Source organism: Notolabrus celidotus, chromosome 7 (genome assembly GCF_009762535.1).
Source record: "Notolabrus celidotus isolate fNotCel1 chromosome 7, fNotCel1.pri, whole genome shotgun sequence".
Lineage (NCBI taxonomy): Eukaryota > Metazoa > Chordata > Actinopteri > Labriformes > Labridae > Notolabrus > Notolabrus celidotus.
Genome location: NC_048278.1, coordinates 10,111,030 through 10,183,118, shown reverse-complemented (window position 1 = coordinate 10,183,118; position 72,089 = coordinate 10,111,030). Strand labels below are relative to the sequence as shown.

The window sequence follows — 72,089 nt, the reverse complement described above, 5'->3', positions numbered from 1 at the left end:
AGGGAAGTCAAGAGGAGATGGCAAAAAAAGGGATTGTGGGTGAGGAGAAGATAAAAAAAGAAAAGGGGCAGTAAAGTATGTTTTGGTGTTTAATGTATGGATAAAGTAGTCTAAGGCACATTGCACCCATGGGTGTCAGCTGCACAGGTGAGCACTTAATGCAATTTAGTTTTGGGGTTTGTCATCATCTTATCAGGAGGATTGCTTTGCTAATGTATTGCTCCAGAATCTCTTCACTTTTAAAATTGCTGTTCCATTCCCAAATACACTTACTATTGACAAGTAACTTACACAACCCACTTTAAAAAAAAACAACCTATTAATATATTTTCAAAATGCGTCCAATTTTGTTCTGCCTCAGCCTCATGTCCGAACATAAGCAAAGCTTTAGGTAACTAAATACAGAGGTTTTCAAAAACACCTTCCAAAGTGGATATTTTGAAAACTTTGTTTTATCGTTTCTCTGTGGACAGCAAAAACAGTTTAACAGTTGAACTACAGAAAACCCTGACGTGACTGCATATGGAAATTGTGAGTATTGCACATGCACCGAGATGGCTGGCTACCAGTTTGTTTATTTCTGCTCAGTAAAGCTAACAGCTTGTTTAAAAAGAAAACTTTGATGTTCTTCATTATTATACCGGTGCAATGGCTAATAAGTATTTAACTATAGCTTTTAATTTACCACTCCAAACATTGCTTAAAGAACGCTGTTTACAATCACTGCTCGCTAAAGACATCAATAAACATGCACACAATGTTATTTTATGGTGTTTAGCTAGATAGACTGATTACACATCATCGCCACCTATTGGCCCATACCGGTGCAGTGGTTTTCAATAATTTCTGTGTTGTGCCAACAGAGAAATATTCAAAAACTTCTCCAGTGTGGACAGGTTGCTTTCTGAAAACAGAGAAAAATATCACTTTTAGAAATATCCATAGACTGGTGAATGTAGCCTCAGATTGTTGTCGATGCTTGACAACATAATGGGAAGAATCCTTCAAATCACAGACCTATTTAAAAAAAGGAAAATGTTTGTTTTTCATTCAGCTGTTACGTGTCCCTCTTGAACAAAGCGTGTGGACAAAACATTTCCTTTTCACACAAGTTTACCACTTCACAGCAATCTGTTATGTTCAGATGTTTTTCTTTCCGTTTTCTACAACAGATCACAAACTCCAGGTCCACTTATTGCTCAACAATGAAACAGAAATCATCCCACGACAGGAGAGGCTTTCTTTCTCCATTGAATGTTTCTGATTCAAAACAGATATGCCCTGGAACCAGAACCCAAAGAGCTTAACTGATCACCTCTGTTTCTCATGCACAAGTGTGGAGTCTCAAACAGCCAGCTGAACACAAAAACAGATTCTTAAGTGATTTCATATTTAAAGGCAAATTTCATCAATACGTTTTTTTATTGGCAAAGGAATTATAATGAGCCTGCTTTGAGGAAAGTGTGTGAGGAGGTTGGATTACCTGGTAAATTTTGAAAACCTTTGTCTGTCACTTGATTCAACCTGCCGACAATTTAGCAATTAGCATAACCAGTGTTGTGCCTTTGGGTACTCACATGCACACGATTTGACATGTGAATGGAGTGAGTTATTCTTGCAAATTAAGTGAGTGAATAAAGCATATTCTGACATTCAAATATGCATACATTTATCTGTTACATCTGTTGCCATTTAAGAGTGCTTAAACACAGCCATATCCTAAACCGATATCCGCTAAGTTTTGACTTAACCCAGAGGAAATTTTTACTGCTCAAGGCTTTCTCTTCTAAGTCTCCGGAGACAAAATTGAGATTTTCACTTCAGCCTTATTCAAGTTTCAAATTGTTCTCATTCGTTTCTCATTAGTTTCTCCTAAAATTCACTAGGAGCAATAGTTGAGACCATAACATGAGTCTTATTTGAGACTTAAATGAGAGATCTTATTAATGGCGAATTTTGTTCTCTTTTTAAAAATATATTCTTGGCCTTTATTTGACAGGACAGCTGAAAACAGACAGGAAATGTGGGGAGTAGTGAGCAGGGGAAGACAAGCAGGAAATGGTCAACCGGCCGAGAATCAAACCAGCGACCCCTGCGATGAGGACTGTAGCCTCTGTATGTGGCACGCTTTGACCGCTAGGCCACCAGTGCCCAAAAGAATCCACCCCTTTAATTGTAATAATCTGGCTAAATCTGGACAGCCCTTTTACGGCCTATATTTTAAATAAATCGTCCGGTATGAAATCGCTATCCTTTGCATATTCTCTTAAATACACTAAATTTTTGTGAAGTTGTTTTGTTCCAAACAGACTTGTAAAGGAATGACCATATTGTGAAGTCAAAGAAGAGATTATTTGACATCTAAATAGCTAATCTTTCAAGTGGTTCAAATGTTTTAATGACAATTACATTGAAATCTTAATTTTGCAGGGCACTATAAATGTTCATGAAAAGATGAGCACAGGTTCGTTCTTTGCTCCATCTGAGCTGAACTTTAGACACAAAAACTGAGTCTGACAAAAACAAATGGATGGGGTTAGATTGAGACAATTGAGAGAGCTCCCTGATTTCTCCACCTGAGCTCAAAAGGAGTCACAACACTTGAGAAATACCTGAGAATCATTTCAAACTTTGACAAGATCTCCTTTTGAACTGAAAGGGAGACTGAGCTGAGACTTTTTGCAACTTTTTAGTCTCATTTTGCTTTCAAACAGATCTCATTGTTGTCTAGGAGACATTAATGAAACCCTTTTGAGATCTCCTCTCTAAATTTATTTTCATATAAACCATCTGTAAACTTTTGTTTTGTAGCTGCTGTGATTACAGACCAGTTCATTGCAATCATAGCTGTCCAGAAATAACAGGCTGTTGCCACAATGCATTGACCATTCATGACTAACTATTTAACACGTGCTGTACTTGAGAGTAGGATGGTCTTCCCTGTCATCACACAGGCAGAAACATTGGCATCTTCTAATCGATAAGTTCATCTTAGGTCTACTTCCCTCTTACCTCCTCACTTACATTGCACAAAATAACTCAGGAACTCATAATCTTCAATCTCAGGATCTCTTATTACTATCTGTTCCGAGGGTCAGGACTGAACTTGAAAAAAGGCCTTCAGGTTTGCTGCTCCCTCGACCTGTAATGCCTTACAAGAGGATCTGAAACTCTGTGGTTGGATAACTTTGAATGCTTTTAAGCTGTTCTTAAACAACCTGGAGGCTGATGTATCTGTCTGCAGATGTTTTGCTTAAATGTAACTTATGCTGTGATTTCTGGAGGTATTTGTTGTGCAGCTGTTGGATGCGTCTGCTATTGTGTTTATGTCTATTGTAACTTTGTAACTGTGCTGCTGCCTACCTTGGCCATGACTCTCTTGGACAAGAGATTTTTAATCTCAATGAGCATTTCCTGGTTAAACAAAGGTTATGAATAAAAATAAATAAAAGCATAGTCCTGTATTAATTATATTAAGAGTATTGTCAGCAACCAATAGGTGTGCTCATTCTGAGGGCCCAAATCAGAAGACGGATTGTGCAGCTTCTGAGCCCGCCTTACCTGTGCAAATGAGCCAAAAGACTGCCTTATTCACAAAGCACGGGCAAATGAATCAGAATCAGAATCAGAATCAGAATCAGCTTTATTCGCCAAGTATGCTTGAACACACAAGGAATTTGACTTTGGTAAACTGTGCTCTCTTTGTACAAGGCATAAGAATAGGAATAAGAATAAGAACTACAATAAAAAATAAAATGAAAATATAATAACAATAACCTTAGCTATAAATACAAAGAAACAACAAATAGGCTTGACTAATATGTACAGGCTAAAATAATATGATAAAGTGCAGTGGTGAGTTGCAGAGGTAGTTTTACATTATAAAATAGAAGTTAAATAATACAAAAAATAGAGATATGGAATTCTGCTTGAGAATTGTTGCATTGTATATCTACATGTATATTTACAGAGAGTATTTATCTGACAGGTATGACACTGTTATGGTTTAGTGTTCATCAGAGTGACAGCCTGGGGGAAGAAACTGTTCTTATGGCGGGTTGTTTTGGCGCACAGTGATCTGTAGCGCCTGCCGGAGGGGAGGAGTTTGAAGAATTTGTGTCCAGGGTGTGAGGGGTCAGCGGTAATGCTCCCTGCCCGTTTCCTGGCCCGGGACCGGTACAAGTCCTGGATGGGGGGCAGGTCGACACCGATGATTTTCTCTGCAGTCCTTATAGTCCGCTGCAGTCTGTGTTTGTCTAGTTTGGTTGCAGAGCCAAACCAGACAGTGATGGAGGTACACAGAACAGACTGGATGATGGAGGTGTAGAACATGATCAGCAGCTCCTGGGGCAGGTTGAACTTCCTGAGCTGACGCAGGAAGTACATCCTCTGCTGGGCCTTTTTTCTGATTGTGTCTATGTGGGAGGTCCACCTCGGGTCCCGGGAAATAGTGGATCCCAGGAACCTGAAAGAGTCCACAGTAGACACAGTGCTGTTCAGGATGGTGAGGGGGGGGAGTGGGGGGGGGCTTCTCCTGAAGTCCACTGTCATCTCTACCGTCTTGAGCGGGTTCAGCTCCAGATGGTTCTGACTACACCAGAGGGCCAGCTGTTCCACCTCCTGTCTGTAAGCAGACTCGTCTCCGTCCTGGATGAGACCGATGACGGTGGTGTCGTCTGCAAACTTCAGGAGTTTCACCGAGGGGTCTCCTGAGGTGCAGTCATTGGTGTAGAGGGAGAAGAGCAGTGGGGAGAGAACACATCCCTGTGGGGCGCCAGTGCTGATGGTCCGGGTGCTGGATTTGATGCTCCCCAGCCTCACCTGCTGTCTCCTGTCCGTCAGGAAGTTGGTGATCCACTGACAGATGGAGGCCGGCACTGTGAGCTGGGTGAGTTTCTGGTGCAGGATGTCTGGTATGATGGTATTGAACGCAGAGCTGAAGTCCACAAACAGGATCCTAGCGTAGGTCCTGGGGGAGTCCAGGTGATGCAGGATGTAGTTCAGACCCATATTGACTGCATCCTCCACCGACCTGTTAGCCCGATAGGCAAACTGCAGGGGGTCCAGCAGGGGGCCTGTGATGTCTTTCAGGTGGCTCAACACTAGTCTCTCGAAGGACTTCATGACCACAGACGTCAGGGCGACGGGCCTGTAGTCATTGAGTCCTGTGATGGTGGGTTTCTTTGGGACTGGGATGATGGTGGAGCTTTTGAAGCATGAGGGCACTTCACACAGCTCCAGCGATGTGTTGAAGATCTTTGTGAAGATGGGGGCCAGCTGCTCAGCACAGACTCTCAGGCAGGAGGGGGACACGCCGTCTGGTCCTGGAGCCTTCTTGGTCTTTTGTCTCTGGAAGAGCTGGATTACCTCATCTTCACAGATCGTCAGCGCAGGTGGGGGGTCAGAGGGGGGTGGGGAGGGGCTTGTGGGGGGGCCAGGTAAATCAGAGTGTTCGGGTGTGGGGTGTGAAAACCTGCAGTAGAAGCTGTTCAGGTCGTCAGCTAGTCTTTTGTTACCTTCAGGGTGGGGGGAGGGTCTCCTGTAGCTTGTAACTTCACGCAGGCCTCTCCAAACTTCTGAGGGGTCGTTGGCAGAGAAGCTCTGTTTTAACTTCTCAGTGTAGCTCCTCTTAGCTACCTTGATCCCCCTCGTCAGTTTGTTTCTGGCCTGCTTGAACAGGTCCCGGTCCCCACTCCTGTAGGCCTCTTCTTTGGCCTGACGCAGCTTCCTCAGTTGAGGTGTGAACCAGGGCTTATTGTTGTTGTATGTGCAGAAGGTCCTGGTCTGCACACACATGTCCTCACAGAAGTTGATGTATGAAGTCACAGTGTCAGTGAGTTCATTGAGGTTTCCTGATGCAGCTTCAAAAACACTCCAATCAGTGCAATCAAAGCAGGCTTGTAACTCCTGCTTTGACTCCTCCGTCCACTTCTTCACAGTCCTAACTACAGGCTTAGCCGTTTTTAACTTCTGCCTGTAGGTCGGGATGAGATGAATCAGACAGTGATCAGATAGTCCTAAAGCTGCACGGGGGACAGAGCGATATGAGTCCTTTATTACTGTGTAGCAGTGGTCCAGAGTGTTAGACTCCCTGGTGGGACACTTAATATGCTGTCTGTATTTAGGTAGTTCGTGGGTTAAATTTGCTCTGTTAAAATCCCCGAGAATGATGAGCAGAGAGTCAGGATGTTTTTTCTCCACGTCTGTAATCTGGTCAGCCAGGTGCTGTAACGCCTCCGTTACGCAGGCCTGAGGTGGGATGTAGACGCCGACCAGAATAAAGGAGGAGAACTCCCGCGGCGAATAGAAGGGTTTGCAGTTTATGAAAAGAGTCTCCAGATTTGGACTGCATGACTTCTTCAACACTGTGGTATCTGTACACCAACCTTCGTTTATGTAGAAACAGATTCCGCCTCCTCTCGCCTTCCCAGAGAGTTCCTTTACGCGGTCCGCTCTGTGGAGCTGAAAGTCCGGTAAGTGCAGCGAGCTGTCTGGGATGTGTTCACTGAGCCAGGTTTCAGTGAAACACAGGGCGGCGGATCTGCAAAAGTCCGTGTTTCTTGAGTTGAGGAGCAGCAGTTCATCCATCATGCTCCACAAACTGCACTGCTGAGCTATGTGTGCCAGTGCTTTTTGTATACATTTAAATGAACCAGAATGCATTTATTTCAAGCAAAACAGACCCCTTTCTATGTAAACCAGCCTCATAAAAAGTTTTATAAAATTCACTGACACCGGCAGGAAATAATAGACCTTTTAGGGCCTCTAATCTTGTCAGTATCATAATTCGAATATGATGCCAAAGGACATACATATACTGGCAAAGCAAAGTGTGAGCCCTGCACAGTAATTGTACAAATCTTCTACATGGTTGCAGCACTGTGAACTTCCCTTGTATGTTTTTATGTCATGCACAGAGCATATCCACTGACAGACGTTGGGGTTCTTCACACAGATGGAGAATAGCCACCAGCGTTGCGTGGGGAATTGCTCTATGCCTCTGTGAAAGTAAAGATTAGAATTTGTCCATGAGAATAATGAAGCAGAGGGCTATGCAACTGTGTAGATAATAAATGCCTGAGCTTTCATAAGAGTTTGGAGTCTTTTTTATTCTCTCAATGAAAACCATGTGCGACCATGAACGAAATCATTCTGGGAGACACTTTGTTTTTTGCTTTGTTTGGCTGCTGGTCTGCACTGCTGAGGTCTCTGAACACTCACTTGTTATTCTGGTCCCAGAATCTTCGTGTGTGTTTTCTAACCAACTGAGCACAAAGTAGGAGTGGCTGATGTCTGGGGACTCAATGACCCGGTTGTTGGTTTTAAAACCAGGACCAATCAATCCACAACTGCTGGTCCAAGAGAAAAAGCACAAGATAAAAAAGAGTGCTCTTCTTTTATAATCTAAGAGAGGGATAATGTGTAGTATGTGGGGTGATTAGAGCACTGACAGGGTGAGCAGGACCCCAACACGATGAAGAGGGGTCTTGTCTCAGCCTGAATTGGTACCTAACTCTAACAACCCACTCGTATTACATTGTCCTGCTCATGCTTGTGAGGTAAAACTAGGTGAACAGAAGTGCAAGAATCAGCACCTCATTGAGTTTTAATGCATCTTCACTGTCTAAGTCTGTCACTTAAAAAGAAAGCGACAGCTGTCTTCAATCAGTCATCGTCTCCAGTTTTTGTCTTTGACCTCTCCTGCCTTTTCCCTGCTTCCACAATCAGACCAACATCACATTAATCACACTCCTTTTAGTTATTGTCAGTCCCCCAGAGACTGTGATCCGAACTGCATCCTCAGCATCTGTCAGATCATTGCAAAACCTTGGCCCAGTCGCAATGTACACACTCACACACTCACTGACTTTGAGGCGCGTTCCTGCCAAGTCCGTGAGGGCCTAGGGACTGTCAAATCTTCCAGTGCTGGAGGAATCTCTTGAAGGCTTTTTGAGCCCTTTATGCACCCTTTCCGTAAGTGGGCACATCTGCAGACTTAAGGTTGATTTATACTTCTGCGTTGGCCCTACGCAGCAGGGGCTTACGCAGACATAAGCACTACATACTTCTGTGACATACCCTGTCACCCAGCAATGCTCCGCCGAAACTCTTGAAGGCCGTGTGGTCTCTCTGATAGTCTGGTCGCCTGTTTCCGGCCCCGCTACGATCTCTGTTTACTTTTCTACAGCGAAACAGAGCGTGTTATGTTCATTTAGAATCGATACCTGTTTCTGTTTATCATACAGCATTGAGTACATGAAGAATAGAGAGGAGGAGATGAAATACACGGCCGATCCCAGAAGGGAAATAAAATGCCGCCGACCTGACCAATCACGGGGCTTGCGGTCGCGTTGATTCGTGGGAGGCGTGCGTCAGCTACGTGCGTAGGCCTCTGTGTAGGTACAGGAGCTTTGCAGACCTCCGGCGTAGGCTACGCCACTGATTTGACGCAAAAGTATAAATCAGGCTTTAGTGTGAGGGAATTACCCATAGATAGAGAGTAAACATTCTTAGACACAGAAAATAACAGCAGCAACAGTATGAGGTCCTCTTCCCTGTATTTTTCCTGTTGACATTTTGTTCTCACTCAACTAGTCCTGTAGTTCTGCCAAAGTCAATATCATGTTGTGGATTTTTTTTGCGATAAAATTTTTATTGTTTTTAAAGATATGCAGCACAATGAAATATCAACTGTATGGGATAAGACAAGGCATGTCATAAAGTAAAACAAAGAAAAAAATAAGAATAAAAGAAGGTATGGCGACACCCACCCCAACCCACCCCACCTCAGAATAGATCTCCCTATGATAACAACAGGGAATATTGTACTCAAAGTGATAAAGGAAGTGAATGGTGACAATGACATAATTTATAACATGAATGTAAATAAAAATAAAGAAAACAACAAAAGGAAATATAAGATAAGAGATATAAGATATGATTTATTTGTCCCCCATTGTGGGGAAATTATTTTGTTATAGCAGCTTACAACATGGGACAGGGGGATACAACAATGTACTAACATAGTTAAAAAAAATATAATTGCAATAATGATAGCAGTGATAAAGGTAAAATAGAATAGAATGAAATAAAATAAAATTGAATAAAATAAAATAAAATATGGCAACTATCACAGATGTATCACACTATGTACACTTCCATCTGATAAATAGATAGGTAAGTTATTGCACGGATAACATTGCACCAGGTTATTTAAAAAAACATACACAGTATGAAGAACAGTGCAAGTCAGATGGATACAGTAGTTATTTGTGAATGTGCCAAGTCACATAGTAACTTCCATGTAGTGCATTGAAAGATGAGAACAGATGATTAACGGGACACAGCAGTGCTGATGTTAAACAGTCTGATTGCAGATGAAATGAAGGACCTGCGGTAGCACTCCGTCCTGCAGGGTGGGAGTCTCAGTCTGCTGCTGAAGGAGCCGCTCAGGGACCCCACAGTCTCATGCAGGGGGTGAGAGGGATTGTTCATGATGGATGTCAGCTTGGCTAACATCCTCCTCTCACCCACCTCCTCTATGGAGTCCAGAGGACAGCCCAGGACAGAACTGGCCCTCCTGACCAGTCTGTGGTCAAGTAGTTCCTTGATAATGCTCAAAAAGTTAGACATATTCTTTGATCTTAGTTATGGATTTGTATGGTAGTGGTTCCTGTGGCTCCGTGCATCTTGGCCACTGAGAGCTCCATAACAGCGATATCAAAATACATATTAAGCCACTGAGATCTTGGCAGAGAATGTGGTGATTTCCACCATAGGGCCAGCATTTTTTTTGCTGCCGGTAGGCCAGCGAGTAATGTACATTTTTAAAGTCTGGATATTTTCAGCACAGAAAAATCATTTAAAAACAGATCGGTGGGGGTGCAGGGCACTTCACAGTCCAAGATTTTTGTAAGTGTGGAGGCAACCAAGTTCCAAAAGCAAGATACATCTTTACAAGTCCAAAACATGTGCATAAAAGATCCGACAAGTCCATCCGAACAGAGAGTACAAGTTGGTGATGGGATGAGTTTCATCAAAAAACGTTTCCTGGGGGTGAGATAGGTTCTGTGTAAGAAGTTGAGATGAATTTGCCGGTGGTTGGGATTCTTGGAGGATTTGGTTATACGTTTCCAGATGTTGTCCCAGTCCAGTGGTTGTAGTTCTGTCAGATGTTCAATATCTTTGGTCCACACATGTTCAACAGTCAAAAGTTTGTATGAAGAAACAGATAACAATGTATATAATTTAGATACAAATGTTGTAGTTTTGTGATGGCTTCATGTCTGTTTTCTTCAATTTGGCTGATGTCTTCTTGACTTGCTTCCTAGAGTCTTGCAAATTTTCCTCCTCTCATCTTCTGCTGTTGACTGGTCATCCACTAACAATGACTATAAAGTGTTCTGCTCTCCAAAGAAATTGAGACTAGTAAAAATCTTGATATCTTCTGCTATTGAACTATAACTTTTTTTTTGCCACATTGTCAACAGCAAGTGGTGCAATCCTAAACTTTGGAAATGTGCCGGACTCCTTTCCACAGACTGATTTGTTATGGCCTGTGTCATCTGGTTGTCCTTGGCGCTGCTCTTGCTATTTGTAATCAATCAAGTGTTTAAAACAGCTGGTTGATTATTAGTAAGATAACTGAATACTATTTATAAAATAATAGCCCATTGCTATCGAACTGTTGCTATGTAATGACCAATAAGATTTAAGTGTTTAATCCAGCCATGTAATAAATTTAAATAATGGTCAGGGGGGTTTGGCATCGGCTTGTTAGTTTTGTCTGTGTCTCTATTTGAGTAGAAAAGCAGAGGGAGTCCAGGAGGAATGGAACAAGATCTGACTTTGTCTTCAAAAGAAAAAATGACAACTGGCTCTCGGCATGTGATTAAAATAGCTCAACAGTCAGCCATGTCCAAAGCTGCACAGAGGTCCTGCAGCTCCATATATTAAACATGTCATCTGAGCAGAGTGGGATTCAGGGTTTGCAGCAGGGCCTTGATGTAAAGCTCTGTGACTTTCATGGTGTTTCATCACCATGATGGATTCAATGCACTAAATGTGGTCAAGGCCATTTTTTAAGTTAAGTTATGAAGTAATTAGCAAATATCTCTGCATGGACAATTTTAAGGCATGACGTAGTTAATGCTCAGCTAAAACTGAGTGTTTCCCTGATTAAGATATTTAAACACAGAAAGAGTAAAAATAATTATCTGAGAAGTGCAATTTTTTATTATAATGTATTATTCCAAAGATGGTGTGCGCTCGCAATTCTATTCAACCCTATCTCCGTCTATCCAAGTAAAGTATATTTTATGAGTTGAAGTACTTCAAAGAGACAGTGAGAGTCAAAAAGAGTGACTCTTATGGATAGGATAAATCTTTTCTCATGTCTGAATAAACTCTGTATAAATAATGGACGTGGCCACTAAAAAGTCCCTCACTGGTTTGTCCCCTGCCTTTTGAAGCTTCCAGTTTGGCATTGTGGCCGTCCCCATGTTTGTTTTTTGGAGCCAGGGAAGAGCATATTTGGATGTGAGGGTGGAGCCGGAGAGAATCAAGGGGTTTCAACATGCCAAAGTTATCAAAGCTGAACAGTCTGTGCCCATTGTTGATTCACTAGCTGTTAAAAGTGCTACTGAGCCATTGTGTTTCCCACTTAAAAATGTGTATTTATTTTGGAAGCAAGTTAGAGAAGCTTATCTATTACCCAACAGAAGTGTAAAGGAAGTGTGTTAGATGTAGGGGACTCATCGCTTGGTTGTGGCAGTCAAGGCCTTGGTACATTAAAGACAGAAAGGTGTGATAGTAGTTTATAATTTTTTCATCTACATTTGGTCTCCTGCTGCCTTTACTTACTTTAATGTATTCTTTTTTATTAAACTCCAAGACTGCATGCTGCTTTAATTAGTGAGAGCTTTCTGCAGGGGAAAAATCTGACTGTTAACTTTTTCTTACTATTGGAGACCAAAAAATATGAACTGACGTGTTTTTGATTTTAATTTCATAAATCAGAATAGTATGTAAACCCACTGTGACTTTAGACCCTCTATTTTAGGAGGAATATTCAAATAGTCCATGATGAACTATTCATAAAACCAAGATCTTTGAGTTTGCGTCCATGCTTGCAGTAGATGATCTTAACAAGGTTTCAGGATATGAAGAGGAAAACTGTAATATCAGCATTGCTATTGCTCTGTTTGGTCATACAGTCAATGTGAATTTTGGTTCCTCATGGTGACAGAGAGACTGTAGCTAGAACTGGGGGATATATTTCTATTTTTACAATATGTCAAATTATAAATTACCCTGAAAACAAAGACATAAGCAAGCCTCCATCTAACAGGAGAGGTTGCACCACAGCATTTACAGTGGGGACATAATACTAGAGAACAGCTATGTCAGTGTTTCCCTGTTGACTAGGTGCCTGTCAGATAATTATTCTTACCCCAGCAGAGCAAACTTGTACATGAGGGGTTGTGTAATCTATTGTGGATGGCTTCTTTCTCTTGAACTGATAAAAAATGAACTAGATGCTATAAAAATTCCCCCCAGATGTTGAGTCATCATACTTGGAGACTGATGTAAGATTTCAGAGACTTAAACCTCTGACTGCCAAAATCAAATCTGGTCATCTAGAGCAAAAAATGTTGCCTAATACGTTGTTTTTCCTTCTGGTGTTCCACAGATATCAGGTCTACAAGAAAGGAAAAAATGGAACCTATGAACTCTGGTCTCAAGGACTCAGTTCCTCTCTGCATTTGGTGCAGAAACATAGATGACTTGCAATAGGCAGAACCTAATAAGGGTGTAAGGGTACACACCTACACCCCCCTCTCCTACACCTTTTTTATTTCATTTTTCCTTTTTCTTCTTGTCCTCCTTTTTTGTCTTATATATTACTTCATTTATTTATTCAGCCATTTGATTTCCCCTTTAGGCTTTCCCCCCAATACCTCTCACTTGTGTCTAAGGGCTATCAATTGTATGGCACCACCAGTTTCTATTATTAAATGTTTTGTATAAGCTTCAGTTGTTGCCATCTCTGTTATGAATGCTGTTTCTCTTTCTTTGTTTTCATTTTTAAATGCTTACACATTGAAATAAGACAAAAAAGAGTGGGCAAAAATGGAAGAAGAAACCCATTTTTTGATGTCATGGTGACATTGACATTTGAGTTTAAAATTCCACACTATATATTATTCTATTAGACAATTGCTTTGAAATCTGTCCATGCTCAATCGTTTGCCAGCATACTTTTCATTCCGTCACGGTGACTTTTGGCCTCATAATTCTGGTTTTGTAATCCCTGAGTGAAAAGTAAACGTTTATGCCAAAGTTGAAGATATTTCCTCCCAGTGTTGCTGCAATACCCTACATACTTCAATAGAGTGGACACATGATGTTTGTGTCTATGGACAACAGCTTGTACAAACATGCCATTTTCTATAATGGAGGCGTCTATTTTTCTTTTTGTTGAAAAAAACACAGATTTCAACTTATTAAACACACACTATTTAGTATGTATTTAAAGTTATACAAGTAGAGAGAGAGAGAGAGAGAGAGAGAGAGAGAGAGAGAGAGAGAGAGAGAGAGACAGAGATGTGCTCATGTGCTCACTGCTCTACAGGGGACATAGAGACAGAGTTGCACTTCCTCCTCCACTGCAGCAAGTTCTCTTCTCTAAGAGATGCCCACTACAGGGACATTACTAACATGCTACCAAACTTCCCAACATTAACCCCAGAAGAGAAACTGTCAGTTCTCCTGGGGGAAGGGTCAGCAGCTCCTCTGGCTGCTAAATATGTGTCTGCCTGTCACAGCCTGAGGGACGCACCATCCCATGGGGTTTGATTTTGGGTGAAGGTTTTGTGAGCGCGCCGCATCGGGTGAGGACATTGAGATATGCTGTATAGGTGACACCATCGTTCATTAATGCATATAAAATATGTAATATATGGTTGATATGTATGTGATGAATATAATATGTAATGAATATGGTGTGTGATTAATGTATATATGGTGAGTGTAATGTGTTGTGAATATATATAATGTACTGTATGAATTTATGTGCTTTGGCAATAATATCTCGTTGTTCATGCCAATAAAGCAAATTTGAATTGAAAAAAAAAAAATTGAATTGAGAGAGAGAGAGATGCTTATAAAATGTTTGAAGTTTTTGCTGTGTGTTTTTGTTGATTTTTCTTTTTTCTGTATCTGTAAAGCCCTTTAAATTGCTCTTTGTATGAAAGGTGCTTTATAAATAAACTTGCCTTGCCACTTGGCTTGGTGTGCCAGACTCCAGCTGCTACAACTACTACTATCCATCTCACCACTATCATCTCTCTCCCTTCATCTCCCTCTATCCATCTCTCCAACACCAACACGGTCAACATGAGTCTGGTTCTGCTCAACGTTTCTGCCTGTTGAAGGAAGTTTGTCCTTGCCACTGTAACTTGCTAAATGCTGCAAAGTGCTCTGCTCATGGTGGATTAAGATGAGATCAGACTGAGTCCTGTCTATAAAATGGGATTGGCTCTTATCCTGTCTTGATGTTGGGTCTTGGTTAGTAATAGAACATAGAGTACGGTCTGGACCTGCTCTGTTTGTAAAGTGTTTTGAGATAACATTTGTTGTGATTTTGCACTATATAAGTAATGATTGATTGATTGATTGATGATTGATTGAAAAGACACTTGTCAGCATAACTCCTTCACCTACCATCAAATCTAAGAAAGGGACTTTCATTGGCAGTCTCTGACAACTGACTCATTTTGCAATAGTATCATTTCAGGATTTAGAGCTGCTGCTGATGCCAGGGCAATTAATAAGATACAAAGCTATTCAAAATAGACTAAGGGTCACTACCTGTAGGGTAGTGGAAGTGCAGCACTGCCAATGCAAAAAATGTTGTTCTTTTGACCCGCAAAGAGACCAGTAGTGACAGGATTAATCATTTCTATAAAGATATTTTTAATGTTTTAAACAGGTGGTGAGTGTCGGTGTCAGAAGGTCGTGGATAGCACATTGCAGAAACGCAATATGTCATATTTTCCACAGCAAAAGACTATTGATGAGGGATTTATGTCCATTAAATATAGCTGCGTGAATTTTTTGGTTTATAAAAAAAAAACCACATACACATACACATGTATAGAACAAAATGAGCAAGGGGATACAAAACACTGCTTTTATCCAGAGAGGTCGCCGAATTGACATAACCAAAAGTTCCTCCCAGGAATTTTTAGTGCCCTTTATTTGCTGTTGGCAGCACAAATGATACTCTTCCAATTGAAATATTTAGTGATATGTTACTTTTTTATTCATAACACATTCATCATACAGCAGAAAGAATACAAGCCAAAGAAAAAAATTAGAAATCACAAAAATAAACTGCATTCCATGTAACTTTTTTAAACTTAAAATATGTTAAACTTAGGAGTAGGGAATCTTTTTCCCAGCACTTTATCCTTCACTCCATAATTATTATTATTCTTATAAACACATTTACAAAACTGAGCTCTGTTTCTACAGTTCATGAGATTCTGTAAACCTAAGTCAGAAAGAGGCTTGATTGTTCACATCCAGTGTTAATAAAGAAGGCTGGTGGAAGGAGCAGACTTTACATGGCGGACATGTTTCCACACAGCAAGGAATCTTCTCTTTGAAAATAAAAGGCAGCTTTTTATGTGGAGACACACTGTGTCTAATATTTAAAGAGTAATGTTGGAGATGAATAAATACAGACAAAATACAGTTTGACAAAATTATCTGCAGAACCAATAAAAGTCAAATGGATAATGCTCGGCTACATTTTAATATTTTTTGTTTGTTTGTTTTTGCTTGATTCCTTATTCAAGTGTTTTTTTTTTCCTTCCATCAGTTGGTGATTTAATTGAACAGGCATTCATAGTCATGCTAGCAGCTCAACGTGTTGACACTCAACACAGCTAAGAGCTCGTGTCAACAATAACAATGTTTATGCGTGTACTCTAGAATGTTAAAAATTAAAGATGTAAGGATGCTAACATTAAAAACTCAGAAAACATCACTTTTCTAAATATGTGTCCCTCATTCTGCTCTGCTGGAACTAAACTTGCCTTTGGGGTGGTAATCTGTCACCTTAGAGGACAAGACAGTACCTCTTCGCTCCCTTTTTTTAAAGTGTGGTTTTATGAGGTACTTGTCAGTTGTAAATGTAATAGCCACAGGGGATGCCAGTGAACTCAGCTCGTGGTGAGAAAGAGGCCGAAGATCCAGAGCTGAAGCTAGGCTATCATCCACTTAGGATGGTGTCAACTCTACCACATCATTTTAACAAACTACAACTAAAGCACTGTTCTCGTGTAGGTGCAATCCCTATTTGGAACATTTCGGTGCTTTACTTTGCTGTCAGAAAGACCATTTGGCAATATTATCTGAAGCAGCACTTACGTGCTCCTTATTTATTTATTCTTTTAAGTTATTTATCAATGGGCAGGAGAGCAGAAGGGAGACAGGAAACATGGGGAGCAGAGAGAAGGGGAAGACACACAGCAAAGCAATGAGTTCCATGATGAAAGCTATTGACTCTGTACACAGGGTGCGCGTTAAACCGCTAGCCCAACAGCAATCTAGGGTTTAAAGTATTTTGTCTGCATATATTCATATGATTACTGATATTGTTTTTGTGATATTTGTCAAAAACATTCTTAATTCTCCATTTCAGTTCATGACAGACAGGCAAGAGATTCAAAAATTGAAGGAGGATTATGAAAACAAATTGAAAGACAACTTCTTCAGCCATGTTATTTACATCAATTTGTTTTTGCAATACTTCCTCTTCTCTGTTACCTCATATATACATATATACATGACTGGGTTGGATGCATTGATTGAAAGCTGTACAATTCATATCATAATTAAACAACTAGCAATTGTCCATTTTTTATGCACTGAATCAATTTGTAACATTACACTCTTGCTCTTGATAATTTTGTCTCTGCTGCCTTGAAGAGTTCCTTGTGTCTAAGTATGAAAAAGTCATGCTTGTTTTGCTTCTTTTTTTTTTTTTTATATTATTCTGTAATACAACATATGATGACAGGGCCAGTATTTACTGACACACTGAGCCAGTGTAAAGTTTAATTTCACTACACCTATGAGACATTTATCTAAGCAAAAAACAAAAACAAAATACTGAAAGAATTTTGGCATAAAGTTAACCTCATAGCATTTTCATAATACAGTGAAGCATTGAACAGGTGTTTGCCTGAGTGGTTCAGCCCAGAGTCTAGTCTTATGCTAGGCAGTGCCAGGCAAACACTGCTCAATATCTAGTCCTTAATTATTTGTTTGAATACTATTCAACCTTTTTTTGTGTCAAAAATAGTTTTTTTTCTGTAACCAAAATACTTTTTTTTTATTTTATAAAAGATTACAATTTGTTTTCAGAAAGCACCACTTTGAGCATCTTGCTTTGACTGTACATTTTAGTCACAGGCTTTATAAAGAGATGGATGATGTGAAGCCAAGGCATTTAGAGCTCCCCCTGGTGACTGGTTGCAGAATAGGTTAAAGAGCCAGCCTCCACCATGTTAGATGGGACAGATGGGACATGGGTCAACTGGAAATTGAAGACACAGGGTCAAACATTTTTCCTCATCATGCCCTCTGCCATTATAGTTAGTTCTCATCATGCTATTGCAATATGAATTTGACAGGGAGGAGGGAACAGAGCGTCAATGCCCTGGCTCCATCAGCTGTACTGCACTGCACAGACTCTGGCTCCAGGGGGGATTTTGGCATCACTTTTGCAACAGGCTGTGGAGGCTCGTTACCCAACTTTATATACAGCCAGTGACGTACTAATTTAATGCTTTTTTTTTGTTTGTTTTTTTGAACAAATGGTCCCATTCTCATTATTTAACAGTGGCTTTTTTTTACTCCTAATTAACATACCTTAATACACATTCTAGCATCTCTATGAAGTGCTATTTAAAATAAAACATGGTTGTTCCTTTTGGAGTATGTGAGGATACGATGCGTTTAAGCTTTGGCAGTATATGTAAAGACTTGTATTCATAGAAACAGTGACGTACAGCTGAAATCAGAGCATGATCTGATATTTAGGAATAAATTATCTTTCGTGTGCCTATAGCATTTCATTCAGCAGATACCATAATTGTAATGATGGTGTCCAAGACTAAAAACCTGACTTTTAGTGGAAAAACTGTCTTCAGGGATTACAACGTCGCCATTGCAGCCTCCTGTGGCCGCCATCTGAAACAATCTTCTGTCAAAACAACAAATCCTTTAGTACCTCTCCAGTATTCCAACCCTGGAATATGTAATAACAGAGCCATGGTTTAAGAATCCTTCTTTACATGTGTGTAGTTGGAGGTTTCTTCTAACCTAGATGAAGGTCAGTTCAACACTTCAACCTTAATAGAAAAGAAACCCAAAACCTCAATCAAGCCATCCTTCATCAGTTCTCTAATTAAAACGCCAGACTGTGATAGGCGACCTCTCTGCTGAACTAATTAAAACCTGATGAACTAATGAACCTAAAAAAGCTCTATATCACAGTTTCCCTTTGGCTGTAATTGTCTTAGCATGTTCGTACAAAATGAAACACTGCTACTGATCAATCAATCACTTTCCTGACCTTCACTAAGCAGAGACGTTCAGGAAAGTAAGTGGAGTAGAATCAGTGCTTTCTTTGCCCTCTTTCAAGTGCTATTTAAAGAAAACATTATCATACAAGTCTTATGTTCTCATACCTTTCTGCAGCAGTGTGACCAATGGTACACTGGATTCACAGAGCTGGATACACGAGAGACATTTTTTTAGGGTGTAAAAACCGAGTTAATGCTCAAGCTTCAGAGGGAGAGATCGCCTCATAATTACTTTAACTTTCTTTATGTTGAAAGAACACAAAAGGTACGCTCCATCATCAAGTAAGAGGAGTGAATGGAAACAGCTAGAACAACAATCATCAGTAAAAGTTGTGATGTTGTCTGTTAAGTTTCTATTTTTCTCTCTGTTCCCTGTAAAGCAGATGTGGACAAGCTACTTGCCAAACATAACATGTGAGGAGCAGAAGAATGAGAGATCGTCCACTAGTTTATCGTTAGCTGACAGCAATATTTTATGGATAAAAAATTTAAACGCATAAAAAGTTTGGCAATATCTTTTGGTGAATGCATGTGTGGAAATCTCTGGTGGTGCAAAATCTCCACCTGCTGCCGCTGCCACGACTGTAAACCTTAATCTAGAAGAAGTCAAAGGCAGATAGCGCGCTCTGTTGTTTCACAAAGGGTACTGATGTTGACTTTTCATCCCATCCATTTGAGTCGTCCCTTATGTGTACCCATTTTCAGTTATGTTGCAAAGTAGCATTAGATCCCTCATGTGAATCTCAAGTACAGACGTATGGAAGATATAAATTAAAGCTTTATGATTTGAAATGACCTGCAAGGATTTGTAAAAAAAATAAAGATCTGTAACCACAAAGTTAAAGCCCAACAACTCCAGGTTGATCCAGTGAATAAGTGGTTAAGATAGAGTAAAACTGAATATGTCGAACCACTTCACACAAGCATGATACTTGCAAAAAAAACAAAACAACTAAGCCCTCCAGGTCTGTGCCTCAACACTCACTGTCACCCATAAAATGTTCATCTCTTCATCTGCGATTTCCCTTCTGCTTCTTGTTCCGCGCAGGCGTCCTGATAGGCTGGCTGGCGGTTCCGTTTTCCAGAGGAGTACGAACTGGAACTGTTGGGGGAGAGGTTGGAGAGAAAAGGTCTGGCTCTCCATCCATGCTCGACTTGAAGGGTCCAGCTGGGGAAAATTTCAGAGGACTGACGGAGAGAGAGAGATAAGAGATGGTAAAATTGATTCATGACTGATTTCATATCATCCTTACAGATTAAAATAAACTTTTGTCGCTAAGAGAGACATGTCCCTGGTTGTGGTTGCATTTCTTTGAATCCCTTTTCTGAGACACAGCTAATAATATAATAACGTCATTCATTTGAAAACAGATGACAATAACTATTACTTTTGTGGATGACTGTTGAAAGTAGTTCAAGTAAAGTCTGACAACAGCAACACATGTACTGTTGGTGGAAGTAATTTAGAATGTTTGCAGTTCCTTTGCTATCGATGTGGACTAGGGATGTCCACAGTTAATCGAGTATTGATTAATTGATTGTTAAGAACTTACTTGAGCACTTATGTTTTGATTTTATATCACGTGGAACAAACATCATCTGGTGTCATATCGTTAAGCTATCAGGGAGGTGTTTTAAGTTTAAAGCATGTTTCAATGTGAATCAGCTGACTACAGGTGAGACGCTCGGCTGGGAGTTGCGGCTGAGTGACAGGTCTACACGAGCGCTTTTTTTCCTCCACTGCTTTGCTGAACAAGAACGAATAGACAGAAAACTGTACACTGTGCATCTAAACTATGTTTATTTTCTGTTCCCTTGTTGAAGTCTACTGTTTAACATTTTGAACGCCTCAATACGATCAGTAGCTATTCAATGCTGTCGGTTAGAAACATTTTGTCATAAAGGACAATTTGATTCAGCGGAAAATAATGCATATGGCATTGTTTTTGACATGGAAAACATTTACGTTTTTTTTAAGTGTATAATCGATAATTTATCGTTACCATTTCCAAAGATTGATCACGTAAAATACTTTGAATTTACATCACTAATATGGACTTACACTCATGTCAGGCTATACAAAAGCGTAAGTTCTGAATCTTTAGCTTTGTGTGTGTGTATGTGTGTGTTCGCGTGTGTGTGTTCGCATGTGTGTATCTGAGAGTTTGTGGGTTACCTGATGGGTGTGCGTGGGCTGCTGTTGTGTCGGCGTATATGTCGAGGTCGAGGTTCGAATGAGAAACCCTCTTTTAGACTCTCCAGGACAGACGGAGCCACGTAGGTGAAACCCTGTAGGTAAAAGTCAAACCTTCAGGACAATCTTTCAAAGATACAATTTTCTATTTTAGTGGAATTCTAGCACTCTTGAACCAGGGCCACTTTTTTTGTATACCTGTTTTTATGTGTACATGACTATTAGTTTCAAACTGCTTTAGTTAAGTCCACTAAAATGGCCTGTTATGTGTCTTAAACATTCTAGAAAGGACCCAGACAGAGACAGACATTTCTGTAAGAGAGTGAAATCCTTTTTTAACTAACAAAATAAAATTGAAGAAAACAGAAGTTGCTGGCTTTGCATTGCTTTGATTGTTTTTAATTATTATTGTCTTACGGTCACTTTTTATGTATTTGGTCCTTTCAGATCCAACACAATGTTTATCTAACACACTGAAAAGACCCCACGCAGTGCAAATAAAACCACTGTCTTTGGCAAATGGAGTCGAGTATATTGGAGAAAATATGGTTGCAAAAGCCTTCAGACCATCAGCCTTTTAAAAAGTAACAATCTGAGCCTGTCAGAATATAAATAAGTGTTTTCAGTAAACAGACTTCTTTTTTAGTTGCATTTGCAAACAAGAGTTACGCATCAGAAATAACAGCCTGTTCTGTGACTGCCGCAAAAGCAATCCACAGGGGCAATTTCAAAACAATTTGAATGTTTCAATTTCTGAACACCAAAACCTGCAAATTAGATGAAAAACTAAAACATCTGGTGTTGAAAAGGTGAAAGTGGATTGTGGTCGATACAGCTGATAAACTGATAAATAAACATGAGAGCTTAATCTCACAGCGAAGGCGAGCTCAGCACTGTGGCTGAGTGTCGAATCATCTGGACTGTCCACAGGTGTCTGGCGGGTAAACCTGGTGTCGAACTGGCTCACATCCTCGTCGGATTGCTGCAAAGAGATACAGGGGACAAAAGATTGAGAGAGAACAAACAGTGACTTAGAGATAAAAGTCTGAGTATGCATCATGATTTAAGACGTGTGGAGAAGCAACACAAAGACAGCGTCAGAGAGAATGAAACACAACAAGCCCTTTTAAACACATTTCCTGAAACTGAGGCTCAATTTCTCAAAACTCTAAACTCAAACCATGCTTTCTCTCTTCTCAAAACAGATTTCTTCCACCAAAACAAGACACACAACTATCATATGCTTACAGACCAATGGAACTGTGCTTTGAGTTTAGCAGTTTGGAGTCATGTTGGTGATACATGAGCTTCAAGTTGTCAGAATCGTGTGCACAGCATTCATTTGTGTGTAAAACTAATAAAAACTTAAACTCAACAGGCTTCTGGGTAACATCGTGGGCACAAAAGACAGCTGATGACCTACCAGCTGGGGTTTGTATGGAGGCTCCACTCTCTTGTCGAGCAGGTCGTCCCAGCTGATGTGTCTGAAGAACGGATGTTTCTGATTTAGAAAAAAAGTAGACATTTGTACATTGTTATTACTTTCAGCTATCATGAACACTTATCCTTGCACATCAGGTGAACTGTGAGTCATGACTCTTTTGTTTACAAGATCTGGTTAAAACTAGAAAGCATTCCACCCTCACCCTTTATAAGAAAATACTTTTACTCTGTCTGCACCTTTTTAAATCAGATACAGCTCCAAGACTCTCATTTTCCACCGCATACACACTTTTTTCCCCACACACCGCTGAACAACAGCGGGGGCAATTTGGGGTTCAGTGTCTTGCTCAAGGACACTTCACTTTCACCTCAACTGGGATCGACCCGCCAACCTTCTGATTGGTAGACGACCGACTCCACCCACTGAGCCAGGTTTATCTGAATGATGACATCGTCAGTATTCTTTCCATTGAAAGAAAATCTCCATGTGAACCATAGACTGTCACCCATCTGTTTCTGAGAGCTGTCTTGAAGCCAATGGTCGGCGGGAGCCATATTGGTAATGCTGAACTCAACCAAACTTAGTGTGAGGTAAAGAGGTGGGGTTTGAGCGTCCTAGTCAACAGCTATGTGTTCCGGCCTGTCAGTCAAGTCAGTCATGTACTTATTTGGGTAAAACTCGTAATCTTAATATCTTCTGAACCATTGAGAAGCTAGAAAAAAACATTAAACCCCCATACAGTGTGTGCCGATAGAGAAATTAACTACGTAGAGCCAAGTTATTTTTTACCAGTCTGTAAACATATTTAATTAGCTGCAAAGATCGTCTTTTTGAATTGGTGTGTATGTGGTTTCTGGTGTTTCTGCAGCCAGCCTCAAGCGGATGCTCGATGAATTACAGTTTATAACACTTGCGCATGGGCTTCATATTTTGAGACCAGAGGTTGCTGCTTGATGTGAACCAGCCTTCATATGTGATGTGTTTTTTACCTGGATATCAGCACAGTCTGCTGTACTGGAGCCAAGTCTTTGGGCCGGATTCTTCTTCAGCAGCTGGGAAAAAAAGATTTGAAAAGTAGACACTGTCAGTAAAAAGAGAGATTGTTTTGTTTCCAAGTTTTCAGGTGATCTGTCGCTTCTTTTAATCTGTAAGTTTTAAAGATTAAGATATATGATACAGAAAAAAAATAGATGCTTTGAAAAACTGGGTGCATCAGCACACTCAGATGTGAGCTACATTCTTCATAATTTTTAAATCTGTTTGTCCCTGAGTGTGTGTCTCAGTACCTTCTTAATGAGGTCCCTTGCATCGATGGTCAGATATGGCGGCAGGTTGAGTTTACACTTTAAAATCTTATCAATGGTCTTCTTCCTGTTTTCACCTGTGAACGGAGGCTGGTGGAGAAACATGAGAGGAAGTATTAGTTACAAAATATGAGTTCATACTTTTATCTTCTTTTTGTTTTAATTTAATCAAGTTTCAGCAGTTTCTTGATTAAAATTAAATGTGTGAGCAGCTTTCTAGATTAGCCAGAGTGAATATGACATTAATCGGAATCAATCACTAATAGAAATTCACAGACCGGCTCAAAGTTTCTGTTGCTTATATTTTGTGAGCTGAGACTTAATCCGCTCACAAAAATCATTGTAAACTTCTTTCTGTCTGCTTTCAAAAGTCTTTAGGAAAGTACTTTCCCTTCTGCAGCCCATGTTCAATTTTGAATTCTAATGCTGTTGTGCTGTACATGAAGCTATGCCTACAATAAAAATGCAGAGTTAGGAAGGTTCAAAATTAACACATACTGAAAAAAATTGTATGGTGCAATTTGAAAATGTGTGCAGTGATGAGAAGAGCCACAAGATGGCAGTATTGTCTGCAGTGCCAGAGATGTCATCATGAAAGGGAAGTAAACCCAGCAGCATTGTCTGATGTTTTGACCCACAGTTCTTCACTTAACAGTTATATGATAAAATGTGATGTCTCAGTCATTTATGCTTTAAGGTCTCTTCTCTGAAAGTTTTCTTTGACTTATTTTCTCTTTTCACTCGCAATACAATACCAACATTTTAAAAGACGTGTTAAATACCTGTATATGCCTGCCCTATAACCTCTCATAGCCTGCAGTGGACGAGATGGAAATATAGAAACTTTCAAATGTAAACTAAAGACCTTTTCATTCAGTCCAGCTTTAATGTAGTGTGTTATTATTTCATGGTTTTAATCATTATATCTATGTATTTAAATTTACCTTTAACTGTCTATCTCTTATTATTTAACTCCTTAAATGTGAATTGTTACAGCTGGTGCTTTTTTTTTTTTAACTATCTTTCCAAATAATCATTATCTAATGTTTTTTTCTACTATCTTGTATTTTTGACTCTTTGCTTTTAATATTTTTAACAACATAACTTTTATTGCTGTTTTAATATTTGTTTTAGTTTATTTGTCTATCTAGTCTTTTCTTTTTTTTCGCTGTGTAAATAAAGCTTGATTTATTGATTGTTATCCATAAAAGAAGGCAATTAGATGTGACTTTAAATCCAGTCTCATGTTTATTTGGCCTTTTTTGTGTGTCTTGTATTTTTCTGTACAATTTCCAGGTGTTTTTTTAAACTTTTTGTTTGTTTGCTTTTGTTGGTACTCGAAATTGAATAGTATTTCTTCTCTGCCAAAGCACATAACAATAATAGAGGCTCAACTCACTTATCTTCTCCTGAGTTGGTGCAAGCGACTGTCAAGACCTGACGATCCCATTGAGTCTTCAAAAGTTTATCATAAACGTGGTCGTTCGACAAAATTTCATACCATTATAACCTGATTGTTGTTGTAAAAAAATCATATTTATCTTTCAAGAAAATTCTGGTTTGGTCCTGATGTCCTCCAACTACTGAGCATTGATTAAATAGATTATAACTTTTGATGTTTCTATGTTTAGTAGTTATCAGTAATGGGACTTAAAGAAGCTTAGGAAAATAGTAAAAAAAAAAAAGGAAGGCATGTCACAAACTGCTCCCTTATCAGTTTTTGCTTTCCTCTGACTTGCCGTCGAGTCTTATTTTCATCTTTTATCTGTCCTCACAGGCTTTGGATTCTTCAAAAGAACGTCACTGATACCAACAGCTTAGAAGAGCAGGCTCCAGCAGCTCACTCTTTTCGATGTCTTTTAGACATGAGTGTCTAGGTATGGAGATTCAGTGCAAGTCCCGTCTCTAATTATCATCACGCTTCAGAAATAGTCTCTCACACAGATCCCACTTACTGATCCGGTCATCATATCATACATCAGGGCCCCCAGACTCCACCAGTCCACTGCTCGGTTGTGACCCGACCTGGTCAGGATCTCTGGAGCCCTGGCGAAGGAAACAACACACAAATATCAGAATTTCTGACAGAGTACCAAACATTTTAACCCATGAATTATGAAACCTTTATCATATCTCTTCATACTAGTATACCTGATTTCCAGGAAATTATCAAAGTACTAAAATGTAAGAAAGCCTTTACAGATGAATACAGAGAGCACCATTACTGTGGTGTGTGATGCTGCCTTCTGATTGTGACAGCAGTATGAATACTTGGATTATAGACAGCTGTGGGGAAGAGAGCTCAGTCAGGTGATTCTAAGATGTTATATATTAGACACTGATTAGATTAGACATTGTTGGAGAAAAAGAGTATAATCTCAGTCATGCGGCAAATACTTGTAATGGAGTGTCGTGTTGTGTAACCTTATTCTATTAGCTAGCAAAGTTAATCAGTTACAAGAGAGCTGCATATAATCATCATAGTGAATCCATGAAGTGAAGTGTCCGCTCTCATACAGGGGGGACTTGTGTTTCGTGAAAAGTAAACAAAGTTCAAGTTGTCTTCGGTGTCCTCTGCATGCCGTCTTAAATAAAGTTACATAGACCGTGATGTTCTCTTCTTGAGAACAGCTTGCACTGACTCATGAAGATGTTGCAGGGAGTCACCAGCTCACTAATGGCAGCTAATTAACTTGTAATACTCAGCTTTAACCCCTTGCCTGTCATACTGGTAGAACAAGATGCCAAAAAAACTAACTCATGCATTTAGTTAAAATAATCAGACGACTGTATCGCTCTCATCTTCCATAACAAGCCATAATGCTAATGCTAATGCTAATGCTAATAATAGTAATAATAATAATGTGTTTTTACAGTTAGGTAAACTCCTGGTGCTGGAGTATCCACTCTCTTCTAAGACATTACCTTTGCCAAGTCACTGCTAATGTCAATCACAATCAATCCATAAATTCAATCAAATCTTCCATCACAGGATATTATTGTTGTGATCACTAGCCACAAAATGCAGCAATAATTGTATTAAAATATTAAATTTAAAAAGAGTCACAGTTTCAAAACACGGGATAATATAGACCAAGTTTATCAACTCTTAATCTCTTGTATCTCAATACCTTATATATCTGCGGAGCAGCTGAGATAAAGGAAAGTAGCCCGTTTCTAGATAGTAGGGTTGTGTCAGTGTGTGTGTGTGTGTTAGCCCTGTAAGTGTGTGTCTATGTTACCCACATGTACTCTATGGTGCCACAGAAGGTGTGAGTGACGGTTCCATCATGAATCGATTCCTTACAGAGGCCAAAGTCTGTCAGCTTGATGTGTCCTATAAATGGAGAAGAAGAGATTCAAGTAAAACTATCCCAGATTAACATGGTAGTGAAATCAAATCCAGATGATCAGTAAGAGGAACTCACAACATAAACATTCAACAACAAATAAAACAACTAACATGATTCTCAGATTGGTTGATGCACTTTAAGTAGTTTATGTAAAGGGACAGACATATTTGGGAACTAAACCACTGTTGCATTTCTGAATACCTGCACATTGGGACTGTTATAGATCTCATATTTTACAATGTTTCTTTGAATTACAGATGACATGTCCTGCTTAATTACATGATTTTGCATGCTTAGTGTTACCTTGGTGATTGAGCATGATGTTTTCAGGTTTGAGGTCCCGGTAAATAATCCCATTGGAATGGAGGTGGCCGAGGGCCAGTGTGATCTCTCCGAGGTAGAAGCTACACACACAAATGAATCATTTGAGTCCATAGTGAACAAAAACTTAAAACAGGACACACACAGATTTAACAAAAGCATCATTGTTATACTCTGGTCGGGCTCAAAGCAAAAGAGGCTTCAGCCCATGTGTATATGACTCACCAGGCACCAGACTGGTTTTCCAGACTGTGTGCCAGAATTTCACCCTGCGATACTTAGTTCTTACCATGCAGTGTCCTCCATGAAGATGCCTTCTTTCTCAAGCTGCATGAATAGTTCCCCTCCTAGAAATAAAAAGAAGCACAAAGGGTTTGGTTAAGTTTGGAGTATCATTTCTCCTTTCATTGTATTTCTTCCTCAAACCTTCCCCCTTAACAACATTCATGCACTCAATACAAAAACAAAAGGATTTGATCTGTCCCTCGATGTCTCACCGATCAGACACTCCAATATAAGGTAAAGTTTCCCTCCAGTCTGGAAGGCGTAGAGCAGATCCACGAGGAATGGGTGTCTCACCGTCTCCAGAATCTCCCGCTCTGCTCGCGTATGTGCCGTGTCTTTAGCATTGCACACTATCTTAGCCTAAAGAAGAATCAAAGCAGGGGAGGAGTCGACAAAATACAGTGTTGAAGGATAGGAAGAAATAACAATCAGGAGCGGGAGAGACAGGACGTTCGGATTAAAGTTGAGCAAAAGTTTAGTCATATACAAGAAAAAAAAAGAAGGGGGGGCGGAGTTGATTTCATGTTTACCACAAAATTTGTCTTAGGTTGTGCTCATGATGTGTTCATTAGAAACGGTTAAACTCAGTGTGTTAATGTCACCCTTTTCACATGAGTAGACACCATATCATAAACCAGAGGTCAACAAAGCTTGGTTATTACCCTGACTGCTTTGCTTAATGTAATGAAGTCCCGCTCTGACATTTCTGATGCACATCCTGGTGTAAGTAGACACTCAACCTGTTTTTGAGGCATGGCGTCAGAGGACTCTGTCACTCAAACTGAATAAAAAAGTTTGAGCTAATGTTCAAAATTTGCAAATAGTTGTGATTCACACTGAGGAGGTTGCAACACCTAGTGTGAAATAACATCGTTTCATTGGCTTTATGTGAATTTTCAGAAAAAAACTGAAACCACACAGGGTAGGGAGGAGACTGTGTGGGCTATGACAAAGTACCTTTTTCAGGACCTTCATGGCAAATATCTTCCCCGTCTGAGGCCCTTGGACCTTCCTCACCTGGAAAACCTGAAAAAGATAATAAACAGATAATATTTTATTGTTTATACATCAGACATTCTCATCAATTACCCGGTCACCTCCCGTATTGACTATTGCAACTCTCTCCTCTTTGGTCTTCCCCATAAATTTCAAGTGGTCCAGAATTCAGCTTGCCCAGATCACAACCAGAAACCCTCCCATCGAACACATCACCCCCAGTCCTACAACAACTTCACTGGCTGCCTGTCAAATACCGCATAGACTTCAAACATACACACCCACCCGAACTCTCAGATCCTCTTCCTCCATGCTCTTTACTGTGACCCATGCTCATTTAACCACCCTGGGATCTCCAGCTTTCAGCCGTGCAGCCCCTAATCTCTGCAACCCCCTACCACTAACCATCCGTAACTCAGACTCTCTTTCAAGCTTCAAATCCCGCTTCAAAACCCACTATTTTAGAACTGCATATTCTCTGTAAACTCCTCACATGTACCTTTTTTATTGGATATCACCCTTCCATTAAATGTGTTCTTTTCATATTGTATATGGTTTTAGTCGAGTGCTTTTTTAAATGAAGTGTGTTTTTATGATGGTTACAATTGTAAGGTGACCATGTGTGTCCTAAAAAGCACCCAGAAATTAAATGTATTATTATTTATTATTAGATATGATCTAATTACCAGTCATTATCTAATAAGTATTATTACAGATTAAAGGTCAAATTAGAACTTCTATTCATACAAGCTAAACTGAGTCCATCCTTGAGCACATTTTTCAAGTGAATATTCCTGAATACTGAAGTCAGTGGAGAGAATGAGTGTGTAAACATTCCTAGAGATAGTGATCCTCTTAAAAAGGTTTATGTCATCACACACACACACAGACCTTGCCATAAGCTCCTTTTCCCAGCACAGTGAGCAGCTCAAAGCAGTCAGGTCCGACTCTCTCACTGTCTCTGTTGACACTTTCGCTGGTTAACTCCACCTCCTCTGTTTGAACACTGGAAGGAGCACGACACAGAAATGGAGCAGCAGCATTAAAACACATGTATTTTAGTACAATATTAGCATGCACACTACCAGTCGAAAGTTTGGACACACCTTCTCATTCAGTTGTCTTTATTTATTTCAATTATTTTCAACATAGTACATTAATACTGAAGACATCAAACATGTGAAAGAACATATATGGAATTATTTAATGAACAAAAAAGTGTTAAACAAAGCAGAATATGTTTTATATTTTAGATTCTGTAAAGTAGCCCCCCTTTTCCTTCATGACAGCTTTGCACACTCTTGGTATTCTCTCAGTCTGCTTCATGAAGTGGTCTCCTTGAATGGTTTCTAATTAACATGAGCCTTGTCAAAATTTTATTTGTGAAATTACGTGCCTTCTCAATGTGTTTAAGACCATCAGTTGTGTTGTTCAGAGGTAGGGTTAGTACACAATGGATAGCCCTATTTGACTACTGTTGTAATCCATATTATGGCAAAACCAGATTATTTTAGAGTTTTGATGTCTTGATGATTAATCTACAATGTCAAAAATAATTAAAATAAATAAAAACCATTAAATGAGAAGGTGTGTCCAAACTTTTGACTGGTAGTGTATGTTATTATTATTGATGGTAACTCTGACATACTTCTCTGGTTCTGCTACGGTGAAGTCACAGACATCATCCTACATGGGGGAAACAAAATCACAATTCTTAATTGATGTACATTTTAGCACAATATCCCCTGAAAAAAGAAAGAGATCCAGAGTTTAAACAGACCTCTGTATCACTGACATCCTCGGTCTCCAGGTCGATGTCGAATACTCCTGCCATGCTGAAAGAAAGTACAATCAGTCAGTCAGTCAGTTGTATTTCATTAAACCAAGAGGCTCGTTAACACTTTCAGACCAATGAGGAATTTAGCAATGCTGCACAACAATTTAACAAACTCATTTTCTAAGAAGTGCCGGCCATCGTTTCAAACACTGATACCAATACTGCTACCTTTAAAGTCGCACAATAGAGTTCTACACTTGTGATCACTACTTTATTTTACAGGAATGCAATAGTTTGGTAGTGTAACATACCACTACTACTCTTCCCATGCACTCTGATTATTACACAAATACATTTTGAAAGTGTTCAATTTATTCAAAAATTAAAAACTGCCCACACTCACACATTTATGTGAGTGTGGGCAGTGTAATCTCATATCTGCAATTTATAGCAAACACTTGCAGGTTTAAGTAGCTGTGTTCAAGAGCCAACACAAGTCACATCAAATTGATTAACTGCAGCATCTGACTGCATTAAAATGCTGTTTTAGTTTATGATTTATTAAATTGATTGTGAAGCTTCCACATTATTTGGTACTGGGTTCGTACAGTCAATACAGACACTCATGATTAATAGGAATCATAGCAAAAGTTCATACATACCTCGGTTTGTAAAATGTCAAATCTGTGAAAAATAGATATTTCAGTTAGTCAAACAAAAATCCTTTACGTTACATCAGAACACTCTGACACTGCTACTACATCCAGCATGACATAGGATTTTTGTTTCTGTTACCTTCCCATGTCCATCTTTAATGTTAGTGAAACATGTCTGGCAGGTGTGATCAGGCTACATCATTACTGGATTATATTAGGGTTTTGAAGGAATGGTTTCATTGATTCATTTGTCAGGTGAAGCCACTGCAAACTCTTTAATTTACAAAATGTTCTCCGTTTGCAGCCCATGTACCAAGCATGACAGAATTTATTAGAGAAAGAATCCACCTGAGCATGTTTCCATGATCATATCTGAACAAAATCAGTAAAATGTCAAATAGAAGAGGTCTATTTTCTTTTAAGATTAAAAAATTGCTGGTTGATATTGCTCTGTTAACGGCCCATAACTAAGTAGTTTCTCACTTGCTATAGCAGTTAACATTATATACCTTTAAGTTACATCAATTTAGCAACAGCCAGCTAATACATCTTATTTTTAAGCCCAGGAATCCCAAACTTGTTATCCCAGGACCCCTAAAACAATGGTACAAGAGACTGGCGACCCCCACTGTCCCTCAATGCAGTTTAACTGCTCACAAGAATGTATAAGCACTAATAATATATACATATATAATTTCATTTTTAATTATTTTTTTATCAACTCAGTTTTATTGATATTTTTAGCCTTAATTTTTGTTTCCATTTCTTATCCATACACTTTTTAAATGTATGTATTTTAACTATTTATATTCTTACTATTAATTTGATGCTTAACTTATTTTAATTACACATATTTTATTGTTGTTGGTGTGCATTAGTCTCTAATTTAAAATCCCTTTTTGTTTTTTTAAATGTCTTGCCATTATTTTATGTCTGTTTCTTTCTTGTTTTCAATCGCTGTAAAGCACTTTCTGTTACATTTGATTTGTATGAGAGGTGCTATGTAAATAATGACTGATTGACTGATTGATTGATTGATTGATTGATTGATTGATAATAGGCCAATACACAAATGGACATGAGAACAACACAAAAAAACACAACAGCGACACAACTTTAATGTAGTGTATCAGCTTTTTTTAAAAAGGTTCTATCTGTGTGTGTCTGTGGGTTTCATGCTTCATACAAGTAAGCACCTCGGCGGTTGAGGCAACGAAGGAAAGCAGAGCTCTTATGGCACATTGCTATTTGCGTGGTTTTATTTCAAATGGTTCCACAGTTTTTCATACATTTCTACAATAACTGATCAATACTCTATTTTTAATCTGATTTGTTTAATTACATTAAAGCATTCTAGTATTTATACTTTTTGATTTTATTTGGATTAAAAATGACCTCTTACTAGGTTCAGAGCTGTAAAGCAGACTTTTGACGTGTTTTTTTTTTTTTTATAAAATGAAACAATCATCTTAATATAAAGAAGATTAAATTAACAGTTATTGCTTATGACTACATATCTGCTCACTCAAAGATAGTATAATGAAGGCCTGGATGACATCAGCAGTGTTCACTTACATTTTTAAGATGGATTTGGATGCTTAGGCGAAACAGGGGAATTTAAACCCGGAAGAAAAACTAAAACCAATAAAAACCACAGATACCAGAATCCAGTATCGGCCAAATTAAACATGATGATCTGTTTGGCCCTGATTTTTTAAACCGGTGCAACCCGTATTCAAAATATCGGGTTCAACCTGACCGATCAAATGCCAAATTTCAACAGAGCAGGTGTTCACAAAACTTGATAAAACAACAGCTCTTGGACAGCACTTCTCCTACCATGTGGCTTTATGCAGAAGAAATAACAAGTCATGTATTTATCACACACATCTCGGCATTAAACGCTTTGACATAGCTTTATATTGTCAAGTAAGCAGGCTAATTAGTCTGATGGCAACCAAAATAGAGTGTGAGCTAGCAGGGGGGGCAAATAATGTGGGTTTTACAAAACTGATTTAAAATAAACAAGCGATTGTTCACAGAGTGTTCCCCTTTTCCTACAAAGACTCCCTTGTTAAAAACCGGCTGACTGCAGCAAATAAGCGCTGACAGTTTGACAGGTAGCCAACGAGCAAACAAACATGCTAATGCTAGGTAGCGTTTTTACCTGTGATCGCTGCTCTAACCGATGATTCCTCTTATATCCCAGTCCACAGTCAAACAGAAGTGACTTGCATTTCTCTTCTTACACTCTTCGTCAAATAATCAGAAACACTACGATACTGTTTAGGCTTCCTTCATGCTGCTCTTGACAGCATGATCGCTCCGAGATGTTGATGTCGCGGGTTGGAACTTTAACCTCCTACGTCATCAGGGGTCCTAAAAAGAAAAACAGTAACAGATGGAGCCCATTCAGCGCCTGATTAATAATTATAATCATTATAATGTATGTAGTGTTTTCAATTGATAGACCTAAAACTATGTACAACTAATGTAACAAAGTCTTTAAGAATCCAGCACTATTCAAAAGACAACTAAGATAGCTCATATCCACCAAGTGGTCCAGATCAGTTATTAAATACTAATATGATGAGGATATTTTGAATCTTAATATACAAAAAAAATAGTTTGCATTCAAAGGAACTTCCTCTATGTTTCAATAGCTGTGTAAACTCCACAAACACTGTTACGTTCAGCTGAAGGTCTACACTTTTAAAACCATAACACCGGGAGAGACGCATTTGCGGTGGAATGAGAGAAGATTTCTGTTACAAGCTAGTAAATCAAGGGAATCACAATGTCTTCTTTTTTTGAAAAGTACACACACACATACAAAAAAGATAGAACAAATTCAAGAAGGAGAAATCAAGTGAATCACATATGTGTGTGATGTTATTGTGGACGGCGGGCGTAATAAAAACACTGCAGGTAAGCTACCAATCAGACACGCTCAGCATTGCAGGCTCTGCCCCCCAAAAGCCCGGAACCTTTAAAAAGTACTACTCCCCTAGCAGGGGCTTTTTAGGGGGGAGATATCTACCCGGAACTGAATTTAGACCCTGGGTCCACCGGTCGAGACGCACGTAGTTCCGGGGTACAGTTCCTCTTGTCGAAAATGCCTTAACACTAATTCATGCAATTATTACGATAGGCTACTTACCATATGCAATTAATAATGGAAACATTTGCATTGAACTACAATTTAGCAAAAGAAAAGCTTAATAGACTTACCAAGTTCATCAAGTGAGCCTTTCTGGATAGAAACTAACAATAATGAAGCATTATTGATAACATATTTTTAGTTGTGTTACAGCACAATGTCATATGACTTGACAAACTAGATCAAAATGTCTGAGGTTGTATGAGCAGACAGTGAGCTAATGGGGCATTACAAACTCTACATCCGTTAGTTTTTACGTATCAGCTTAAATTTATTTTTCCAATATGATTTACAATGTAAATCATGGAATTTTCTACAATAGTGGTTCAATGATAATATCAATTTATGTCTAACTGAAGTTCATGGTTTTCAAAACATTAAGTGTAACCTGCCAGGTATTCCTCCAGATGTGTACCCATTGTCTTTGCAGATCAATGAGGAAACGGTAAAATTTCACTCTATTTTTATCACCTCAGTGTTTTTTATTAATGTTTTTTGTGCTTTTACCTGGCCTCAAGACACATTTCCCTTAAGACAGAATAAAATCAAGGGTGAAGTTGAGTACACTGCTTTGCTGAACTGTGTGTGGCAACTTTCTGAGTCAGCATCAGTTAATTATTGCCCACTTTACTAAGAGCTGGTTTTGCAAAAAAAATGTGTTAATGATTCACAAGAGAGTGACCAGGAATGGACCTTAAAACTATTATTTTCTTAAATCTAAAGAGAAATAAGGTAGATGACAGCTCCATACTGATGCCAAAGCCTACTTCAGAAATTATCTTTTTACATAAAATACTGTTTTTAATACAGAAGCTTTCGAAATAAAGTTACTAGTTTGCACATCAATAACTGGGGCACATTTCATAAGTAATTAACTTATCTCTTCTTTTGATCGCTCTCTAGATATAAATTGATATTTCCTGTATCCATTTTGCTTCCCCATGCAGCCTTCCATACGTGCAAACTTTGCCAAACTCGCGTCTGCAAGCACTAGATGGCGGTGATGGATAACTATTTTTAATCTGACCAGCTTTCAGGAGATTGTTTTTTGAGTATACTAGTATCGTATTATTATTATTATCATTTTTTTATGTGACGATTATAGAGCAGGAAGGTCCGATAAAGGTGGCACACCGATCGCTTGTTTCGCCATGCTGACCGCATGCGTCGCCGTATACGTCAGCGAATCAGTCGCTTGCAATACACAATGAATAGCAGCGAATCTCTGCGCTGTATTCGCTTTCGGTGGGCATTCACCCACAAAGACTGAAGGCTCGCATGAAGCGAAAGGAGAAATGCACGTCAAGGTGACGGCACCGAGGCAAAACGTTGTCGCCCGAACAGGGACTTGAACCCTGGACCCTCAGATTAAAAGTCTGATGCTCTACCGACTGAGCTATCCGGGCTCTGACAGTACTGCGAATTACTGTACATCATCAAGTTGACTGTATATTCCACTGTTAGTGACTTGTGTTTTCTTACGTGCCTCTCCTATGTGTTGCAAAACTGACGCTTTTCCAAATCTGCAGGCTTTTTATATCAAATTTAAAGAGATACTCTATGTTGCATTATTGTCAGATGTAAGATAAAGGACTTACCTTCATGTGACCAACGGGACTTGAACTCATGAAGCTGGTTTTAGTCATGCATTTATCAACCCAGCCACCGTTTACCGCTTTGTATTAATACGTCACTTACGGCAGGGGTTCCCAAAGTGAGGTTCGCGGGACACAACAAGGGGGTCGTGCGATTACTTCCAGAATGTTTTTTTTAAAAACTATTTATAAATAATACATTTTACCCATTATAGCAAAAAATATCGACTAGTAGCTCAACTTGAAATAAACCTTGAAAATAGAAAATGTAATGAGTTTTTTGCCTTTCACTTTGCCAGATGACTCCTAAGTTTAGGGTTAGTGAACAGTTAATTATCATGCATCAGTAGCAGTAGGTTAATTCATAACAGCACAGGAAACACAGCCACATGCTTATATAGGGATAAGCTTTTTTCTGCAGACCAGCTAAATGAAGCCACATTAAATCACTTTGAGGAATAGTGGGGGTCGTGAGTCAATATTTTGGGGGTCTCGGTCTGAAAAGTTTGGGAACCCCTGAGCCTTAAGGAACCATCAACTTCGTTTTGCACATTTCGACAGGATCAATGCAAGTCAGCTAACCAAACGAGGTAAAATAAGGTTACATTATGATGTGTTTGAGGTTGGGTCAGAAAAGGTGAATAAAACATCATCATGACGTGTTTTTATTACTGCAAAAGAAAAAAAGAAAACTTGAATAATGTTGTTTGTGAGATAAATGTGTTTTCCCGGCAATTTAGAAAATAGCTATTCAGCCTAAAATATAATATGATTTTCCTAATCACTGAAAAAAGTGAATCAGAAGCTTTTAAATGTATACTGGCATCACTCCGCAATTTAACCCCAAATTATATTAGATCAAAATATTATTTTTCCTTCTATCTTCAAATTTTCTTCCTCACTCATTCAGGTGACAAGTGGCAACCCCTATGGGCGGCCGGCGCCCTTAACATTTGCCTATACTGCTAAATGCCACGGGCCGGCCCTGCAGGAAATTAAACTGTTAAAGAAACAAGGATGCAGTTGGCAAGAGAACAACTGACAGAAAAAATCAACTTCATGATGAACAATTTGCTTATTTCAAAGTGTAAGGGATAGAACAGCAGGAGGTAGTTGAATACGAAGGAGTGAAGAGAGGATCTTGATACATGAGTCAGGTTTAACTGCCTATCTTATGTACAGTGAGACGAACAAATATGTATGTGAATAAATTAGAGGAACAAAAGGCAAAACAAAAGGTGAAGAGAAAGAAAAATAGAGTTAACTGAAAATGAATATAACAAAAAAGGTATTCTGAAAAATAATTAAGTGAATCACTAAATAAATGCAGGGGATGGAGAGTTAGGCCGGAAATTGTAAAAAAAAATTAAAAAAATAGCTCTCCACTTTGAGGCCATACATCACACTTATTTGTTTGGTAAGTTAGGTCTTTAGAATGCAGCTTTGAGATCAGCTTAATACTTGACAGCGCAGTAAGAGGAATCATGTTTCACTAGTGAAAGTAATAACAACCTGCACTGTCTCCTCCCACTCACCCGGGCTACTCCCTGTCTCTATACTTTCACTTACAACAAATAGCTCCTCTGCTCAGCTGCTGATCACAATTCTGGTAAGGACAAACTCCTTGAAATTGCTCTTGCTTCCTTGACGATGATGGCTGTCTGTGTCTCTTAATTGCAAAGCTTGCACAGATATTTGTTCTTTGGAGGGAACTGTTTATCTGTAGGATTGGCTGGAGACTCTGGAAAAATGATACCAGCTGAGAAGTGTTTAGTCATATCCTGTCGAGTCAGCTCACTACTCTGAGTTGTCATTTGTTATTCCTTCTTGTGTTTGTGTATTTGTTTGTTGTGACTTTCACCACATGAAGATTGTGATCTTAATGAGCTGCAGGTTCTGATCTACTTTTTTTTTTATACTTGCAAACTTGATCATTTGCAAGTGCAATGTGTTACCTATGCAACCATTGGACTTTGGTCACATATGTGTTTGTTAGATCAAGCTGGATTTGCACACTTGACAACTGATATGAGACCAAATGCAGGAAAGGGAAGACTGTCTAAGGCTAAGCAAGTTATGAAACCTGAATGATGACATTCCAATCAGTCATGCAGGAGCCTGTTGTTTTGTTTACTGCAGCAGGAAGCACTTCAAGAAAGACCTCAGGGAACTCTCATTGTTACTCATAATGAGCCTGCATTGCATAGCAACCCCGTTTTCCATTACACAAACAACAGACAAAATGTTCAGTAGATCAGAGAACATTTTAAACTTTCTATTGTTAAGACAGAGACGATAAAGCAAGAGAAAAAATCATTTTGAGGAACTGGTCACAAGTTACTTCATAAAACTGTCTGTGTGCTCCCTCTTCCTCTCTTTGACTTTCCCTTATAAATCACAACATTGATTTCATATGGAGTCAGAGGAGTGTCAAAAAATCTATAAAAGAATACAAAATGTGACGTTAAATCTGTTTCAACTATTTTATCTTCTTTTTTATACTTGTAGCTGTCCATTTCTAAATACTACTAAGTAAAGATTTTCATGAATATTTGTTTTTTATACAGATAAAAAGACTATCAGAACATTTAAAAAAAAATTGTATCTTTTTGTGAAGTTTCAGAACACCCTGAGAAAAAAATGATGGCAAAAAGCCTAAAAAAACCAACAGGGTGATGATTTAAAATGAGAGGGGGGTAAATAATGATCCACATTGTAAAAAATAATGAAAATAAAGTTACACAGCAATAAATCAGGTTATTTTAAAACTGGATGTTCTAAAATAATCATTATCTATTTGTGCAGGATCATTAAAAGCCTGAGCAAGACAATGGAAGAAAGTGTGCAGAAATAAATAAAAAGAAAACATAAATAACTGAATTACATTAAATGGAAGAAAAAAATAAACATCAGGGTACAATCAAAAAAAATAAAGGAAAAAATATTGTAAGACTTGAATACAAAGTTGTTATTCATACATAAATAAAATAGACAAGCTAAAATTAACAATACTCCTCTCCGAATATTCACACATTTCACACCATATTTCCATGATTTCATGTAGTCCTCTGTCTTTCCAAATGTTTTATTCTTCCAAAGATTTTTTATATATTTTTGTATCACTCTTCTGACTCCTCCTTTCTGCAACTGTCAGTGCATGTCACTGCCAGGTTCAATCAATCACTCGGATTATATTTGTAAAGCACTTTTCATACAACATAGTGTAACACAAAGTGCTGTACATGTAGAAATGTGTAGTAATATGTATTATGAAATAAAAAATAATAAGAAATCAATAAAACCCCATCCCATCCCTCCCCACCCCAGAAAACACAATGAATAAAATACTTAATAAAACAAGCTCTGAAAACAAGAGCTAAGTTGGGGAAAAGTTCGGTCTTAATAAGGTAACACTGAGGTACCATACAATGTTTAAATTATAAAGAAAGCTTAGACAAAAAGGTAGGCAATAATAAGATATACAACTTTAAGAGATAATCCACAAAAATCAACTAGAATAAGATAAAAGTTAAATAAATAAATACATCATAAACTATATAAATTAGAATATGAGAAATACCATAGTCATTAAGTTAGAATAAGACAGTGATTGAAATGTTAAAACACACTAACATTTCATCTCAATGAAAGTGAATAAATAAATTCACACGTGATAAGATAAATAAAACTAAGTTAAAAGTGAGACTAAAAAGGTAGGTCTTGAGTTTGGATTTGAAAATGTTTATAGTCTTTACAGCCCTCAGATCTTCAGGTAGGCTGTTCCACAGATGTGGTCTATAATGATAAAAAGCTACCTCACCACGAGTCTTTGTTCTAACTTATGGTACAGTTAAATTGACAAAGTTGGTATTGGAAGCAGAGCTCACCAGCAGCAGAATGGAGTCTTAAAACCAAACATGGCTTACTGAAATCCAGACATGTGCCACCATGAGTAAATACTTTTTTTTTTTTTTGTAATAATTCAATAAGCGAGATGATAAACAAGATTTGTACAACATTTTTAATTGAATGCCGTTCAAAGGGTGTTCAGCTCTGCATCCAGAGGAGAGAGTTCATCATTTCATAGCTGGACCTCAATCTGTAATGTATATTAATGACCACTTGGTGGCACCACAGTCGTTCTTTTCGACCTCAATCACTGACTTTAAACTCTCCATCAGCCAGAGGCAGAGCTTTAAAGTTTAAAAACTGCCTACAAGTTTGAACATGCATTTCGGACACTTGTTATTTACTCTTATACACCTACATCACACCTTAACCTTAAAATGTTACATTTGTGCATAAAGAAAATTTGTGCATTATTTTACCCAATACATCCCATTTCTTAATTTCAAAGAGGCAAAAACAGATATTCCCCTGCAACACTGAATATTTAATGTCAGCTGTACATACGTACGGAAGCCCTAAGCAGACATGTATCTATACTTAACATTAGATGATCATAACCTGTATCCCCAGAGTTGAAAAGCGCAAAACAAACACAAAAATAGGCTTAACTTACCTCTTTAGCAATGGCAGCATTGAAAGATGGGGTTTAGCCTATTACAGTGTCCATGCCACTGCTTTGTTTTCTGTAGATCACCAGAAAATTATCCTGTTATCGTGAGAAATTAAGCTTTGTTAACTCGGGACTGGGGAGGTAAATTAATCTATTAATAACGGGAGTTTGGATTGTGACAAATTTAATGATTTGTCATATGACCATGGGTATTTATTACAACTGTTAATCACAACTGTGACTCTGCATCACTTATCCCAATAATTCAAAAAGTTTTGAAATACACTAAACGGTTTTATCCAGGTAATAAAAACCAAACCATGACAACCTGATCCGATTTTTGGTAATCACTTCTGTTTCTTTTGAACCACCCCTTTTTAAGATTGAATCCAATCGGATAGCTTAAATCTAGTATGATCACTTTCTAGCAACCCTGGCCCTGTTGCTTAATTCATCATCCCTTGAAGATTACAAAGCCTAAACCCGGTTAACCCCTATTCTGCATTCCTCTGTCAACACATCATCATTAACTGGGCACGCACCCATAACTCTGTTCAAGCTGACGTTACCTGATGAACAGTCTGTAAGGTGTCCATGTCAATAAATCCTTATCAGCCTCAATGCGGGACAAAGTGTCATTAAAATTGGCAGTTCAATTCATTATCTATATAGTATGCTAGGCAAAGGCATTGGCATGCACTTATTACTGTCAGCCTGCAGACGTTGTCTCTGTAGTTGTCTCATCCCTCTTAGAGCTCATTCCCCCTCCTGTCGCATCATCAGCAATCTTTTTGATAAAAATAAAAAAAACTCGTATACATGTAATGTTTTTTCATGCTGTTCAACACATTTAATTTGGTTATATAGTTTTTACATTTACTACGTATTCCTTTTTTTTGCAAGCCGACTGTGTAGTTTAGTGGTCTGCCTGGGGTCCGTTTCACAAAGCAGGTTTAGTGAATACTCTGAGTTTGTTAACCCTGAAATGAGGGAAACTCTGTGTTTTCCGTTTCACAAAGGGAGGTAACTCAAACCAGAGAAAGAGGGGTAACTCTAGCCTGTTTCACAGAGGGAGGTAACTCAAACTCTCGGTCAGTTACCGTATTAACAGACTCTATGAACCTAATCTGGTCGGGACCAGGTTTTTCTCAATGAACTTCATGTTTCTCTCAGTCTCCGCCCCCTTTCAGCCACACACGGTATTTTATTTCCTCATTCATTCAGTCGGCAGGCGAGTGTTGGCGTAGCGTATTTCTGCCGTCTGTTATTTAAATAATGATTCAAAAATCAATCAGTAGGCCTATATTAGGTGCCAACTTTTATCACTAAAATGGCATGTCCTTTTGTTAATGATCCCGTGGATGAAGGTGCAGCATTATTGCGCAGAGAATTAAATATTCGTCGGGAGATGATAATCAGACCGCGCATAGATGTTTTAGCATTTCTGGACAATTATCTTTTTGAGCGGTACCGTTTCACTTCACAGTCGGTCATCTACATACACAACCTAATCCGTCCGTACATTTGCAACATTACCCACCATAGTCGTGCTCTTACATCCCATCAGATATTGTGTGTTGCTCTGCGTTTTTTTGCAAATGGGAGTTTTTTGTATAATGTTGGAGATGCAGGGCACTTACGTAAGGCCACTGTATGCAGGACGGCAGAGCAGTCAGAGACACCATATCCCGCATCCACTTCAGAGATTAAGACAATATCATCACCACTACCACCACCAACACAGCAGCAGTCAAATAAAAACATAATACAAATTTCATTTGGTCTTCTTTATTTCCTACAAATACATGAGATAGTTTAGTTAATGTTCCTGTAGTTAACATAATTAACATAATTCACCTGTGACCATGCACCCACCTCTAACTTGTGCTCTAGTAATTCAATTTCGAGATCTGCCCTTCTCATCTGGCGGTCCAAGAACTGCATTTCTTTATCGGTTTTTTTCAATTTATTTCAGCAGAAATATTTTATAGATGTCTTTAACTGGTAACTGGGAATACATAAAGGAGGACATTAAATTATACAGTTGCACATGAATTCCACAGAATGAACCTCTGGTGTTTACGGAACATCCATCTCACTGTCAATCTGTGCAGTTGAAGTTGAGGGACCCTCCTGCTGCTTCCCAGCCATGCCCTGTTAAAAAGGATGAGAATGTGTTAATACTTCAGTGTAGGCTAAATATCACACTCTATTTTACACCAGAATGTTAAGAAATGTGAATGGGAAGAGAACTAGCAATAACATATCAAATGTTACCTCTACAGGCCTTTCTGGTTCCCCCTCTGTGAAGGCAGCAGACAAAGTCTCCTCGCACTCTTCATCCTAGATGAGTGATATGTCTCAGTATACTTAAACCACCATTTGGCAAAATCTTTGGAGTATTGCCTACTTACAGTTACAAGGTCTGTTGTGGCGTGAGGGGGCTCCACCAGGCAGATAGCACCATCAGAATATGTTGGGAGAAAAAAAAAAAAAAAATGAAAAGGGAAATAAATATTTGTATGAATAGGCTTAAAAAAAGATATATAGGTCTAGGAATATTACATGTTATAAAGGCACTTGTGTCTTGGGGGGTGGGCTCAGAGGATGAGCTCCCTCCAGGGATTCCCTCAGTCGCTGGCCTTCCAAAATTCTGGCTCAGGGCCAGCGCCTCTGCCTCCGTTAGAGGTGGCGGTGCTCGGCCGCCACCCGTTTTACGGGCATCTGCTTTCTTTCTGTTGGCTGAGTAGAAGTCTGTGTTAGTTTAAATAGGCTTAATTATTTAACAGAACATGATATAGATGAAAATACATGCATGTGTGTGAAAACAGCATTATGTTGGGGATAAAACAACTGCACAGTCAAACAGCCACTTAATATTTACTTTACGATGTAAAACATGATCAAAATGAGGTACCCCCATGATATTATGCCGAGGTCTTACCTGTTTGAACAATGTTTTTATATTTCCATCTTAAGCTGCAGCCAGGTGCGCTTCTCCCCCGCGTGATTGCACCTAAATGAAATAAATTAATAGGCTACCATTCAAGCAGTTTCCCCCTGTGATTGCAAAGGACTACATTTAAACGTACGCATTGACCCGAGCCGCAATGGTCTCCCATGCCGTCTCCCTCTGTTTGGCACCTGCAGCGGTGTTGCTTTTTTTTTTTTAAAACATGCTCAAACTCGCCATATGAGCGAATAAGGATGTCCAGTTCCAGTGGGGTGAAAAATGCCGCCCTCTTCTTCTCCTTTGCCATGGTGACTCGTCGAATCGGGGTTCCATTGATGTTGTCTTTTTAAAGTTGTGGTGCACGCACTTAGACTCAGAGTTTTATTGAACCTGCTTTGTGAAACGGACCCCTGGTGTGTGATCACACAACATTACCAGGCTGCAGAAGCACAAGACACACACTCTGTGAACAAACAGAAAATATTTACACACCATACTTACATAAAGGAATCTTTTCCACCTTGCTGCTCTTGCACCTTTGATGCATCCCCTTTACTTCCTTTTAAATCTAGACATTTACATTAACCACATAGTGCTGCAAGCAATAGTAAGACACCTCCAGTTCACATTAGGGTTTTGCTCTGTTAGTCACACTGCTAGGGGTGCTGTTCACTTGATCTTTTTGTTTGGTTAAACAGGTAAGATAATCAGGTTTTGTTTTGACTTTTATTTGTATTTAGGAAAAGAATAGAGCTTAACTCTAGTTACACTCCTCTTTCTCCTTATCAGTTGCCTGACTTTGTTATGTGAAACAACTGGGCTGTGTGCTACATCCCTTTCCCTTTAAGATCTGGGTAATAACAAAATTTGGGGGCTCGTCCGAGATCCATAATGTGCTAAGAGATCCCGAGAGCACAGCGTGTAGGGCAGAATTGATCCTGCTTGAGGGGTTTAAGAAGTGCCTTCATGTATTTAAATAAACAAAAAGTGTCCTATCTCCCCTCAGCATCTGTGATGGGTGATTACACAAGCCATGTGTTTCAGGAAGTCCCCACTTAAAGCCTTGTGTTCTGGCCCTGCAGAACACACTGCTAAAGCTCACAGCCACAGAAGCCACAGAAGCCTGCACACAGTGAGCAGCTGTTGGGATAATTCAATCTGAGCAACACATAAATGTCAGCCCGGGCACTTCATCTTCTACCATCAGACAAGGAGAAATAATAATTAAATAGTGCCAAATACAGAGTCATCATTAAACAAAATTAAGTCAAATGTCTGTTAAAGGCACTCATTCCTGGAACAAATTACCAGCTCTTAGCAGCAAGTGTGGGCCATAAAAAGACACTTAAATAAACATACCATTCATGTACTCATGAATACGATCCCTTTCCTCCTTTGATGCCTGTTCATAGGGGCTTTGGGATCATCTTGCATTTCAATCAACATTTCAGCAGTAATTATGTCAAAGTAAATATGTCGGGATTAGCACAATAACATTTTTCCACCTGTAGTCCCAAGGCAGGTACTTACATAATACAAAACACAATTGTTCAAATTACAGGACATTCACAAGACAGTTCACAGGTCACCACACAAAATAACTAACAAACAATGATACTTACAAAATGGGTGTTTTTGTTCCTTTACAAAAACAGATCCACACAGATCCTTAATGTGCATATCCTAATTGAATAATCTCAGTTACACTATAGTACTTCAAAGCAATTAAGTTCTCTGTCTGTTCAGTAGGTCTTTAGTTGCTCTAGATTCAGGTCAAGTAACATTATAAAACACATTTAAACAAGCAATCCAAGAGGATGTTTAGAAAAATTACTGGCCACCAATGGCATCTGGCTCTAGATGTGAAGAACCTCAGCCACATTATTCATGAGCAGGGAAACCCCTGACAAGCACACCATACTAACCTGAGCCCATGTGCGTGTCATCCCCCAACTGTCAGTGATTCAGGTGGCTGAGTCACTGAACTTCCCTTCCTAATAAATTCCTGTCAATTTGTAGATTGTTTCAGAAAATCCGACCCTGATATTTTTAGAGACTGCTTCCCACACCTCACTGCAGGAGGTTATCAAAGCAGAGAAACTCTGCTCAAAGTGAAGATCATCGACCCATCCACTCACTTAGAATGGATATTCAATACTGTTAACTGCTGCTCTCACACATCAGCTCACCCTGAATTTGCAGTGTGACAGAAATCCTGTGTGTATATTGTCACTTTAAATTGTCAGGGGGTTTCAACTGTGCGGCAGAAATTAAGACTCTCTATTATGCAGGCTTGTTAGTGCGGTTGTAGGGGTGTGAAAAGAGATAGCGGAGGGAGAAAGCAGGACTTGCGGTTTGGGGTGTCAGTAGTGATTGAAATCATCCGAAAGGCGGACCACCAGCCTGTTCCTTAGGGTGAAGTGCAGAGTTCTTCAGGAGGATGGTTTCTGATGAAGGCGTGGAATGGGGATGTTAGTACCAAAAATCAAAAAGCATTCATCTAAGTCAAGTCCCAATTAGGTGAGGAGTTTTCCAGAGCCAAAGAAGGCTGCTTTCATCTCAGCCCGCTCCAGTGACTTCTCCAACTTCCTTATTTCTTTCTTTTTATCCACACTCCTTCCGCAGGCTTCCACCTTCCTTCTCTGCCAAAAATGTCTCCTCTTTGTTCTCCTTCTTTCCCCACACTCTCCTCTGCTAAGCCACACTCTCTCCCATCAGAAAACCAGCATTCCTCTGCTGCTGAGAAAGGCAGCATTCAGACCCTCCCCTCGCTGATTGTCACAACTTAATGCAGACCTTTTACCTTTACGTGAAAAAGTCTGCCAGATTCAGCTGTTCAAGTCCACTCATGCACCTCAATAAGAAAAAATGGGTGGATTTTCATAACTGCAGTGCAAGTGTGAAATTTAGAAATTAGTTGCAGAGCTTTGACTGTATATTTAGTGCCATGTGTTTGTTTATGCAGATAGGTGGGTAGGTTGCTTAGGACAGCTTCATCTTGCAGGGTCATTCCATTTTCTTAATCACACAGTTTCAACAGAGCAAAAATATGCTAGGTGTGGCACACTGCTTCAGGACATCTGTCTGTGCAGCAGGCTTAAAAAAAATCCCATAGGTCCAATCACGAGACGCATTATCATGATATTGTGCAATACATCTATAAACGCCTTTACAACACTGTAGGTTTACTTCAGTTAAATCCAAATGGACTCTGTCCCAAAATCCTGCTGCCTAATGAAACCCTTATGTCTCTTTACCCTCATGAGTAGCACAGTGCACACAGACCACACTCTGCTGTGTGCTGGCATCTTCCATCATGTTATACAGTTATACAAACTATGCAAGCTTGATGTTGTTCCAGATGGTTTCTGTGGACCCCAATCGTGACCCTTAAATAGGAAACCTTGTTGTATATGTGAGCATTTGGTTGAATGTGCGGCTATGTTCTCCATGGTTTGTGTTGGGGATGTTCGCCAACTTACCTGAACAGAAATTAACATTAAACTAAAATGACTAGACACTGCCTAAAACTATACTGTGTGTAGCCTTTTAATTGTAGTTTCATAGACTTCATCGCCTTTATCACTAACATCACTAATGTGTCTGTGGTTTTTACCACAGACACATTACAACTGCTGTTGTAATCAGAAAGATTCATTGCAGATGCCTCTGTGCTTAGTTCTTCATTAAAGACAGCTGGTGAGTATATTTAAATGAAAAGGAACTCTTAATGTTTTCAGCGGCTGTTGTAATAGTTGTAACAACAACAATCGCAGACCCATTCCCCTGAAAGTCAGCTGCTTACAGGGTCTCTTATTCATCCACAAAATTTGGTTTTGGAAAGCACAGCAGAATCACATGCAGGAGAAGGATGAAGAGGTTTTAGTTTAATGAGATGTTTCTGTCACAGAAATGCATGTGTCACAGGGCTTGTGCAAAAAAGTGGCTGGTTATCATGACAAATGGACGATGACATGATGATGAGTCAACTGAATTTATTAGTTAAGTTTATGAAGATACGTGTTGCTCGACCCTTGTCTTGCATTTCCTTAATTTGACTGATAGTGTTGTTGTTGTATCTGAGTTGACATCCCTATCTTGATGATATCTTCATTTTGAAATTTGTGTGCCATGATAATCATAAGGTATGGTTGATGCAGAGTGAACATCTGTATTTTAAGCTGTCCACTTGTGATCCAATCACCAAAAAACACATGTTGATGCAAGTTATAAACAGCCTCTAAATAAACAACCACAGTCTGGTAGTGAGCATGTGAGCTCTCTCATTCTCTGAGTCCAAAGGTTTACATTTAAACTCTTTTCATCTACTTTGTTGTGTCTCTCTTCTGTGTTTTGTTTGGGTGTATGTGAGATAAAGTCAGAATTAGATTGTCCTGCCAAAAACAGAGGCAGACCCCCTACAGACCAGTTTATCTGGGGATTTAGGAATAAATGTTTGAGTCCTTTCCACTATTACAGACAAGTAGACAATGATGAATATAATCAAATGTTTGGAGTGAAGTGGACATGAAATTCTCAGAGCTGCCTTAAATTAGTCATAGTCTTTACTTTTCTTTACTTGATAAAGTCAAGCATGTTTATCAGGAGTTTTTAGTTTTGGCTCATGCAAAAGTGAAGTTCAACAATGTGAACCTTTTGAAGAATCTCCCTTCAGCACAAAACAAGAAGCAGCGGAGACAGTAAGCATGGAGAAGACTGGAGGTTTCTATTACCATGTCCAAACAGCATGTAATGAGATAATTGACTGTAATTACATGGTTTTTGCATGGTGGCTGTAAGCGTTGGTGAACCACAACATGGTCTTGTAGTTTAGAGGGAGGAAATGTGTCACTATAAGCCTGCTTACTTGTAGTGCTAACCCAGTTTACTCCCTCTTTCAGTACAAATAACAAAGCCACTGATCACAACTGTCTGTTACTTTTTTTTCATCAAGAGCATGATTGGAAATAATGTTAACAGGAATGTTGTTGTAGTCTCGTCAGTTGAGACCAGGTAGGATCTTTGTAAAGCTTGTAGTGTGTGTAGCTGATGCTGTGTAAGACCAGGGCCGAAAAAAAAATGTTCTCATGCAGAATTTTCCCTTCTTGTTTTTTTCTTTTATATACTATATTTAAAAAATTCTAGTGCCAAATTGAATAACTTAAGTACAAACGATAGCATATGAGTGCATCAAATATACATCAGTTTAAAGTACAAAGTGAATAAGAAAATGTAAAATGTAAGGGCTGAATGAAAACAGAAGTGTAACAGCAGTTTTATAAGCAGGGTACATTTCCAGACAAGAGCACACTGTCTCACCGTGGTGGTTTATGTGGCTTCCTTGAGCACACCATGCAGGAACAAGTGCCCAGCTTCTTCAATTTATGGTGCCAACTAACAACCAGCTTTCCACTTTGACCAGTTTCTTCCATGTTCAGCTGCATCTGATTCTAATTCCTCTGTCAACTATTATGATATCTTTGACAGGTTTTATAAATCCGTTCCATTTTGTGCCGGGCATAACATGCTAACACAATATCCCCAACAGACCTCACACTACTCTGATTGGCTAGTAACATTGGTTAAGTTGAGAGCTGCATTACTCACCTGCCATTGGTAGGTGAACTCTGTTAACTTAAACATGATAGACCACATCCAGTTTCTCATGTTTCTTGAGCTAGCAAAGAGAGGATAGAACCAAAAATCATTTTCAGGGCCAAGCAGGTTTTTCAAAGATATCCATATCCGATCTCATCTTATTGCTGTTGTGTGACCAACAATGCAAAGGAAAATCACTTGCAAAAGGAAGCATAACACAGTGGTAACATGAGGGAAGACAACCCTCTCCTTGTTAAATTCTGTAAGCTCAGGTCAGCCAAAAAGCGGACTAAATCTAGTTTAATCTAGATGTTTATAGTGGACAGCGGCCAGAGGGCGTCAAATTTCCCCTTGTTCAATGGACAACCCACTCAGCTGGCTAATGTATTTGTACCTTTACTTGTTTTACTTAAGCTATGAAGGTAAGCCTTCTTACTACTTTAAATTTTGTATTCACTCGTATTTCTGTTACTTAGTGAGTTAAGCAAAGTCAGAGCTGTAAAGGAATACAATACATCCTGAGCAACCAATCATAGATTTAAATTTAGACATCTCTACTCTTTCACTATGATTAAGCAGCTATTATGAGACTAGACTTCAAACTGGGCTCCTGGCAACAACTGTTTTTGAGTGCAATATGTTTTCATCAATGCACTTCTGATTCTTTATGTAAATAAGTTTATGATCATCATAAGACAATGATGTGTTCAATATTTCCTGTTAAAGCTAGGGTTTGTTGTCACGGAAAACCAGCATGAATGTGAATGTAGTATTTCCTCAGGACTCCGTCTTACCCCTCCCCCCTCCCCTCGGAGCTCCTCCAAAACGACGCCCCCGCTCACATGCACGAGCGCCGCTGATTTGCGACCATATGATGGTGACTCATTCAAAACCGGTCCTCACCAAAACATTATCATAGTGAAAGTTGAAAACACAAACAAACATGGCTATTGTTAGTACGCACAACTGTCATGCTAGCATTAGTTGTACCGGTGACACGATATCAGGAGAAAAGTTATAACACATAATATAATACTGTAACAGCTCTACTCTTTGTTAAATGTGTTCAGTGTAGATGTTCTTAATTCCTACAGTGTTGACAGCTAGTGAAGGCATCAGGAGAGGTGTAGAGTGTGCGAGCGGAAGAGAGGAGAGACAAGAGGAGAAGTTCTTCATTCATTCAAACATTGATTGTTGCTTTGTTGGTTGGCGTGGTCACGGCCGACAGTGACCGGTTATTAAAGCTCAACGTGTTCATGAATCGGCTCGTCATCCCTACAGCGTCCGGACGGACGCTACAATATAAATTTCTGTAGGACTTACTAGATGTCATTAATTATTTTGCTTGTCAGAGCCCCCTCTGATCTGGGCTACAGTCCTGAGCAAAGCACCTCATCAGGTCAGAGGGGACAGGCCTGAGGTCGAGCGAGAGGGGCAGTAAATAGAGGCAGGGGAAGCAGAGGCAGGGGACGGGGAGTGCACGCCCGGGAAATGTACGCACAGGAGGCAGCAGAACGTCAGGACGGGATTTGATTGGTTTAAAATTTTGGACCCCAAAAATGGTGATTGGTTGGTGTTTTCCCAGGTTTACTCCGGCTGTAGATAACAGCTTTTTTCCGCTCCTTTTTAGGAACAAATTATGTTTTGATTGCCATCGGGACATAAAGATCATTTTAACCAGTATAACAAAAAGTGTATCTAAATCTGACTACCAACCCCAGCTTTAAGATAAAACCAGTATCAATGGAAGTCATGCTCTGCAACCTACAAACTAGAAGTTCTACACAGGATTTTTAACTGGCCGTAATGCGAGAAGAGAGCAGCAGCCTCTAGTACCGCCATGTACTAGAAATCAGCTCTCTTTCTTGTCATTAGCCCTTTTTATGAGGCAGGTCTGTGCCAGTGCCATCATGCAGCTCTGCCATCATTTGTACTTTCATATTGATCCAGCATTATATTGGTATCCCAATGTGTCATCTCACATTGTGTTACAGTGTTGGGAAAGCACAAGAGGTGCCTCCCCCACCAACCCACGGTGAACCCATTTCATCTCTGTATCACCTCTTTTATACCTCCAAAGCTGGCATGGTACAGTAACCACTTTATCCCACTTTTGTGCATCTGAGATGTTCATTTTAAAGGTGAGATTATACTGTTAAGTAAGTGCCTTTAACAGGCAGTAAAAGGCTACTATTGGAGTGTTATTGGTGAGCTATAAAAATAGATATTGAACTTAAATCAATCCATCCCATCATGACTACCATGACTGTAAAATTTTTCTTAGCATCTTCAGAAGCAAGAACATCTGCTGCTGTTTCTGAGCTTCACCCAAGACCCTTCCGATTACTGCAATGTTCAGGTTGCAGTTTACAGTTTTATCTCAGTGTTTTCATTATTAGTAGTAATATAATTAAAACTGACTTTCCAGTCACTGCTGTTGTAAGTGTGACCATATGTCATGATTGTTAACAACAGCATCTCTGGCACAGTATTGTGTTGGTAGAGAATGTATTTTGCAGATCTGAAACTGACTTTTAACTCCTCCTTTTTAAATGTGTCCTCATTAAAATGCCAATGAGAGTGTTCTAGACTAAACACATGCACATATGCCTAAGTACCTCAGAAGTATCCTGTTGAAACTGACAAACAACAATTCATCAGATCACTCTCTCAAGTCCTGGCGTATCTTCCTGATGTGAGTCGAAACCAGGGCAGGTCAAAGCAGAACAAAGGAGGAAGAGTAATGCCCATCTTCTTAATAAAACAAAACACATGCTAGTGGCATTAATCAAACACAATCTGAAGTAATACAGAGGACAGATGGGATGTGTTTGGAAAGTTTGAGAGTGCAAACATGGTGACACAGAGAACAAAGAGTGGAACATACACTGCCTGTCCCAAAGAAGTTGCCACCTTGATTTAACAAAGCAAATAGGTAAGAGCATTCCACTGGATAATCACTGCAGTGATGAATATGTTTCAGATGACAACAACTTGTTTAAACATAGCTGATGCACTGTCTTAAACCACCATGACGTAAGACATTTCCTGTGGTTGTGGAGAGGCTGTTAATCTGTTTCAGTAGGTTAAAATTAGGTTACAGTAAAGAACAGTTAAAGCTCATTTGGGGAGTTTTTAGCTGGTTATGAAACAGATTGAAATGAATAATGCTGTCTCTTTATGACCACAGGAGCAAATAAGACCTTAAGCACAGAGATAAACTGTTTTAATATCTTTACTACATTACCCACAGCAAAGATTGTCAATGAATCATACAGTTGAATGAAAGGAAGGTCAGATTGTTTTTATTGAAAAACACACAACCAGGTACTGCTTTGTCAAACTCAAAGCAAACCAAAAGTTCCTCACAAGCTTAAATTAGAGACTTGTTCTTTGTGGTTCAGTTTATTCCACAAACTTAGTGTCATGAAATACAGGAATTCAGGAGCCAAAACAGCAGAGTAGTCACTTTCTGCAGTGTCTCTGCGTCAGTGTTTTCTCTCTCATTAGAAAAGCCTCTCAGCCTTGTGAGTTACTGTGATGTACTACAACATAACTTGCTTGATTGCAACCTCCATTTGTATATACATGTAGAGATCTTTATTGTTTCTGATGAAGGGGGAAGCTGCTTCTTTCCTTTGAAGAATTAGTTTGGTCAGAAAAAGAGTGGTCAGAAACACAGCTGGAAAATGACACCTGAATGTTAAACTTTAAAAACATGTTAGTCAGTGTTGAAAAAGGTTATTTTGACCATTCTACATGGCTGAATACATGCACTCTGCTGCTTCATGTGACCAGTGTCTTTTAAGTCAGAGAGAATCTGTTTGGACAGATAGTGCACAAGTACTGTCTGGTTGCCATGTGATATTCATGCATTTTTGTAATGTTTATCTTGTTCGTGTTCTTTAGTTTAATAGTGCATTTTCTATGTGCTTCTTTCTGAGTGTTTTTTATCTTTACTTATCTATGACAGCATCTGAATGCTTCAGTGTTTGCTAAATTATATATGATTTGATTCACATATAATTGTGTCATCCATGTTAAAGTGTCAGTCAGGGTTTTTCAGCCACGTCATACAATAGGTGGAAAGACATTAGAGGGCTTGAATGCAGGGGTTGCAAGTTGGATGACTGCGGTGCGATCCATACTGAGAAACAGAGGGAGATAAAGCGTACGAGCACGCGAGAGAGAGAGAGAGAGAGAGAGAGAGAGAGAGAGAGAGAGACTGGCCATCCCTGAGTGTGCGCAGGCATACACATTGGCTTCGTCTAATTTAGAAATGTCTACTTGGCTTGGTCCCAATGTATTTATGTGTTTATCTTCAGAGATCAGGAAGTCACTATGCCTTGCGCTCCTGCGACACTTTGCGGATGTGTGTTCCCCATGTTCTGACAGAGTTTGGTAAGAGAGCGTTCAGTTTTGCTGCTCCTACTGCTTGGAATAAACTCCAGAAGGACTTGAATCTGTCGGATCTCATCTCTCTGGACACCTTTAAGTCTATCTTAAATGAAAGACAGACCCCAGAACAGTGCCTGTGTTTTTAAATGCTGTTTTGTAATCACAAACTGCACTTTACTTGAAAATAAGTTGCACTTTTAAATTATTATTGTTTGCTTCTACATACTGTCTGCATATATGTTCCATGTTGTTGAGTTGTGCCATTTATTCTGACGTGTGCTGCTGACCTCTTGGCCAGGTCGCCCTTGAAAATGAGGTCTTGATCTCAATAATAATACATTTTATTTAAAGGCACCTTTCTCGGCACTCAAGGACACCGCACAGATAGAAATATATATATACACGAATTCACATTAAAGGAAACAAAATCAGAGTCAGAAATGAAAACAATATAAACTAACAAGGGGTAAGAAAAAAATAGAAACAATAACAAAATGACAGAGCAATTGGAGTCAGACGGAGTAAGCGGTTTTGAACAGATATGTTTAGAGTTGTGATTTGAAATGGGGGAAAGAATCTGTGTTTCTGAGTTGAGGTGGCAATGAGTTCCAGAGACGGGGAGCAGAGCGGCTGAATGCTCGGCTCCCCATAGTGGTGAGACGGGCGGAGGGGACAGACAGGTGTATGGAGGAAGAGGATCTGAGGGAGCGGGAGGGAGTGGGAACATGGAGGAGGTCGGACAGATATGGGGGGGCGAGGTTGTGGATGGTCTTGAATGTCAACAGGACTTTGAACTGAATGCGGAACTGAACAGGGAGGCAGTGGAGCTGTTGGAGGACAGGTGATGTGGTGGATGGAGGGGGTTCGGGCAATGATACGGGCAGCTGAATTCTGAACCAGTTGGAGTTTATGGAGGGATTTGTGAGGGAGGCCGAAGAGGAGAGAGTTGCAGTAGTCCAGACGGGAAGTGACAAGGCTGTGGACAAGGATGGCGGCAGTGTGGGGGGTGAGGGAGGGGCGGAGACGACTGATGTTACGAAGATGGAAGTAGGCAGTCCGGGTGATGTTATTGATGTGTGATTGAAAGGATAATGTGTCAAGGATGACACCCAGACTCTTAACCTGGGGGGAGGGTGAGACGGAGGAGCTATCAATGGTGAGTGAGAAACTATTGGATTTGGATATGGGACTTATCTGGTTAAATAAAGATTGGATTTGGATATGGGACTTATCTGGTTAAATAAAGGTTAAGAGAGAGAGAGAGAGAGAGAGAGAGAGAGAGAGAGAGAGAGAGAGAGAGATAGCCTTGTGGCACTGATGGCTGTGTGTATGTATTGATCTGTCATTTAATGACTTGAATTTTGTTTCTATTTGTTCTTGCCCCCTAACGCGAGTTTCGATTTAACACATTTTTTTTCTTCTTCTGCCCATCACTTTGTACAAAATCCGCTAAATAATATTCATCACTATTTACTATGACTGTATGTTCTTTGATGCCGCTGTTGTGTTGTTGTAAGAAAATGGAAGAATACGATTGCTTCTATTTGTCAACTATGAACTGCATACAATGATAATGCGCAATAAAAAAAAGTTTAAAAAAAAAATAAAAAAGAGAGAGAGAGAGAGAGAGAGAGAGAGAGAGAGAGAGAGGGAGAGAGAGAGAGAGAGAGAGAGAGAGAGAGAGAGAGAGAGAGAGAGAGAGAGAGAGAGAGAGAGAGACACACACAGAGAGAAACACACACGAGAGCGCCACTCCAGACGACTGAGAGAGGGAGGCTTGCTAGGCGTGTGTGTCGTCGTCTTAGTCTTTGGTTTGTGGTAGCGCGGCTTCACTCAGCCGATCCTCACATCAGAAAGAACTCTAAGTCTGTGCGCGCGTGTTACTGATGTCCTGCAACATGATCATATGGGCTGCAACTTTAATTTGTGAGTACATTCTCAACAAAATTTATGATTGTGATGCAGAGGATTCTTGTCGATGTGTCTCCTTGTGTGTTTGAGCCGGTTTTGTGAGATTACATGGAAAAGCACCTCCTGTTTGAGACCGTGAAGATGATTCCAGTGAGATGGCAGGCAGATCACTTGTTCCCAGCGGAGTTTGTTTTTTATTCTTCAGAAATGAATTATGAAGAAAAATACAGATTATCAGCTAGAAAATGATACCTGAGTGGAAAACTTAATGTGGACCTGAATTGAAAAAGTTTATGAGCTCTGAGTTTGATAGTCTGAGAAGTGTTTGTCTTTCCCTACAGGTGAAGAAAATATATATGACGTGTTTTAGAATTGGAGATTACCTGCAGACTGCTATGGGGCGCCGTTTGTAAAGTTGTGCCCACCGAAAATAACAGCATCATTTCTCCACATTTAGCTCCAAAACGTCATAAAAATGTAGAGTGAATTTTTAAAAGTCACTTTTTTTTATCACATTTAGAGGATTTTTTGTGATCTTCACATTTAATTTTGTTGTGAAAAATGTATTAAGTTAAAATAATTGTTAAATGAAAATGCTATCTAAATGCAATCTAAATCTAAAAAATATATGCGGTTCCCTTATGCCAACTTCATGGCTGGCGTGCGCATGTTTCTATAGCTGTTGATCTTTGCGCACAGATGCATACATCTGGATATTTTTGTGCGTACGACATTTCCTGGATTTGATCATACTCCATGTTTCAGTAAATCCATGCAACCTTTGTACATGAGGCCCCTGGTGTGCTGGGAGATGGCTGCACACAGAGAAAAAACACCACAGGTCAGGCACAAGGGAAAAAATGAGGACATGGACAAATGACTTGACATTAGTTATAGTCACCAATGGCGAAGGAATAATACGGCACTGAAGTGGCAGGAGGACCAGGTATGTAGTGGCACATATTGGGATTGCTCACAGTGTCCTCACACAGCAGCACTGAGCCACACCTACACCATGCACAAATGAAGGGGGGGCAAAGGCAGATAGGAGAGGTGAAACACAACAAAGAGAAAACACTGACTCAGCCGTGACAGGAATGTAATGGCCGTGACAGATTGATAATTCATATAAGTTTGAATGATAAAGACACCTGGAGCAGGTCTGATTCATGCTGCTTCTATAATGGGTAAATCACTAAGCAATAAGGAGACCCAGCCCGACAAGTTCATATTGCTTGTCTTTGTGTTTCCAGGACATTTATTCAGACTTAAAGAAAGACTAAAAACCCAGAAAAATAGAGCTGCAATGGAAAAACTCAACTTTTACATATCACTTTATCTAAATCACTCATTTCTTGTCTGGCATTGCATGCCCAACATTTTTTCAACCAAAAATTGATTTACAGTTTATTTCAATGTGAAAAAGAGGAAGAACAGAGGATGTACTTAGAGTTGTTAATATACAAATGCATATTTTATTATTAATCTAATCTTAATAGATTATACTATAGAAAATATTATATTATATATAACATTAAACCTTAATATTCATTGGTGGTTATTAAAAAAGTTAATTTACTTGATTAATATAGCCTACTAAAGAACAATTTTGGAGCATTTACCTGATTATTATTTTTACTGATTTTGCATTGTGGCATACAGCACAAGCGTCACTGTTATTTTCCACCCAAAGCACTTGCCACTTTTTCACCTAGGGCCCACGTTGTGTACATAGCAAGTGAACTTGCACCCATGTTAGTGCTTATGGGTCAGTGGTTTTAAAATGTGGTTAGGACCAAATATGGTGCATGGCTGAGTAAACAGAAAGCATCTATACGTTAGACCAAGGGTTCTCAAAGTCTGGTTCATGACCCCTGGGGGGTTGTGAGACACTGATGATGGGGGCGCAAAATGTCTTCCCGTTTTCTTTTTTTTTTTTTTTGTGCAATCTGAAATAAAGTATTTAACCCATTATTCTAAAAATAAACACAAACATAGTTGTTAAATTTGAAATAAAGTCTTGTGCTTAGGGTTAGTTATTAACAACAGCACAAGTAGTAACAGGCTTATTCATAACAGCACAGGAAACAGCCATATGGCTTATTTCTGCAGTCAAGCTAAATGAAGTGTGAAACAACATTTAATCACTTCTTTAGCACTTATATTTTGGGGGTCGCTGGCTGAAAAGTTTTGAAACCCCTACTTTATGCCAACAAAAACCTGGTCTAGTTCCAACTTGTCCTTGGTGCTGTACTTTCCTTATATTTAGGGGGACTGGAGCATTACTAAGATCTGCATAATAATGAATGCATTCATGCATTATCATGGCCTTTGTGAGGTATTTATGAAAAAGCAAGACTTTGTGTGATATGGACAATGTTAAGAAGTCTTTATTTACAAAGAAAACTGTCAGCCTTGCAAGAAAAATCCATTATGTATACTCCATATGATCAGTCCATATTTTACACAAAGCCTAACCCTGTCAAAGGTTACACTATGTTTAGCTTTGACCTCCAAACCCATTCTAGTCAAATCTTTACTAAATAGAGACAGTGAGACAGTATAGCATTATATGGATGAAATACTAATGACTCTAAAACATAAAGTTAAGGATTGCATGCGTTTTTTTTTTTTTTTTTTTATTCAGTGGAAACGCCAAAAAATCTCACATGTCTTGTGAGATGGATAGAGGAGAACCAACAGGAAACATGAATCACTTCCTCTCAGCCACATCTCTGTTACAGACGTGTAGTTTTGTTATCTCAGGACAAGCTAGGGAGTCAATAATTAGATTCAGGGAGTGTCAGGATACATAACAGTTTTTGTATTTACTTTTGTGGTCACCTGGTTGGCCTGATTCAGCATTCAAACTAAACGTTGATTTCTATTTTTATACGTCTGTTTTACAAAGTGTGATTTGTACATCTATGGAGGAATACAGATTTCCTATCTGAGCTGCAGTTTTGAGTACAAACAGAAATATCATCTGGTGGCATAAAACAGATTCAATTAATGCCAATCTGTCACATGACAAGAGGACAAGGTTTCCATGAGAGTCTGTAAATGTCCTAATAAGGTGTGAGAGTATGAGTCAGAGTGGAGTCTCAGACAGCAGGACTAGCAGAAGGTAGAGAGGGTGTGTGAGAGGGTGGACTTGTTTTCCTCTAAGCTGTTGCTATTTTCAGCTATTCACTGCACAACATCTGACTTTATTTTTTATAAGATGTTATTAATTCCCTAAAGACCTGGATGGCAACACATTTTTACAGCTTAATTCTGACAAAATAGAGGTACTCGTCATTGGGCAGGATAAGAGTAGACCCATCATTTCAAAGAACATTGGTTCCCTCTCTTTCTGTCCACCCCAGCCTGCGTTATCTTGGAGTCACAGTTCACCAATCTTCATCTTTTGACAGCCACATTAAACAGCTCACCTTGCCATGTTATTTTCATTTAAGAAATATCAATACATTAATACATTTTGTTTCAACCCCGGACCCTGAGATGTTAAATCACGCTTTTATTTCATTACACTTTGGCTACTGTAATTCTCTTTGAACCCCTACCACCTCATCCATTCAGGACAAACATGTACAGTTAGACAGCACATATACACCTCAGCACTCGTGGTGACAGAGCTATTTCCCCTAGACTCTGGAATGCTCTGCCAATATTTATTTTATTTTATTTAACCTTTATTTAACCAGGTGAGTTAATTGAGAACCAATTCTCATTTGCAATAACGACCTGGGCGAGAAGGCAACACAGGTGGCATGACAATAAATAAAAACAAAACAAAAACAGAGAGGACATACAGACAGACCTAGAGACAGAACAGTACAATAAAAACATAAAACAGCAGTGAAAAACTTAATAAAAGCAATTTAAAAGCAAGTGCAGTGATGTAGAGCTATGGGGCGTATTAGGTTTTTAAATGTGGCCAGTGGAATGAGAGAGTTCAGCTTAAGGGATTGTTGCAGGTGATTCCAGTCATTTGCAGCGGAAAATTGGAAGGAGGTGCGACCAAAGGAGGTCCAGGCTTTGGGTGGGATGAGTTCGATAAAGCTACTTGAGCGCAGGCTACGGTTTGAGGGGGCGACTGTGGCTCAGTGGGTAGAGTCGGTCGTCTATCAATCAGAAGGTTGGCAGTTTGATCCCAGCCCCGGCAGTCACATGCTGAAGTGTCCTTGAGCAAGACACTGAACCCCGAATTGCTCCCTCTGTTCAGAGGTGTGTGAATGTGAATGAATGACATTAGCTAACACTGATGGTCCCTCACTACATAGCAGCCTCTTCCATCAGTGAGTGAATGGGTATGAATGGGTGAATGTGAGGAGTAGTGTAAAAGCGCTTTGAGTGGTCAGAAAGACTAGAAAAGCGCTATATAAGTACAAGTCCATTTACCATTTACCAAAGGACCCCTCCACCCTTACAGACTGAAGACGATGGGAGCAGTAATTCTCAAACCAGGCAAGACAGCTCTCAGAAAGTCCTATATCTCTAAGCCTGTCTAGCAGTATGCCGTGGTCCACAGAATCAAATGCCTTGGCCAAATCAACAAATGCAGCTACACAATACTCTTTGCTATCAATGGCACCTATGATGTCATTGGTGACTTTAAGCGAAGCCATGATGCAGCTGTGTCTGGATCTGAAGCCAGACTGAGCCTGGTTAAGGATGTTGTGAGTCTCCAGATGGTGCATTAGCTGTTTGTTGACCTGCTTCTCCATTATTTTGGATAGACAGGGCAAGATGGAGATAGGTCTACAACAGTTCAAGTCAGAATTATAACCCCCTTTGAAAAGTGGAGTGACAGCAGCAGACTTCCAGTCCTTCGGGAACATACCATTCTGAAGAGAGAGATAAAAAATGCAGGAGATAGGCCCTGAGATGACATGGGCTGTTGTTTTTAAAAATAGGGGTCCAATGCATCCAACCCAGCAGATTTATGAGTGTCTAGGAGTAGCAGTTCCTCAAGTACCTCAGACTCCTGTATCGGCTGAAAGGTGAAGAGGGGGGAACCTTATAGCAGATGTGTGGGTGACTGGTGCTGAGTTGATGGAAGAGCAGGTAGGGGTGAGGGAATTTTCCACAAAGGCATGGCCGGCGTTGACAAAGTGTTTGTTGAAGTGGTCCACTATTTTGGATTTGTCTGTTACAACAACCCCATTCGAGTTAATTACAGTCGGCAAGTGGGAAGGCATATTTCTGTTCTCCATAGTTTTTATTGTTTTCCAGAAATTACGGGGGTCAGGACCATGAACAGTCAGTTTCTGTTTGAAATAGCTAGTTTTCGCTTGTCTAATGGACTGAGTGCACTTGTTACGTGAAGCTCTGTATGACTGCCAATCAGATGTTGTATGAGAGGTCTTTGCTTTACGCCAAAGTGAATGCTTCTGGCGAATAAGCTCAGACAGCTCAGAGCTAAACCGGGGGCTGAGTCGATTTTTTTACTCTGATCTTTGAACAGCACAGAACATGGTTTTGAAGTGTGCCCAAGCATCTTCGACATCAGGAATAAGCCCAATTCTGCACCAGTCCACCTGTGTCAGGTCGTGTAGGAAAGCTTGTTCATTGAATTTTTTCAGAGAGCGATTTGTGACTATCAATGGAGGGTTTCTAGGGCTGTTACCACTGCGGACACAGGCAATGCTACAGTGATCGCTAAGGCTTTGCCAGAACACTCCAGATGTGTACCTCTCTGGTACCTCTGCGCTCTGCACATGCTTTTAAGTCTTATTAAAAACACACATATTCAAACAGGCATGTAGATGATTTTCATACAACAGCACTTTTTATGCTGTCTATCTGTATATCCTCTCTATCTTTATTTCTTTTTTGCTTGTCTTGTCTTTGTAAAGCACGTTGTGACTTTTGTCTGTGAAAAGCGCTATATAAATAAACGTGTCTTGCTAGTTTAGAGGGCTTGTATACAGCCTCATATGTTGGCTAAAATGCCAACATATGGCATGGACACTTTTTTGCATGCCTTTGGCCACTTCTTGAACTGATCTACCTGGATCTAAATGTCTTTTCAGCTGAAAAAAAGGCACACTGGGAATGCACAGGAGTTAACATGATTTTCACCAGACAGCAGTTGGTTGTTCTGCTAAAGATAGAGTAATGAGGGTTAACGCAACAAAATTACCCCTTGTACTCTCTTGTTTTTGAAGTGCCATATTTATTTATTTATTCATGTATTCTGTGGGTTGTTCTACACCTCTGTGGAGTGAACCGGTTTATTATGACATGACATAAACAATAGCAAGAATCTCTGACATGACTTAAGACTGTCACAACCACCTGCTGTTCCCAAATAGGTAAACTGAGATATCAATGATTAAGACTCTTAGTGATCTATGCCCAAAAAGATATAATCATTTTCTTTTTCAATGAACAATGAATGTTGAAGTACTTTTCTAATCAACAGTCTTTCTCTTTATCTTAGTTTTGTTCACGCTGCCAGGTGGATGGGGCAAAATCCAACAACGGAAAGGGAAATGTGGACAAAAAATCGAGCTGCGGGCTGACTCCTTTCATAACCTGGAAGGGGTCTCTCACATAGTGTGGTCTGTCACATTGAAAGGTCAGACTGAGGTTCTGACCCTCATCGACATCGACATCGACAGTGGGACAAAAGACCATGACTTCCCTAAAAGTTTCAAGGAAAAAGCCTACCTGAACACAACATCAGGCGCTCTTACTATCGGCCCTCTCAGCAAAGATCATAGTGGCGTGTACCTGCTGGATAAAACTGACGCAAACAACATAATGCACAGTTACAGCTTCAATGTTACCATTGGTGAGTTTTTTTCAAAATATCAAATAATATAATGGTGTGATTTCTTCCTCAAATTCACATATTACTTTATCAAGTTATTCATATACTATCAAATTAATCAAGTTATTCAAGTTTAGTCCCCTTAAACAGCCACTGGTGGAGGGTGCTAGCATTGGTGTGAGTGATTGGCGTCAACAGAAAACATTGTTAAAAGACAAATGTGTTCCTATGAGAAATATTTTGCATCTGAATCTTTACTGGCCTCCACCATTATGGTGCTTGTGGTGATTTAAAATCATGCCATAGCTGTTGGGATGGAGCAGCTCCTCAGTCTGCTGAGCTAATGTGAGCTGCAGCTGGGTCACCGGTGTTGCAGTGCTTGGCTCTCTGACCGCTACATTTAGAGAGGCGTGTTTGGTGTAGGTGCCCTGTGAGATTCGAGTTACTCATCTAGCATTGGAAAGCGTAATCTTTCCTGTATATTAACTACAACCCCCCACTTTCCATCAAAAAGTGAAAAAATAATACTGTTTTTTCACAGACAAAAAGTTAACACCTGAATGATCATCAGCCAGCATGTGTTTACTGCACTAGGTATTTTTTCTCCCAGGATGCTACTGAGCAAATGTAGATGAGACATTGCCACTGAATCAAATGATTTAACTGATGTACTTTTCTGCTATTTGATGTTAAGTAACGAGTCCTTTTAAATTTCTGTAATTTTAACTGCGTTACAAAATTAGAAAAATACAGTATATATATACTACTAGTTTGCTCCAAGTAGTGTAATGCAGTTACACACTCAGTGATCAAGCTTTGTGAGGTCTGTCTGAAGGATGAACCAGGAATAGACCTTTTAATGATTGATTTTTGACAGCCTTGTCCAAATTTCACATTCAAATTTCAAGCTCTTTTCATCTAAGTAAAACCCTAAAGTTTAGTATGTGATTACCATGGACTATATTGTTGTATTTACAGTTGTGCTCATAAGTTTACATACCCTGGCAGAATTCATGATTTCTTGGGTAGTTTCTGTTGTCATTATGATATAAAAAGAGTAAACACCGTTGTTTCACAATAAATGGCTTCACCCAAACACTAACCATGAGTGAAAATAAAGTTTTCTCGTATCATTCATATTCTCTGAAAAATGGCCAAAAAAAATCACAAATTCTGCCAGGGTATGTAAACTTATGAGCACAACTGTAACTGTACAATCTTTGTTGTGAGTCTCAATCCCTGGGTTGAAGATTTCTTTAAGCATACTGTAAAGGTATTTGCTTATGGTTTATTCAGAGCTACACAGACAGACATTTTAAAAGGCATAGATACATTTTATCTACGATAGTGATCTGGATAGAGACATAACTGTGTGTAACCACCACAGACTGTATTAAACATGAACATAGTCTGAGACTAGTCTCCCTGATAGAACTATGCTTCATGAAAAGGCATTACGATGCCTAACAATGGTGGCTGCCATATTGGAAATGCTTTCTCAACTTAACTTCGGACAACTTATAAACAGTCAAAGAAATGGTACTGAGGCACCTAAGCCCCCTGGAAAACTGCTACAAGGCACCCACCAGTCTGTCAGCTTAACCACGCTCCTAATTATGCAAATATTTGCATAACTCTTAGTCTCAATACTTTCCAAATGGCTGAGTTACAAAGAAATTCACCCCCTGCACAGTGTGCAAACAGACACGAGCTGTTCAAATCAAAACTATTTCTCACACTGGGCAATAAACATGTATAAATTTGCCGTAAAAATGTGCACATCAACAATTGACCCAATGGGGATTCCTTGGTTTTGGAGCCAGCCTCAAGTCGACACTCTGGGAACTTCAGCGCTTCAGTATTGGCTTAATTATTCAGACTGAATCCTCTCATCTTAGATCAGTCATCTCACTATGGCTTCAACCAGTATTATAACAGTCTTTAGTAATCACACTACACGTAAAAATAGCATCTATTTGGTCTGACCTTAAAACGTCAACATATGAGGTGAATACAACAGGATGCTGACAGTTGGACCCAGCTCCTCACCAGGAAATAGTAAAGAGGTGACATTTTTTACACAAAAATTTTGTACGGACCAGACATAAGGCTATTTTGTGGCTTGTAAATGTTATAAATGTTCCTATTATTTACTACTTCTCACACTTGACATCTCCTTTTGTCTTCTAAAAGAGCTTGGTACCGACCCACTGACTGCCGACCCACTGACTGCAGGACCAGGAAAAGAAAATACCGAACACCAAAGGAACCACATTGCTGCTGTTGTATCAGTTAGCCTCTTTGCTGCTGTTTTAATTCTGCTTGGAGTTTGTGCACTGAGGGTCAATGCAAAGACACCGGCTGGGAGAAAGGTCTGTATCAAATGCTTTGAATTGACATTAAACACTAGAATTAACAGGTAATCCCCAGGGTCTAGCTGTTTAAAGGTTTAATCGGGATTAGAGTGATTTGGATTTGAAAATAAATTTATTTTAATCCAGAATCAGCTAATCCAGCTCAGTTTTTAGGTTTGGATCAAAATTTCCCACTCCAAATCAGAACTTTTGCTCAAAAATTTAAGATTGTATCCTGATAAAACAAAAAATTACCTGATTAAATGTGATTTTGTAAACCTTTCTTTTTATTTGAGCAACCTGTTTTCAAGATATAAAGCAGTCCAATAGGTTTAATCCAATCAGATTACTTTTGAACAACCAGGCCCTTTATGCAGCGTTAGCAGGATTATCTATCTTTGCTTTTCTATCATGTACTTGATAACCTTTGTCTGATTTTTACAACATGTAATCCAGAATTCTCTTAGTGAAGTGATATTTCTTGTTTTCCTTTTCTTCACAGTAAACATTCAGGGTGTGTTGATCTGATGTCCTCTGCAACACTCCACCTTCAAACAGACCAAGACAAGAGATGATCAAGGATGAATTTCACAGACAAGATAAACCTACTGACAAACTGTCGGAGAGGAAACTGCACTACCACCGTGCTCTTATATTTGTTGTCTTTAAGGAAACCAACATGCCATATCCTTTAAAAAGTCCCCTCACTTCAAAAAGTGCTTTACATCATAAAAACCCACAATAATAAACAAAGAATGGGGGCAGACATATAGAGCTAAAGACAATTTAAGAGGAACTGCTGAGTAAAAGTAAAAGAGAAACTACTAAAAACAATTAAAGCTGGGGTTGGTAGTCAGATTTAGATACACTTTTTGTTATACTGGTTAAAATGATCTTCATGTCCCGATGGCAATCAATGTGTGTTCCTAAAAAAGAGCAAAAAAAAGCCGCTATCTTCAGCCGGAGTAAATCTGGGAAAGCACCAATCAATCTCCGTTTTTGGGTCCCAAAATTTTAAACCAATCAAATCCCGTCCTGCCGTTCTGCCCACCTCCTGTGCGTACATTTCCCCAGCGTGCACTCCGAGTCCCTGTCTCCTGCCTCTGCTTCCCCTGACTCTACTGACTGTCTCTCTCGCTCGACCCGGACCTGTCCCCTCTGACCCGATGAGGTGCTTTGCTCAGGACTGTAGTCCGGATCAGAGTCTAAAAAGCTCTCACCACGGGGGCTCTGACACGCAAAAGAATTAATGACATTTAGTAATTCCTACAGAAAATGTAGATGTATTGTAGCGTCCGTCCGGACACTGTAGGGATGACGAGCCGATTCGTGAACATGTTGAGCTTTAATAACCGGTCACTGTCGGCCGTGATCACACCAACCAACAAAACAACAATCAATGTTTGAATGAATGAAAAACTTCTCCTCTTGTCTCTCCTCTCTCCCGCTCGCACACTCTACATCTCTCCTGATGCCTTCACTAACTGTCAACACTGTAGGAATTAAGAACATCTACACTGAACACGTTCAACAAACAGTAGAGCTGTTCCAGTATTATATGCATTATGACTTTTCTCCTGATATCCTGTCACCAGTACAACTGGATAATGCTAGGATGTTACTTCAGCAGACACAACGTATTTCCTTAGAAGGGTTGTCCGCTGTGAGAGCTGTGATTTAATAAGTTCAGCTGTGTTTCTAAGTCTGTCTGACTATAATGTTGATAAAACTACTTCATAGATTAGGCTTTTAATTATATGTTAGGAACGTAAGTTGCTGGTAAGCTAAACAGCCAGTAAAGGTTATCTTTGGATAGCACATTTCCTCAGCAATTATGAGACTTTCAGGACTGTTTTACAGCAGAATGTCTTTGACATAAATAAAATAGTTTTCTCGCAGTGTGAGCAGCAGCAGTGTAGTGAGGTAGCCGTCAGTGCAATTTCAAAACCCGTCTGCAGTCATCTTCTGTCATTACCTGATAACGATATGTGATACATGCCTTTAGGAACAGGTGTCAACTTTTTATTACGTCTGGTGTAGGCAGGATTATCGTTTAACAACTTCCAGCCATGACTTCCTTTCATGTTTGACTACATCTGTAACATAAACACAATCAGGAGTTTGTCCATTGCATTCCCCAGGATAGCCCTGTTTATTTGGTTCATGTGGTTGTCAGTTTAACTGAGGACAGCATTCTTACTTAAGCCTGATGAGCCCCAAAAAAGGACAGACTTTCTAGTGACTTGCTTACAATTTACAGGTCTTAAGTTTGCTGAAATAACAACATCATGATGCATGAAGCATAAAGAGTCAAGCTTTGTCAAGTCTTACCTCAAGAGGAGAAGAAAACAACTTTTATAATGTTTGTCTGTTGAATTTAGGTCAGAGCCATGATTTCTGATTTAGGGAAATCTAACCTGATTTGGAAAAACTTAGCTTATCTGCTTTTGTAAAACAGCATCAAGTTAAAATGTTTGAACAGTCAGATGTACTTGCATGCAGTTATCTGCTTCTGGAGATAAATAAATTACAGCCAGATTACAGTGTTAAAACTTGATTGGTCAAAGCTACTGTGACTGATTACAAACTTACTGCAAATGAAAAACAGAACACTGGCAGTACTAAAAGTCTAGCCCCCCACCTCACTTACAGACTATATGTTTATCTAGTCTGTAAAATGCAGTGTGGATGAGCTGTGACAGGATAATGACAGCAATAAAAGCAGTGTCCTTGACTTCCAAGTTATTACAGCAACATTTCAACATTTGTGTAAAACACCATTAAAGGTCAGAAAAAATAACCAGTGAAATCACAACCTGTGAAATATACTACGTTACTTAGGATGGGGTTGAGAGTGTTATTTTGTTACAGACAGTAGAACTGTTGTGAAATCTGTGGTATTTGAGGTAAACAGTCAACTACCTCCCCCTCGTCCAGCTCACCTTTCACGTGTGGCAAAAATTACTCACAGGATGACAAGGCATTTCAGAGCAAAGCTGTCAGAGGATGTACTTACAGCTTCACTTAACAATCAGACCACAGTATTTTGGCAGCTGCCTCAATCACTTTTTATGATGTGCTTATTTGTGTTACTTAAACAATCCAAGCCCCCGTCTCCTCCTGCTGCTGTATCAAAGCATGATTCGATCCATCCTCCTGTACTGTTCCACCAGCTTCTACAGCATGTTATCTGTTAAAAATAAAGCCAAACTCACAGGCGTAACCCTCACAGCTTCTAAAATAATCAGTCTCCCCACACTAAACCTCACAGATTCAAACAACAGGGCCATCACACGCATTACAACCTCAATAGAGCAGTACAACACGCATCCACTGAACACATATCTTGTCCCACTCCCATCAGGTCGCAGACACAAGGCACTGAGGTGTGGAAGGGCTCTCCTCTGGAAAAGCCTGATCCCTGCAGCTGTACCTCTTTTCCCATCACTCAATGTAAATCAAGGTCTCAGTCTTAACTCAAATCTTTGTCATAATCAGCACAGAGACAAAACTCATCCTCTATGTGCCTTTCACATAAAGTGGATCATTTCAAATCTGCAGTAATTTGCCTTAAACAGGTTGTTTAATTAGAACATGTTTGATGAACATGACAGTCTGCAGGTACTCTGATACATACTGTATATCCTGGGCATGTACAAAAATGCATCTCTGACGCTCTCCCATTGAATCATCTCACTTTGTTGCACTGATTTGGATGTTTTTTGTTATATTTACATTTTTTTTTTTATTTGGCTGAGTTGTTTATGTTTTTCTTGAATGTGAGGGCTGATAAAGAAATAAAATTTGCTTAAAAAATATTGTCTATGTTTGTTTAGTCCACATCAGAGTGTGATTGACATCAAATATACCAAATACTGTATATCCCTCCCAAGTTGTTGCTTTTAGACTGAGCACACTTCAGAGTCTGGTTATTCCATCAAGACACGGTTTAACTCTGTTTCTTTGATATAACAGACACACGCAGAAACCAGATGACAATCATCCTCTAATATTTTCAGTTCAGAAACAAACAGTCAAAACATACCAAGATCTTCTTCCCTGTTACTAAAGTCAACAAGTGCTTTTAGTTTCAGCTAAGTCTTGCTCTACTTAAAAGAATACTGGATGTCCTAAACTGTGAACTTTGGTTACCAAAGCTCTAAGCAGACATGCATCATTTCTTTAAGAGGACTAGAATGCTCCGGTGCCATCACCTTTAAATTGAATCCCTTAATGTACCAGGAGATTTTTTCGAGTGTGCCAGCTGTCAGTACACTTTCCTGACCTCCTCAAATTACAGTTTCTTTTGGCAATTCACAATGGCTCCAAAAATAAATTAACCAAAGTGCACTATTTGAGCCTTTCACAGGCAGTACATGATACCAACATCTGTCTTTCTGGAGTATTGTCTAATTAACACAAACTCACACGTCTCTGCAGTGTTGGATAAAAGAGGATAACAACTGGATCAGTTTTTCCATAAAAATAAATCTGATTACCACTTGATTTAAGATCATCATAAACAGGGGCGCCGCCAGGGATTTTGGGCCCACTGAAAAAATATCCCATTGGGCCCCATATATGTCTTGTAATACACCATTTATAAAAACATCATAATCAAAGTTACAATAGTCTTTAAACATGAATGCACAACAGAAAAGAGCAACACTGAATCATGCAGAATAATCGATCGACAGAATGCTGTTCTGTATCAGCAACGCTAGATTTGATATTTTATTGTGTTCAAGTTTATCGGATCAAGTTTATTAATTAGAATTATTAAGGGGTCCTTATGTAATCTTTCTTTCACTTTCTCTTATTTATTTTTTTTGGCCCACCTAGGTGTGCACGCCCTCTTTTACAGAACATGATATTAGCTGCCAATAAAAGATAGGCCAGAGTTCTAAGAGGGATGGTGATGGTTGCATGCACACAGTCACAAGCACAAAAGAAAAAGGTTTTCTTTCTTTTCTTTTGCTGCAAGAATAAATTGCATTAATATTTGACAGTTTGTGACAAACATGACACAAACCAGAAATATATATGCAGACAAGAGAAAAGAGAGAAAAAAAAAAAAAGAATTATTAAGGGGTTAAAGCTACTTAAACAAATTGCCCCATGTAGGACCGCCCAAAATTCAGTCAGCATCAAAATATCTGATTTGAAGGTATTATTTGAGTAATCTCTGACATTAAAACAGACTAAATCACTCAATGCTTCAACCTGCCCAGCATCCAAAACAGACTATAGGCTGTAGCTTATGTAGCTTAGCTATAGCTTTGTCTTTATAGGCTTTTGTAATAGTACAGATAGAGAGAGAAAAAAAAGATTCCCACAGACCCCCTTCAATAATGTTAATTGGCATGCTAAGTTGCTCACCTTCTTGTTCATTGGGTTGGGGGGAGTTGTTGGTAGACAGTGCACCTGCTGACATATCAGCTGCTGAGTCTGGTAGGGAGGGCGGGGGAACCCATTTAGTATAATTAGCTACAACTTAGTTCATCTCATTGTGGACATCAAACTAGAAAACAGGTTGATTTCAACCACTCAAAGTGTTAAAGGTACTGCACATTATTCTGAGGTGCTCATAGCGAAGGGCCACATGTGTTTGATGTGCGCATGTGCAGATAAAAAGGGGGGGGCTATGGGTATAAACTCTCCGCACTGCTGAATGCTTTCACAGTTTCCAGAAGTAGCCAAAGGCAGTACTCGTCACATCTTGAATATGGCTGCCCTTGGACTTCGCATAACTTTCATATGTAAGTAGCTGCTTTTTCCGTTTTCCTGTTCTGAGGCTTTTCAAACAATGGAAAGATAGGAAGCCTGCACTACAGCCTCGATGTTAAAGTGAGTTATTTCATGGGGAACGTGTTGGAGCGTTTAACTATTCGCTCTCTCCTCTTCCCTCTCCTCCTCCAGCACCTTGATCCTCATTCTCTGCAGTCGCAAAATGAAAAACGCACCGCACAGATTTATATGTATATAGGCATTTAAGTTTAACACACTTTCTAATAACTTCGCTAGCTAATTTATACCAGACTTTACCTCCCTCTTTCTCATCTCTTCTCACTGCTTCCCTGTCTCTGCTTCAGGCGAAAAACTTCCTGATATCCATCTACAGAAGTTATGTGATAATTTTAAGAACGTCATTTGGTTTCATTTAAAAAGTAATAATATGAAATTGACTGTTCGTGTGTCACGTTACCAGACCTCTAACTGTGCTGTCCGCGTCCCTTACCCGAGGGAAAGCTGCGAGTGTGGAGTTCACCTGCTGCTGCTCGGATCACAGCAATGATCTCTGAGCAGGGGAGGGAGGGGAGGGGAGGGAGGCTCGCGTCCTTCGCAAGCAGGTCGCAAATAAATCAATGTATGGGAATTACTGCGGTGGATGCCACACATTAACAACTGCGCCTACAGTCTTTTCCTTTTTTTTCTTTCACCTCCGGCCGTACCGGCCCAACGGGAAACTCCCGGTACTACCGATGGCCAGTCCGCCCCTGATACTGGGGCACAGCTCATTTATACTGAGGCACGTGGCCCAGTAAAGGGGGTCTGGCGACGCCCCTGTTCTGAAGTACGTTTATATTAGTATTATGAGCCTTCACTTTATAAGAGTGTCACCCGTATTCAATACCGTCAGTTATATGCATTCTGTTGCTGTAGAAAATATAATTTAGGGGGGAAAAAACGTATTTGGCATTGTTTTTGACGTAAGAATAATATTTTTTTTTTGTATTGATTAATCAATAATTCATAGTTAACATTTCCAAAAATCAATCACGGAAAATACTTAAAATGTACATCACTAGCTTGGACATAACTTGAAATTGCCCATTGTTAAATATTGCAATAGAATATTGTTGCACAATGTTTTGCAGAAGATGTACAAAGCACTTTAAAAAAAAACAAGAGTTTTTGTTCTGAAATGCCTTGTCTATCCATAGATGTCCTGTTTGCAAGTAGAGTTGTACAGTATTTTTTGTAGGATATTCTCAGATTATCGTTATCGTGAAATTAAAAAAAAGAACCAAGATATATTTATTTGCTCATATCGCCCACCACTAATGTTAGTCTACACCCAAGTACAGCATCGGCTAACCATGCTTTGTTTCCCATCATGTCTTGTGCAGGACTGATTGCCAAGTTATTGTCTGAGTTGTTACTGTGAATATTTAGAGGATGTCTGAATCTAGTTTTGGGTGAAAAATTACATCTCATGAACAGTCATAATGACACCTCTCACTGTAATGAAATATCTTACCATCAAATACATTACCTACTATTACCTGCTAAAGAAACAGCTGCTTGCCTGACACATTGCAGCTATGTCATCACATTATATAGAAGAAAAAAATACTCACCACTCCAAGTACAAATCAGGTCGGGAAAGTAGCCAGTTTTGCAGCTTACCTTTATACCTTCATCTCCCACACTTTGGGAAGAAGTGTGATAAACATTAAACAGTAAGAATTCATGCAAAACAAACGAACAGGCAAGTTGTGAAAAATGTGATTGTCTGTTTGTCTAAGCAGCTGTGAGAGAGTACATAAAGTAACCCCCCTTCAGGTCTGTGTGAAGCGTAAGCATTGGGTATAGAGTGACAGATCGGACATATTGATTTAGCTCATTACATCCAAGATGTATTACCTGTGTCTCAGAATATAAGTACAGTGGCAGGTAGCATAAAGTTGCATTTCAAAAACATGTGGAATACATACATCTCTTCTCTCATCTTTTCTTTCAGTCGCTCTCTCAGCCTCCGTTGCAGTCAGTCTACCTGTTGAATCCAGTGAAATCAAGAAACTGACCGCATATGCTGGAGAAAACCTCA

At 39.4% G+C, this 72,089-nt stretch overlaps 2 protein-coding genes, 1 long non-coding RNA gene and 1 other non-coding gene across 4 annotated transcripts in view; 2 read left to right on the top strand and 2 right to left on the bottom strand.

Moving 5' to 3' along the window:
• Positions 1-15,302: 15,302 nt before the first annotated feature.
• Positions 15,303-33,367, bottom strand: LOC117815719 (ribosomal protein S6 kinase beta-2-like). Its single transcript, XM_034687602.1, has 17 exons — positions 33,157-33,367; positions 30,996-31,017; positions 30,337-30,391; positions 30,205-30,242; positions 29,448-29,562; positions 28,518-28,586; positions 27,773-27,920; positions 27,565-27,622; positions 27,258-27,358; positions 26,848-26,938; positions 25,557-25,647; positions 23,584-23,691; positions 23,287-23,349; positions 22,277-22,354; positions 21,728-21,835; positions 20,836-20,948; positions 15,303-19,847 (listed from the first exon to the last, which is right to left on the bottom strand). The coding sequence occupies exons 3-17, from the start codon at positions 30,388-30,390 to the stop codon at positions 19,670-19,672; spliced, it is 1,413 nt and encodes a 470-aa protein (XP_034543493.1). The 5' UTR covers position 30,391; positions 30,996-31,017; positions 33,157-33,367; the 3' UTR covers positions 15,303-19,669.
• Positions 33,368-35,482: 2,115 nt separating this feature from the next.
• Positions 35,483-35,555, bottom strand: trnak-uuu. The gene has a single exon. It is a non-coding gene; the product is annotated as a tRNA-Lys (tRNA).
• A 1,734-nt stretch (positions 35,556-37,289) lies between these two features.
• LOC117815720 lies at positions 37,290-65,348 on the top strand. The gene is made up of 4 exons (XR_004631841.1): positions 37,290-37,353; positions 61,572-61,925; positions 64,098-64,276; positions 64,761-65,348. It is a non-coding gene; the product is annotated as an uncharacterized LOC117815720 (long non-coding RNA).
• A 4,541-nt stretch (positions 65,349-69,889) lies between these two features.
• Positions 69,890-72,089, top strand: part of LOC117816112 — a 4,849-nt gene continuing 2,649 nt past the window's right edge. The window contains exons 1-2 of the mRNA XM_034688231.1: positions 69,890-70,017; positions 72,003-72,089. The exon at positions 72,003-72,089 is cut by the window's right edge and continues 252 nt beyond it. Coding sequence (XP_034544122.1) covers positions 69,930-70,017; positions 72,003-72,089 — 175 coding nt within the window. The 5' untranslated portion in view covers positions 69,890-69,929. The remainder of the gene's footprint in view (positions 70,018-72,002) is intronic.

What these genes read in the sequence shown, in the direction of transcription:
- LOC117815719 (XM_034687602.1), bottom strand. Translation starts at nt 30,390, where the DNA reads ATGGCAGGAGTATTCGACATCGACCTGGAGACCGAGGATGTCAGTGAT. An exon ending in CATCATGCTCAATCACCAAG is followed by an intron (nt 26,939 to 27,257) that starts GTAACACTAAGC and finishes CTCCATTTATAG; the next exon opens with GACACATCAAGCTGACAGAC. An exon ending in TGTGGCACCATAGAGTACAT is followed by an intron (nt 25,648 to 26,847) that starts GTGGGTAACATA and finishes TTCCTTCGCCAG; the next exon opens with GGCTCCAGAGATCCTGACCA.